The sequence below is a fragment of the Amblyomma maculatum genome, chromosome 7 (assembly GCF_055883805.1).
Source record: "Amblyomma maculatum isolate TAMU_Amacu chromosome 7, ASM5588380v1, whole genome shotgun sequence".
Taxonomy (NCBI): Eukaryota; Metazoa; Arthropoda; class Arachnida; order Ixodida; family Ixodidae; genus Amblyomma; species Amblyomma maculatum.
The window spans coordinates 91810014-91882102 of record NC_139350.1 but is presented as its reverse complement, the minus strand read 5'-3'; the positions used below and the strand labels follow the sequence as shown (position 1 = coordinate 91882102).

At 45.7% G+C, this 72089-nt stretch overlaps 1 protein-coding gene and 1 long non-coding RNA gene across 2 annotated transcripts; one reads left to right on the top strand and one right to left on the bottom strand.

Moving 5' to 3' along the window:
- The first annotated feature begins 44000 nt into the window (after positions 1 to 44000).
- On the top strand, positions 44001 to 46047 carry LOC146183951 (uncharacterized). Its single transcript, XM_084608776.1, has 2 exons — positions 44001 to 44357; positions 45130 to 46047. The coding sequence occupies exons 1-2, from the start codon at positions 44032 to 44034 to the stop codon at positions 45719 to 45721; spliced, it is 918 nt and encodes a 305-aa protein (XP_084464902.1). The 5' UTR covers positions 44001 to 44031; the 3' UTR covers positions 45722 to 46047.
- A 21772-nt stretch (positions 46048 to 67819) lies between these two features.
- LOC146183950 (uncharacterized) lies at positions 67820 to 69992 on the bottom strand. Its single transcript, XR_014708521.1, has 3 exons — positions 69741 to 69992; positions 69467 to 69520; positions 67820 to 67991 (listed from the first exon to the last, which is right to left on the bottom strand). It is a non-coding gene; the product is annotated as an uncharacterized LOC146183950 (long non-coding RNA).
- Between the last annotated feature and the right edge of the window lie 2097 nt (positions 69993 to 72089).

Below are 72089 nucleotides of genomic sequence, written 5' to 3'. Positions count from 1 at the left end.
ATTAGAAACAAATCAGAGATCCGTTGGACGATTAGCACTAGGTGCCCACGGCAAAACTACAAATGAGGCGGTACAGGGAGATATGGGCTGGGCATCTTTCGAAGTACGGGAAGCTCAGAGTAAAATATTATATGAGGAACGCCTGAGGAAATTGGACAGTAACAGATGGGCAGCTAAAGTATTTAAATACCTGTACCTAAAAAGCGTTGACTCACAATGGAGGAAAAGAACTAGGAAACTAACTAGTAAGTATGCTAGTAACAAGGATGGAGAAATAAACAGCATTAAGCAACAGGTGAAAAACACACAAGGTAAAAATTGGATAAATTCGATGGAAAAGAAACAGAGTGTGGAATTATACCGAAAGTGGAAAATGCAGATCAGGAAGGAAGATTTCTTTGATAACTCAAGAGGCAGTGCCCTACTTTTTGAAGCTAGATCAGGGTGCCTTAGAACACGCAGCTACAAAAAGAAATTTAACAATGGAGATGACGCATATGCTGTATGTGGAAACTCCAGTGAAACAATTGACCATATTATACTCGAATGTAATGGTATCTATCCGGAAGTTGGTGCAGGCGCAATCACTGTTCCTGAAGCTCTGGGCTTTAGAGATAACAGTGGCCGGGTGAATAAACCGGCGGTGGAAACTAGCAAAAAACGACTGGAAGATTGGTGGCTTAAAAGCAGAGAAGTGACATAATGTTAGTAATGTAGGAACAAAATTTAATAAATAGAATGGTGGTTTAATTAACCATTCTAAATCAATAATTAGGATATAGGGAGAAAAATGAGCATGATAGCTACTGCTACCACCCCGTTTCAAAGGGGACGCTCCTATATTCCATTCATCCATCCATCCATCCATCCTCGCTCAGAGTTCGACACGCAGGCTTCTATGGGAGTTACGCTACAATTTGTTCTTCTACCATGGCCACGCCGCGACCGGACGCTGAAACGTATCTCCTCCTCCTTTACCCTCCGCATTCTCTTTGGTTGGTTGGTTGTACAACTTTTAATTCCATCGGAAACGGGGAGTCGTGCGCCCGTGGATTAGAGGCTGACAGGTAGCCCTTGGCTTGTTGCTGCCACTTCCGCCAGATGGACGGTGCGGTGCTGGATCGCAGGGTCCGCGCTTCGCAGTAGGGTATCCCAGGCTTCTCTACTTGTAATATTTTGCCCTATCCCTGGAGATTGTGGGCACTCCCAAATTATGTGGTCGAGGGTCCCTCTCGCCCCACAGTGTTTGCACAGATCATTGTCCCTAAAGTCTGGTAGCGCGTGAAACGCCCAGACCGGGTTCATGAACGTATTAGTTTGTAGCCGCCTCCACGCGACAGCTTCTCTATTATTTAGTCTAACATCTGGGGGGGGGGGGGGGGGGGGTACCAGTCTACGTCCCAATTTATAATGGTCGATGATTTCCCCGTAATTTTGCAGACGCTCGTCGTATGCCCAGTGTTCGGGGGGCTCGACGGCTACCCGGAAGTAGAGAGCTCGGGCTAGCTCTTGAGCCGCCTCGTTACCAGGGACGGCAGCGTGAGCGGGCGTCCAAATTAACTGAATTTTCCTATTTATCGTTCTTTGGGTGAGGATTTTGGCCGCCTCCGGCGATATCCTCCCCTTCCCAAAATTTTGAATGGCAGTTTTGTTGTCGCTAATTATGAACTTGGCTTCTGTTCCTACGCAAGCTAGCGCTATCGCAACTTCCTCCGCAGTCTCTATGTTGCGGCCTCTGATGGCTGCCGCGGATACCGGTGCCCCTCGGCCATCGACTACTGAAGCTACCGCCGCACCTATTCTGCCACTTGCCGCATCAACATAGACTACTTCCTTTGCTCCCATGTTCTTGAACCGTCGCTCTAGAGCTTCGGCTCGTTTGGCCCTTCTTTCGACATTAAATTCTGGCTGGATGCATATTCCTAAGGAAGGGGGGGACTACCAATTCCTGATTTCACTATTAATTGTGACTTTTTTTTGAACTCCCCTGTCTGGGTTGAGGCCTACTTTTGCAAGGATTACCCTGCCCGTCTCGGTCGTGCTTAGTCTCTCTAATTGGGAGACTCGCACTGCCTCCGCCAATTCTGCCCACGTGTTATGCACCCCGAGTTCGAGCAGTCGTTCGCTCGAGGTACCCATGGGCAGTCCTAGCGCCTTCTTAACGCATCTTCGAATCAGGCAGTCTAACTTCTCTTTTTCGCCGGCCTTGATGTCCAGGTAGGGCGTGGCGTAACTGATTCTGCTTATTACGTATGCCTGGATTAGTTTTAGTAAATTTCTCTCCTTGAGGCCTCTTCCTTTAGTGGCGACCTTCCTCAAGAGCCCGAGGGTTTGCATCGCGTAACATTCTAATCTTTTCAGGACCTCTCCGTTATGGCCGTGGGATTGAATGACCATCCCCAAAATCCTGATCTGATCTACTTTTGGCACCGGTTTGCCCTCCACCTGAATATGAAACTCCCCGCTATTCTGGCAGCGGAGGTACTTTGGGTTATGAACGAACAACTCAGATTTATGCGGGGAGCACGAAAGTCCCCTTTTAGCCGCGTGATCGACAATGATGTCGGTCGCTGCTTGCAGGCGTTCCTCCGTACTCGCATCGCTCCCATGGTTAATCCAGAGGTTAATATCGTCCGTATACATGCTAAAATTTAGCCCCTTGATTTGGTTAAGTTTACCCGGGAGGCCTCTCATTGCCACGTTGAATAGAAAAGGCGATAGCACTGAGCCCTGCGGTGTGCCTTTGCTTCCTAACTCTATCGTAGGAGATTCTAAATTTTGAAATATCATGCAGGCTTTTCTGCCCGATAAGAAGTCTTTTATGTAGTTGTACGTTCTCTCCCGTACTCCGAGCACTCCGAGCCCTTCGAGAATAGCCTCGTGCCTGACATTGTCGAAGGCCTTGGTGAGGTCTAGGCCCAGGATCACTTTGGCGTCTCTCGATCGCGAGTCTATGATATCATGCTTTGGTCGGAGCATTACGTCCTGCGTGCACAAGTGTGGTCGGAAACCGACCATTTCGTGCTGCCACAGGTTGTTTTGCTCCATGAAGCACGTTAATCTCGTCTGTATTACGTGCTCCAGCAACTTCCCTACGCATGATGTTAGGGAAGTCGGTCTCAAATTTTCCAATTGCGGGGGTTTTCCCGGTTTGGGTATTAGTATTGTGTTTGCCGTTTTCCACTGATCTGGCAACTGGCTAGTTTCCCAAACTTTTCCAATGAATTCCGTTAGTAGACTAATAGAGTCATCGTCCAGATTCCTTAGCATTTTATTGGTGATCCTATCGCGGCCTGGGGCGCGACATTCCGTTTCCAGCCCAGATGAGAGCAGACACTATCATCATCGTCGCCATCTCCAAAACGTCACATTACGTCAGTTCCTTCGTTCTTGGTTGCCGCTAGTTGCCGTGGTAACAGATACGCTCCAAAATGCATATGGCGTCACACATGTTCGCCGTCGCTACAGTATACTACAGTGTTCTGCCCGTCGCGCTCAGGGCATTGCTCGCGGTCGTGTCAGTTGCCTCGGCTGGAGGATGGGGCCCATTTGGCGTCGGCGTGCCAGCAACGATGTGCGCATCACAAACAGCATGCTAGCAATCCTCAGGGAGCCTCGTAAGGTGAGAAGCAGTCACAAAAACGTTGCTAGAGATTTGAGAAGTGCAAGCTTTTACTTTGACAACATAAATTTTGTGCGGGAATTACCACTATAGCTATAGTGTACGTCAGAAGCTTCCGATAATTCCTGCAACAAACATTGCTTTCGATGCGCCTACAGCTCGTTATTCCGCTACGTACTTCGATTTTAATTAAGAGCTTCATAAGAAACAGTTTGCTTCCCTTATGCCGCCATCGAGAGGGCAGACTCCCGTGAGTTAGTCGGAATTGTGCATATTTAAATAAACTGTTTTGTGCGGCATCGTAAACAAACTTCCTGATGTCCTACTGAGGGCACTGAGGGCACTTTGGGGGCAGTACTTTACCATCCATTCCATTGCATTTGACTGCACCATGGGGGTGTGGAGCGAATTGTAGGAAAGAAAGGGTGCTGCATTTGTCTGATAGTGCAGTGCTATCTGAAGCTTATCATCTTGAGCATTCATATAAGCATGAACAGCCTTGCACTTCGACGGATCTGTGGAATGCACGGAAATACCTTTTGTGCTGGCATATAGCCTGCAGTGCAACTCTGCAGATACCACCAGAGTGCAGCTCTGCTGGTCAATCATACTGATGTAGGTGTATGGGTCGTTAGATAAAAAAGAAATGCTGTTCAGTTTACAGCAGAAGCACACCTGCAGGGCGCCGCACTGACTTGCGCATTACTCGAAAGCGCTCCTAGGTACCAACATAATGCAAACATAAATACTCAGGCTTCCAACATTTGGAGGCAACACAGTTGTGAAATGTACTCAGGAAAATAAGTAATGTAGTACAGTGAATGACATCACCACTCGTGCTCAGTTTCGCTCCATGTTGCACTGCAGAGTAGTAGTTATCACAAAAAACTAGCTACAAGAAATCTTACTAGAAAATGTTGGCATGAGGATTGTTCTGTGCCCTAATCCTTGCATATTGGAAACTTGGCATTACAAGTTTCTGTGATGTCATGTCCAAATGTTTCATTGACACTAGTATCTTCCTTGTTTCACTACTGTGCAAGTTGTACAAGATTTTGTCTTATTTTGACTTCTAAAACAATTTGCAGATGGTCCAAAATCCTTGTTGAAAATCTAAGGTTTGGTTTGGTTAGGTTTGTGGGGTGTAACGTCCCAAAGCAGCTCAGGCTATGAGAAACGCTGTAGTGGAGGACTTCGCAAATTGTGACCGCGTGGGGTTCTTCAAGGTTCACTGACATTGCACAGCACTTGGGCGCCTAGCTTTTCGCCTCGATTGAAAAGCGGTCGCCTAGGCCGGGATGTGATCCCGCATCCTTGGGCACAGTAGTCGAGTGCCCTAACCACTTCACCACCCCAACGGGGTAAAAATCTAAAGGTGTAGTCATTTCCTTCATACTGTTTCTATTGCAACATGTCACACAGCCTATTTTTTAAAGAGCACTCTTTCCCACATGGATGCCACTTCACAATGCCAAAGTAGGGCTAGGTTTCCGTGCTGAACTATTGACGATTTCAACTGTGGAGGTATGTTTTGAAGTGCCCTTGTAATAATGTAAGCTTCACAGATCAATTCTAGAGGCTGCCACTTTTCAGCCTCTACTGAGCCAGAGAAACACTGATGTTTGGCAACTCAAATTATACTGGTTGCATTGCTCTTGGAAGAAGGCAGCAGAGCAGGTAACAACACAAAACATAAGAACCACACACGAACACAAGGACAACACTGCACTGACAACTATATTGACCAGAACCCGCACATCTCCCTTCACTTCACGTCTGCAGCCAACTTCTTCCTTGTCTTTAACGTCCTGCCGATTTGCGCAGAAATTGTAATTCCTTCTTCAACAATACCACTGAAGGCATACTGACACATTGGTCTCCCGAGTCACTGATTGCATATGCTTCATAAATTTCTCTTGCTAACTTATCCTTCATCCTTTTCATAACCTTAACATTGTGAAGGTCAGTTTTTTGGTCTCTACAAACAACGCAGTCTTTGCAGTGCACCGCGAGATTAGTGCCAGACTTGTCTGATATTGCCATAGCGTGTTCTCTAACCCTGTCATTGATACATCTTCCTGTCTGTCCAATATATTTCTTTCCATATTGCAAGGGAATCTGATAAATAATCCCCTGAATACACTTGAAGTACCTAGTCCGGTGCGAAGTTTTGCATCCAGAGTTGAAGTCCTGGTTGTTAACCCGAACACACATCCCTTTAGCTCTGTTTGGTGCCGTTGAAGTGAAGGGAGAAGATATGCGGGTTCTAGTCAATGTAGTTGTCAGTGCAGCATTGTACTTGTGTTTGTTTGTGCTTCTTATGTTTTGTGTTGTTACCTGCTCTGCTGCCTTCTTCCAAGAGATGCGTGACCAACTAGCTCAACGTTCAACTCTATTATGGTTGCATTGGTTCTGTCCATATAAAAACTGTACTTACAGGATCGAAAAAGCACAGGTTCAGTATGCTTGATACAGCGTGCAAAGCCTGGTATGTAGCGTAGTAAACGGCTGCCATGTATTTAATATATAAGCACAAGTTTTGAAACAAAAGTCACTAACATGATAGGTATTGGCTGTGGCTTGTCATTATAATTAAACTCACTGTATCCATCCTTAATGTTGCCTACTAAAGATTGGTTTGGTTTGGTTAAACTTTATTTCCCACAGTAGGGGTCCTGGAGGACACTCGGCTAGGCGCCAGGTGTAGAGGGCAGCTCCCACGTCGGCACAGAGAGCCCGAAGCTCTCCGCCGCCGCGCGGGCCTCCTGGACAGCCCGAAGCTGATCATGTAGTGAAGCACTTTTTAACACTTTGTCCCAACGTTCCTTGTTCTTGGCATAGGCGTCGCTCGATGCACAACCACACTAAACCTACTACCTCCTACTAAAGATGGATTAGCTGTAGTTGCCCAACCCACATACCCAGCTAGGTGAAATGGGATACTTTAAGAAACTTGGAATATTTCATGGGATGCTGCACACCTAATAGCAGTCTGCATTTTTGTCTTTTCGACTGTGGCAGTTTCAAACTTAGGTACGACTTCAATAATGGAATTAGTATTGATGAGATCATCACTTACTTGCCAACAAAAATGGAAACTGTAACGAGAACGCCCGCTGTTCTGCAGAATACACAATTTGATGCATGGTGTGATCAAGGTCCTGAAGTAATGAGATCTCATTGTGGACTATACAACACAATGGTCTTTTTATGGACCATTCAGAATTCTGATCCTCAGCACTGTCAAGTAGTTTAATCAACAGCATAAATAAGCAGTTCTTTGTTTCAGAGCCCTACATTGATGGGTGCATATTCTCCTAGACAAGGGTTTTATAAGCTATAAAATATAAGCTATTTCATATGTCTACATATGAAATACAGTTGTCACCATTGCTGGCCATTCCTGTAAGCAAACTCAGGTGCACAGTGATGACCTAGTGGCTCAAGCATCTGCCTCACGTGCTGAGTTCCTCACGATAGTGGACAACTTTTTTTCTTTTTTTTTTTTTTGGGGGGGGGATGAAATGACTGTGGAAAGGGCCTCATACTATCCCACTTTCAAATTTAAATTTGTATCATGCTATAAAGCCCATTTGCGGCCCTTTATTAGCAAAGCAGTGGCCTAGGTGGGCCACAAGGAGAAAAAGTTATTTGCACGCCTTTGAGGCTAGGCTACATCACCTTTCACCTTCATATGGTGATTGTGGAGTCATCAGTTTGGTGGCATAATCTTGAATTGAGTGTCAAGGAAATTTTCAAATCCAATTTATGAGTTTTATTGCGAAAGCAACACTACTCTAGGTTTCGAGCCTTCAACGTAGTGCGGCCGGTAGCCACGTCTTACCCAAGTGACACTAGGGTGAGAGCTGGGCTACCAACTCAAGCGATCGGCAGGCGCTGCCAACTTGGGTCTCTCGTTTCACATGGGACGGTTATGTCAGAATCAGCCTGCTAGGACCCTGGCATTCACGTTACCCCTATAGGCCACTAAGGCACATTCATACGGCTTGGTTAAAGCGGGGCTTTATATGTGGGCTGAGGAAGAAGAAAAAGAGAAGAAGAAGAATGCTCAGTCACCCGCAGCTAATGCTTTCGCTGAATATTTGGTTCAGCAGCGTTGAACCCTTGTAATTTTTTTTGTTTTTTTTTTCTGCTGCTGGCGAAACATCATCATAGCCAGAAAGACCCACACATTCATTTCCAACTAAAAGCAAAATTTAGATGGAATTGTCTCATGGCGCATTTTTCTAGAACAAATGTATCTCTGATACTGTGTAGAAGAAGCAAATTCTGGGGACACTTAAGCTCTTTCGTTAAGCATATGACTATATAGCGTCTGCAACTCCCCTTACAGTTAATTTGCATACATGTAGTCCTCGCTTATTTACCAGTCTCTTGGTCTGTGCCTCTAATATATCACATTCTTATTAGCATACAGTACTAAACTATCACCTCATCCATCTACCGGATGTAAGCAACCATTCAACATGTAAACCCCCGCTTTAACCAAGCCGTATGAGCGTGCCTGACTTGGCATCCAACAATGGAAGGTTGATTCTTATTCCACCTTCCCACCCCAACTGAGCAACCAGAGTTGGCAGCTCCTCCCACCTCTCTGATAAGTGATCTTGTTAAGTTGAACTAACCATAGAAGTATCGGTGCTCGGCCATGTCAGCTGCCAGCTAGTACAACCTGCTAGCACCATGACCGACATTTTTTGTTCACAATGCTACCGCAGGATTTTCTGGGTAACGAGGCCTTGAAAGCTATCGCATAAAATGGTAAATGTTAGCATCTGCTGCATCACATGCACTATATGAAGGTAGCCTGTTGAACATCTGCATTTTTCATATTCCCATCTGCAAGCTAGCAAACTGCCACACCAAAAATTGGCATAGGTCAACTATTAGAACTTCTCAAAAAAGTCCTAGAGCCAGTTCCACAAATTTAGGCTTCTGAGCAAAAGAGAGCTACTGCTTTAAGCCTGAGGCCTTCACCTGTCACCAGCTGGACAAGAATGAAGCCAGGGAATGTGTGACGCCAGTTACCGGGAGCAGCTGATTTACATGTGGCCTGAAAGGGCGCAAGCTGTCAGCGTGTGAAGGGGCAAGGCTTCGTGCATATAATCTGAAATGTTCCCCACAAGGAATGGAGGACTTCCGTTGTCAACGCACAGCATACAAAGCATGTACTCTGTCCTACATAAAAGCTCTTCATTTTCTGCCATGACGAAAAATTATAGGGATTCTTAAGTCACCTTAAAAATAGAATGCGCCAGAATTCGAGCAACGTTGCTTGCTGTAGGTTTCTGTCATTTCAGCTTGACATGCTCATTGCTGTACTTTCAAAAATTTTTACCACTTATAGTAGGTTCTGGACAGGGACTTTGAGTTGTTTTTCTGCTACAGTAGACATGGACAGCATTGAAGGTAACTATGAACCAGCCACTGTTCTTGGCCATACGACTCGACCAGCACACCTGTAAATTTGGCCAGAGGGCTCCATTAGGTTGCGCTTTCTACACCAGTTGAGAGCATACTCAAGTACAACTTGTCAGTGCGGTTTTGTGCCATCTGCACCAGCCTCCCCGCAAGTCTCCTTCTCGTGTAAATATCTGCTCGACTTGTTCCATTGCAGTCATGCTTTTTTCAGTAAAAGTGTTTCCTGCCACACTTTCCATGTGCTAGATGACTATGGTGGTCATATGTAGTCAGTCAGTGTGGATGTGTAGCAGACGGGAGGGGCTTTATTATTATTTTTTGTGTGTGATACAACATGCGGAGACCCATTTCTTTTTGACAAGGTGTCCTCCGCATCAGCATCAGTGGTACCTCCACTTAGAGTAGCGATTGGTTTTAAGAATGCTAGTCAGCCTATACCTTCGCCCGTTAGTCTGCCCATGCCTGCCAGTAAATGTCTGACAATCACTCTTCCATCACTACCTGCCAACAGAAAGCCCAAGTTGTGGAGTTTAAAAGTTCACTCTTTTTAATTGACAGGCAACTGGTGACACATTTTGGATGGGAACAGCAACAGCCTTAATGCACACAAACTGCCTTGGATTCTGCTGTTATCTCTTCGAAGTACCCACTGACTCGGTGACAGTTTGCCTGCACTTAATGCAGATTGCACCCAATCTGGGGAGATCAAGACGCACAGTCTTGTGAAATCACACTCCTCGCCAACCAATCAGCGCTTGGTCATATACATGACCTGGCCTCTCCACCAAGCAAGAAATTTCCTGCCAACACCACGTTTTCCTGTTCATACGAACTGTAAGCTATTGCATTAATAAATGAGTTTTCTTATCTTCGGCCTGTCTCTGCATCGGCAACCAGTGGCCCACCCAGTCAGTGTTACTCCTTGTGTAGACTCCAGCAGTGGGCCTAGCGACACAATTACGATTAGGTGCCATCTGTAGGATCCCTAGAATATTGCTTAAAGCTAGTTGCTCTATGCTAATTAGTGTATTGTGAATGGAGGAATACACAGCACAAAGAAGACTTGCCTGTTCTAAATCTGTTTTTTTTTTTGCGTCTTGTAATTCTTCATTCACATATGATACGCTTTCAATGCATCCAACATAGCTGCCATGGTAAGAATATTGCATGCCATTCTATGTATTCATTCTTGCAGTAGAACTGTGGTAGGGTTATGCCAACTCACCTGCAGCATTGGCATTGGCTGTAATATATAGTGTACAAACCAATATGGCTGGCACGTAAACCTGAACTTTATAAAACCTCAATCACTCCTAGGAAATTTTATATACAGCATCTTTTTGTGTAAGGCAACAAAAGCAACACATTAACTGAAAGCTGATCTGGCAATGGAGGCACTATTCTGCTGTCACTCCCTTTCACTTCAAGAAAACACCGCAGTAAAAAACGGAGGACAAAGTAGGAGAATTTTGCTATGAATGCTAACTTTCAAATTAAATTTACTCAAGCTTTCATCAAGATAAAAAATGTGCATGCACTGCCCTCTCTATTTAGACCAAGCCAGTTACCCACGTAGCAACACAAGTTATGGCTTGTATCGAGGGAAAGCGCGCTTCTTACGGCCTCCCCAATGGGGTCTGCTTCCACATCTCGGTAGGGTCTCCACTACCTCACCGCTCCGCTTCAGCTAGCGCAGTTCATGAGCAAGGAAAGCACGCACCCCCACTCCATACCCCATCCGCATCACTTGCAACCTGCAAGTCCTTACATTTCAATCTTTATAGTTCATACAAACACTGTGCAGCCAGCGTTGTGAGATTTGTGATCTATGAGATATAAAATGCAGATAAATCCTGTGCACAGGCGCTCCTCTCAGTGCGACTGCATGGTCGCATGAACCTCCTGATCTACTGTCATCACAGCTTTCTGCCTCTAAATTTTGTGCAAACACAAAATTTATATGTCATGTGCAGTGTGTTAAATTACATCCTCAAAGTGTTTGCTTGGCTTCTGAAGTTCAAATAATATCATGGAATCTCAATTGATGCCGTTTTATTTAGCTAGCTAAAAAGCAGCATTAACAACCATTCCTGGCGCTTCACAGATTGAGGTTAAAGAGCAAAAAATTGTTCAGAGTTGAAATTGCGGCTGCGCAATGCAGTGAACTTTTCACTAAGTTCTGAATATGTTACATTCAGAACAATATCAATCGGCTGAAAGAGTATGTAGTCTCGCGACTGACACAACAACTTTTGATCGCGACATCGGGCATGAATATTTGTTCTGCAGAAGTAAGGAGAGCGGCGGTCAAGAGAAGATCATTCTCCTTTAAAGCTGACCCTTATTTAAGGAAGGAGAAAATTATATTCCCCTTCAAGAAACTGAACATTACTTTATAGCTCTGTCCATTACTTCACTTAAGTATGATCTGTGGCAGGACGGCATGTGTGCACGTGTGTGCGCGTTTTGGGGAGGGGATTGCTTCTAGCGTTGTTGCAATTATAATTAATTACACAGTGCTTCGAAAGCAGCTCGCCTGCGGGGCGAGTCTCCTCACTGAGCACCTCACCGCGCTGGAGAGCTTTTAATGCGCCAATAGCGTTTCCATATGGCATAAGTGATTTATTGAACATAAAATATCTAAATAAACACACCCGCCACGGGAGAAACCGCATTTCAAGTTCTAAACAGAAAACGCATCTCAGAGGCACTTTATTTTCTAAATTATTATTTGCTATTTCTACAGGTTATTCGAAAGAGCTATTTTTGAATGAGCTATGCGCAACTCGCAAAAAATGTGGTGTCCACGAAAATTAGGTCAATTTTGACAGCAATTGCCAGCATGCATATTAGAGAATATAAAGTTACGACTGTGTCAATAAAACTGAAATTTCGTGGCCGTAGTCGTCCTAGATGTTTTTACAGGGCGATATCTAGGAGTGCGAACTTGAAAAGCTTCGGTTTTCATTTCTCTCGGGTTCGATCCCAGCAGCGGCAGCCACATCTCAATGGAAGCAATATCGTCAAGGCATCCATCTTCTACACAACACAGTGCAAATTAAAGAACACCAAGTGATTGAAATTTCCAGGACCTCTACTGCGGCGCCTCTCATAGCCAGAGTTTCTTTGCAGCGTTAAACCACATAGACATGCCACCAAGCTAACCTTGCATTAACAAGCTTACTTATAGTACTTATCAGCCCAGAATGAATATTTGAAAAGAATGGATCAATACACCATCTTCAGCATTTAAGAGAGCAGTGTCCATCATATATGCACATCATATTTTTGAAAAAGAATGATTCGTCTTTTTGATGATGTTAACTGGCAGATTTTGTTATAAGGACTTCATTCACATGTGGAATACACTGGAGACGTGCAGCTAAAGCAACTACAGTGTTGCGCATTCTACGAAACCAGTGGATGACAGCGTGAAACCAGGGAAAAGCCACCCGCTGCTGCTGCAACAGGTGCAAAGCGAACGGTGAGCTGGTGGCACAACTTACAGCGGCGGAGAGTGTAATTAAAAGAGAACCGCTCCCATTGCTTTTGCGGCGATTGAGAAGACCACAGGAAAGAGCGTCCGCTCTCCCTCGAGACCAGCTGTGCACAAGTATAGTAATTACCAGCAATAGCAAATGTGCGGATTGGCATGAATTTATTCAAGGAAATGGCCCAAGTCATTAAGGAATGATATGCATCAAGTGCACAACATAACAAAAAGGGGTCTGCACTACAGTAAAAAAAGAAATGCAATTCATATTGTTCCAAGCCATTTGAAATAAGGCAGATGTACCAAGACCATAGTAATGCGTAAATCTGAATGCTCAACAAATGGTAGAAAGGTGCAGACTCTCGTACAGGCTCCCATAAATGGAGATGCCAGCTGGACTGAAGCCACTTTTTCTAAGAATCATGAATGCTCTGCACAACATGTTAGAAAGTCGACTGCAGTGATGCGAGTGCTATGCTAAACTGAGTCACAAAGCTTGCCTTGCCCCATGCTGCCACATTATAAAATTTGAGCAATTTGGGCCAAGCCGGCACCGAAATTTTCTTAAAAAGAAAAAAAACAAACACCTTGGGTGCCATGTGTTGTATGATATACGCTACTGTACAAAACACCATCATCATGGCTCAAACATGCGCCAGCAGTCGCAGCATAGTTAGCAACTGCTGCTAAGTTGCATCCTACTATGGTACGCTCTAATCTGCATACGCAGTTACAAAGTATACAGGCATGAGAGAATTCCAAGTTAAGGCTCACTACAATCACCCTTTCAAATAGCATGTCCCAGCTACGCAGATTGAAAGGGCAGTTTTAGATCGACAAACACTGCAAGGAGCTGCTCAAGTCTGGACTGAATGGTTCCACCGTTTTTAAAGATGCATAGCATTCATAGTAAGATTCACAAGCAGGATGAGTATCACTTTATTGGTTAGTCTCAATTATGGCGTTTAATGTCGACTCTGGCTGTGAGAGACGCCACAGTTGAGGGGTCGGGAAATTTCAGCCACCTAGGGTTCTTTTCCGTACACTGAAATCGCACAGCACACGGGTGCCTTGCTTATTGTCACCACCGAAAAGCGGCTTCAGCGGTCAGGATTCGATTTTGGGTCCTCTGATTCAGCAGTCAAGTGTTTTAACCACGGAGCAACCGCGCCAGGATGTCACTTTATTGACATCTTGCTGAAAACTTTATGAATAAAGTGCAGAGATAAACTTATTTATATGTGATGTTACTAAAAGCAGCGAGAACTGAAAATGTCTGTAGTCATGCATTCGGGTAAATGCAATGCTAATGCAATCAAGTGCCTTTGTAATGAAGTGGTTTCGACCTCGAAAATCATTCATAATACAGGTCACTTCATTGTAAAAGTCATGCACAGAACACTGTATCACATGAAATAGAGCACGGTAAACATGTCTTACAAAGGAAAACCTTTATTTACTATCAACTGAAGAACTATTTTATGAAACAATTTGTTAATTTTCTTCTAGCTGGGCACTTCTTCCAACAGAATGTACACCTGTAGGTGATCCTTATCATATCAAGGTTCATGGCATGCTCCATGATGAAATCCAAGAGCAACACAAAAGTAGAGCAAAAAAAAAGCAGGGGGAAGGGAAATGCCGGCAAGTGCTCATTAAAGTGTCGTTTTGTCACCTTGGGACTGGATCGATGCAAAATGGCCGGTTAAATCCACCGGCTCCATCGGCATGTTCGCACTTGCTGTTCACAGTGAGCATGAAGATTGCTTTGCCTAGTTTTACTTTTTCTGGCTTCAGGTAGCGCCAGTGTCATTCGTCAAGATTTTAGTTTTAAGGCAAAGGTCAGTGACTCCAACCAACCAACGAACCAAGAACTTGGTTGGAGCCATTGACCTTTACCTTAAATTTAAAATTGAATTCCCCAACCAAGCTCCTATATGCAGCACAGCTCAGTGGGCGGCAATCACAGCCACATTATGCGAGTTCATTGTAAAGCAGTAACAGCTGCCGACATTCCTTCATTTTGTAGCGCCATAGATATGAAAGAGGTTCAGCTGGGACATTAGAAAGCCTTAATTATACAGGTTATTTTATTGCATAGGCGTTCATGTTATTAATTTTAATTTAAGCAAGTGTTGACACCAAATTTCGAGCTATCATTCTTTCTTGTTTCAATGATTCATGACACTACAAAATAAGCATGGAATTGAGAACTTTCTGCCAAATAACACATAATTCAATTTTTACTAGCAAGCCACCAGTTTCAGCAGTCGATCGGTGGCTATCATGCAAATGAACACGCAGCTATTACATCACTGCTTATGTATACCTCATGTGACCCCAAATCTCAACTCTCGTCTGACAAAAAAAAAGGCGGGGGGGGGGGGGGGGTCCAGCTCGGCCTTTGAAGGTATGACGCGACAGCATTAATGATTAATGGCTCTCATTTGCCAGCTCCTCTTATTTGTTCGAGTCCATTCAATCTGCTAATTGCCTATTCAGTAGTCTTATTTGTGCACCTATTGTCCCATGCACACTCATTAGCACAGAGTCTCAAATATCCCATGCATATCTGCTAACTTGGCGAGATCAAAAATCGGAAGATTTTTTATTTGCGCTAAGACGGGGTGGGAGGCGACACGTTCAGGACGAAGTGTCCAATGAGTGCTAATCAAAACACAAGCAGCAACAGCATGCATGAAAGGTGAGTCCTAGACACCTCTGCACGCCATCACCGAGTGATCTCGCTACACCTCCGCAGCTGGTCGACGCAAACTGATCAGCGAGGCACCATTGCCGTTTTGTTTCGGTGTCATCGGCGCACCGTTTTAGTTTAATGTGAAACCATTATTAGCCCCTTCATACGCGATTCTGCCCGCAACTGTTGTTGGTCGTGATGGTTCCGAAAGAAGAGCTATCATGCCATCGACGGGCATAGCGCAGCTCAGTGACATGAGACACGCGGCCGAGCACAATATAGGAGAATCAGATGGCATCCTGTTTGGGCAAAGCTGCAGAAATAACCCTTCCCCGCCAAGTGCGCTAAGAGGCCGCCCTTTAGCTGCGCACCGCTGCTAGCTGCCGCCGAAACTGCTGCCTACAAGGACGTCGCCACGAGTCCAAACCGACACAGCCTTCTTAAGCAGGCAGAAACCACTTGTCGGAAGATTTAAAGCAATGATCGTGTCATCGAAAGTCTACTGTGCAAACCGGAAGGGTTGGAAGGTATGCCATCATTTGACAGATCACCCGAAGTAGACATAAGTCCCAATTTTAAATAAGTCATACGAGCATGCCGGTGTGGTCTAAGGGGTGTGCGTGCCTAACATGGGATCAAAGGAACTTGGAAAACTAGTTCCTCCGACCTCAAAGGCAAAAGCGAGAGTTGGCAGCACCTGCCAATTCAGCCGTGTCATGTCGCCTCATAACGTCACACAACCCAACAACCAATCAGTGCACGACCATGTCACCGGCCAACTACCACCAGCCAGAGCCATGTCCGTGATTTTTAACTAACAATGCCAATACCAGATTTTCTGTATAACAGGGCCTTTGATGCTACAGCATTAAGATATGTTATTTACTGCACTTGCGCTCGCTACAGTTACCCGTGGAAAGAGACTCCACAGTCACCGAACCCAACCGGTACTCTCAAACAGGCACGGCAAAACCAAGATGACCATCTGCTGACACATGTCTGAGGGAATGACCTGCAGGAAGATAAAAAAAAAGAAACCAGCATGAAGCCACACAATCAAAACATTAATACTGGAACAGTGAAAATGTTGAGTGCTTCATTAGGTCATTTCACATGACACTGAATTCAAAAGAAACAAAATACAGGATACAGCACATAACTTAAAGGAAAAATTACTTGTCATAACCTGCTGTGCGAAAGCTGAATGCAGCAAAGTAGAAGCCATTTCAAGTAATGGACTGGGCAACGAGCACAAAAAAGACAAAGCAGCTGCATTTTTATTCCAGTAATTATTTCTCACAAACTTCATTTTTATTTCCCTCGATAAATTAAATGACCACGGTAATGCACTCCCCTTTGAAGCATCGTCCTTCTAGGCATTTACAGTTTTCATAGTTTGCCATGGATAGTTCTTTTTGTGGCTAGGATATCTAGTTTCATGAAACAACCTGACCAATGAATAGTCTTTGCAATTAAGAAGCTTTTTCTTAAATGCAATTTCTGCACATTCAGCATTTGTCTGTACAGCAGATCCAGTAGAATGGTTATCTTCTAGTCAAGAATATGTTTCGGCAAAGTAATGCAGGAACCCTGTGAATGTGCATCAGAAAACGAGTATTCAGCCTGGTTTGCACATGAGGAAGCATGCAATTTATTCATTTAAGGCAGTTAGGCCTGTCATGAAAGCAGGGCAACACTGAGCATTAACTAGCACCGCACGTCTTAAAGAGGTCAAATACTGAACTTTAAGTGCCCAATTTTTTTAGCAATGAAAAGCTTGCTTTCTAAGGTGGTCGATTGATTCAGTAGTTTTATAAGGTGTTCTGCAATTTTTTTGCAGATTTGCGAGCAGTTGGCAGTTTAAGCAGCATTTACACTTCGCCTTCAGAGTCCGGCTGGAATAATTAAGATGAGAATCATCGTCTCTATTCACCCTGTTTACATTTCATAATCTTTAGGTACTGAACATATGTCCTGACCACATATGACCAGAGCAGCATCAGCATGGAGAAAGCAAATTCGGCCTGCCTGCTCGAAGAAGGGATTTTGGTTGGAAGCATCCCTGTACTAGTTCCCTTCATCTAAAAAAAATTGGCTGTGGTTTAGCTCTGTTTAAACAGGGTTGAATTGTGTTAGCAATACCTTCATGGCCGCGCTTATGGTTCAGCATGTAGTGTACCTCCTTCTCTAGTCTTTTTTTTTTTTAGTCCGTGTCCGTGGTCCTGGCAGGAGCGGCCAACTTGGGTGTCTCATTTCACATGGGACGGTTATGTCAGAATCAGCCTGCTAGGACCCTGGCATTCACATTACCCTTATAGGCCACTAAGGCACATTCATACGGCTTGGTTAAAGCGGGGCTTTATATGGGGGCTGGCAGGAGCTGCCAACTTGGGTCTCTCAAGGTCAAACGTGGCCCTTCCCGTGACGACGTGATGGGCTGAAACCTGGCACAGTATTGCTAAAGCAATAAAAAAGCTCAGCTTCCATGGCTGTTCCAACTGATGAAAGTATCTATTGCAGTTGGACTGGCAGCAATTTTTTCACATGTACCTATTTCCATTACGGGCACTGGCGACTCTGTAACTACACAAATTTGAATTTGAAACTTCCAGTACCTAGTCTTGATCGTCCTTCAGCCATTCTTTCCTAAACTTCTGCACAAACTTCACAGGTTCTAGTAATGCCAGACAAAAAGCTTGAAAGCAGATTAGACTATTGCATTAGAAATGCCGCAAAAACCAATTCAAGGCGTAATGGACAACTAATATTCGCCACCTTGACATCGCAGTGACCACGCTCTTGCAGCGAACTTTTCCTCCAGAAATGAATATCATTTTAAGAAACAGCGACTGTTCTAAACAAAAATTGTCGGACCACCAAACACCACCCATAACGAAGCCAACAGGACTTACAAATCACTAAAACCCCACCTCCTGCAATTGAACATTTTTGCCTGATAAACAGGATTGAAACAAATTAAAGTTAGTGGGAAAAGCACTAACTAGGTAACATTGGTCAATACTAACAGCCCTTTAAGTGGTATCCTTAGGATCACCTCCTAGGCAATGCATGCTTGTTCTCTAACTTGTCTTGGAAGGCGTTCAATTTTTATACCACATCTGTCCGAGGACAAGTGGGATCGTTATACGGCCATGGCTATGCTGTAACTAAACTGCCATTATAATAGCTGAACTGAACGATTTGCAGATTAAATAATTTCATGACTGCCCAGCCACAAATTTCAAAGATCGTGCCTATTGTACTCTCTAATGATGCCGGTGGCTGCGGCCAAATCAATTTCGTTGAGCGAACTATTGGCACTTCTACCTTGCATAGAAAAGACTACTCCTTCACATTTCACAGTTACATGAAAAGCTTGTTAGAGCTAGGACTAGCCGTTTTCTTTGGTAGATAATTTGATTATGCAAATTTAGAGCAAAGAATGTGAACATCTGGCAAGAAATGTAATGCTTATGAATTATATAAATTTAATTATCAAATCTCAAAATGCTGCAAATGCACTGGTATCATCATAAGGCACAAAAAAAAACACTCTGCTATTTCCGTAATAAGAGAGCATGATTACAAAGAACACACGAGAAAATGTGCTTGTTTTAATATGAGGCATTCGTTTGCTGAATGCTGATAATGTATTTCCTTTCATATTGGAAGTAACTGTACATGCATTAAGACTGCAGACGGCTGCTGAAATCAGGTGGTGCTTCTTCTCTTCACTTGAACAGTGATGCTTGTTTGACACAATGTCCCTACAGTGACTGAATGGCCTCTGATAGATGCAAAATCGCGCTCCTGCCGCTCACTCTCGCCCCTTGGTTGCCCCCACAGATGCTAGGCATTGCTTTCTAAGAGAATTTTCCGTTTCTACTACTAATACTGCTATTGAAAGGCACCAGTAATCGCGACCTTGTGCGTAGAAGGGTGGGAACAGCTGCCGCCAAAGTAGCCGCGTGAGCTTGCTTCAGTGTACTTGGGAACAGGCATTACAAAACATCACCAAAGTTCTATCCGGTACCGTATTTTATCATTTACAGTAGCTACAATATTCAAGTAAACTCTAGTCAAAGCTGAACCACAGCGATCTCTACGAGGCTGAACGCTTGGAACTCACTTGAGTGCTTCCTTGAAGGCGCAACATACCGTTACCACTTTACTTATGCCAATCCTTAGTTTTCAATTAATGATGCGTAAAACATTCCGAAGCAACTTTACCTTACATTAAACCTGTGGCGAAGATGTGTACGAGGTCGAACCACTTAAAGTGGGCACGAACTGACACACAAAGTGGAGCTGATGATGATAATCACTATGGACAAGACGTTTGCTTGTTTTGAATACAACCTTTTTGAAACTTTTCAAGCATAAAATGAGCACAAATAAGTTCAAATAATTATCTTTACAGTAAAAAGCAACTAAAAATATGAATACAGGCAGCGAAAACTGTGAAGGCATTGGCGCTCAAGCCCACCGCAGAAGGCGCGCCCTACAGTAGGTCGTCTGCTACTGTTGCCGAGCCTCCGCGTGCGCTCGTGACGAAAATTCTTGCCACGAGCTACGGGTTATCTTTTTGCCACTTCCAGCTATAATACACCACATGGAAGAGCCTTGCGTCCATGAAGCCCATAATACAGCCTAATCCAGATTCACCGCGTAGATTCACGGCCAGAAACTGCCACAGCGAACAGAGAAGTGAAATTTGCAGTTCACAAAATGTCAAAGAAAATGATATGCTCTCAAATTTACTAAAACAATATTCGGTATGTGTGCGCCGAAATCATAACTTATATGCAAGACTTATTCCACTCTTTCTGGTTGAATGATGAGCAAGCCGTGAAACTGCAATGTGTAAGATGTGTGACACCTGTGAAAGACGCTTAGCAAAAATAGTGTATTTTTAACCAGTGGTTTGTGATTCTAAGGATTTAAATTCGTTGCAAAAAAAAAAGTCCATTATCAGGTGTGGATAGTCAGACAAGTTGTCTAATTATACATGATTATCCTAACGCCCTCACAAATATGCCATTCATGTTATATGCATATACTGTATGCAAAGGAAACAGCAATTAGAACAAGCAAAGGAGGTACTGTGCTCTAGCTCTTCCTAGAGCTAGAAATACAACAAGAGATTCCTAGAGATACACCAATTCAGGCTATGTTCGCAAGGTTGAGGTGCAGTCATTCAAAACATTATTAGTACAGATACGCACTAATAATGTAATAATTGATGATGACTCCATGGTACGTACCATACAGGATTCATCATCAATTAATTATTCTGAGGCAACATTCAGAACATTGAAAGATATAAGCCTAATGTTTCACAAGCGTACAACTGGTCGAATTTGTGACACATAACTGGTAGCAGTATTTTCAAAATCAACTGCTGATCGAGACATTTGTACATCATAGAGAATTATCCCATAAAGTAAGGTCTCGAGCACCTGCTTCTTTGCGTGCCTGAAATCTCTAAATAAAGCATGCCTCAGAATGAAGTTACAGCATACCATATGCCCAAATCCACCAGTACTGTAAGCTACCTGGTACCAGCTGACCTCTAAGCATGCAGCTACTGGGCAGGCTACCGAGGCCTGTTCTGCAAGTATCAAGAGCCTTTGGCAGCTCCTTAACAGCTCAGTGTTAGCACCTGCCATGAGCTGGCACTGGAGAACAAGTGCCCTATGACTAGATTTCTTCAGCCGACAGGAACAAGTCAGGACTAAGCCCCTTAATGTTCCATCTTCTTCTTCACCGCTATCTCAGCACAAGGGTTGGCCATGTAGGCGTCAGCTGCAGTGACCCAGACAAAGTTCCAGTGCCAGTCCTTGAACCAAGTCTGGAATCGTGGTAGAGGTAGTGCAAAAGGCTAGGATGAAAGAGAGAAGAATGGCAACACACAGAGATTTCCACCTTATAACAAATCTGGAAGTCTAGATATATTTGAGTGCTATCTCCATCTAGTTTATATTATAAGCAAATAGCAAAAGCCAAGCAAACTAAGGAAAGTAAGGTTCCAGACATGCTCCTCACCAACATTGTGCAATATCTGTATGCAGACTGGAACGGCATTCCAGACAATGCTGCTATAATCACTTGCTCACATCACTTCGTTGCAGACGTAAAAGCTTTCCTGTAACTGTGGATATGTATTTGTTAATGTTACTATCTCTTTTAGGGCCTTTAATGAAATGAAATCTAGTACTGCACACCAACGAAAGATGGGCAAAACTGGATATGCCAGGGTATCCCATCATACGGGCCAGTGAGCCTTTTTTTACATTTAAGCCTTTAATAATTTCACACCACTTTACAATAATATTGCAGCTCTCAAGACTTCGATGAAACTTTTTTGCAAGCCCTTGATGAAGAGTATCAGATTGTCGATAAGGACATGAGATGCATCCACTCAACTGCCGATGGACAGCTTTCTTCCTTCACTTTCCTGTGTGCTTTAAATTCTGGCTAAGCACTGTGAACATCAGCAATGTTGCATCGCAAGTCCTGCTCATGCTAAAGGCTACCATTGCAATGGGCACACAACACAGAAGGAAATAAAACAAGTCGAGAAAATAACACGCAGCCAATCCTGACATGTAAACGGTTCTGCACACATTCCTGCTTGTCAGCCGGTCAACGTTAGGCAAAGGTTAAACGAAGTCACTCGCTTAGCCATATCATCTGAGGCAATGCACCTGGTGCCAAATGATACTAACCAAAGCCATTTACCGTGTGAGCACTTTAAATGCATATCAAAGAGGAAATTCAGAAAAAAAACTGATGACTACCGTGAGTAAGACACCAGACACTTGCCAATCATGAATAAAGATAATCAATCTCATGGCACGACAAAGAAGCCAAAGATTTGTTAATGCATGATACCACCTCAGCCTTCATATGTAATAATGCATACCTAGGAAATTTTCTATGTCCATGGATTGAAGTAGTACCTCAGCGTACATCACACTGTTCAAACAGGTCACCGTTGAGGACAATGCAAAGGGCATCTTGCATTACCAAACCTTCAATTCCTTTCTTTCACCAGAACATTGCCCAGCTTGATACATAAAAGACAGGTTTCTGTTTTGCTCTTGGTCTTGATTTTGTTTTATTTGTGTTTTTGCTCGTTTCACAGGCATTTAATCATGCTCAAGAAACATATGCACTTGGTTGATAGCAGTCTTTCTACCTTTGTGATTTGTCCTGCACTCTTGGTTCAGTATGCTTCATCACTAACTTGAGCAGCCACACACATTGATAGTGTGGCAGAGCAGGGCCCACAAATTCTCTAACTTGCACCCTTTTCGAAAATGCCCCCTTCGGTGAAACCAGACTGAATAAAACACTCGATCAGTGTGCTTCCACTTGCTGTGGCCTGCACTGCTGGAGCTGTACACCATATAACAAAAAGGCACCTGGTATACAAATATGATGAGGTACAATGTATAGCTGCACTTGCCTTCCTGCCTGATCAAATTTTACGGCAACGATACCAACGTTATATAATATTTGACAACTTGTAACTACAGCTGCGCATTCTTGTCCCATCAGTGCCAACATGCTAGCAAAATGACGATGTATAGTAGGATTTCCACAGTACATAAGCTTTACTGACTTGTTTTCTGATAGGGGCCTCTCAAGAGTATTTTCTTGAAAAGGTTTTAAGTTAGGCTCTGCTATTTGGGTGTAGTACTCTGGATGCAGAATGTCCCTACTGAAGGTGTCCACAGTAGACCTTCCGGTGAGATACCCATAAAGCTGGCAACGAGTTGGCCTTGTTATGGGGTTTAATTATTGCCCTATAGCGACTCAAGCTATGAGGGACACGCCGCAGTGAAGGGCCTCGAATAATTTCAACCAACTGAGGTTCTTTCATGTGCACTGATATCATACATACAGGTTCGCACTGCATTCGGCCAAGATCAAACCCAGATCCCCTGCCCTATAGTAGCTGAGCGCCCTATGCAACAGGCTTACCAGCACGCCTTGGGGTTCGAACAATGGGGGATGTACAATGCCTGAAAGCACTAAAATAGAATGAGTCACTGTTGTCATTGGTGTCACACCATTTTCTTGAGCAGGCTGATCAAATTGTCACCGACACCATTACCATCCCATGGACTGTAACAGCTGTTCTGAGCAAGGCACACTGTAATTTAGGATGAATTAATGCATTCATTGCAGGGCTTCCGTACAAGAAACCGTTTCGGAAACTTCTAACCAGCATGAGTCCCCCAGTGAACAGCGATCATTTAGCCCAATTAACATGCACACAACACATGCAGTCATTATCTAAACGCACCATTTTGATTTCTATACAATATTTTTACTCAGGAGTTCCTATCATATATATGGTGAAATAAATTAATTGCTATAGTAGTAATGTTTTTGCGTTATACATAGTTACTTCAGTGCTACCAAGCAGCGGTACAATTATACAGGGCACAGTGTCATTTCCAGTCGCTGTCTTTAAATGACATTACTTGCAGTAAACGGCTCCGCATTCTCCATAGAACACTCCGCAACAATGCACTGCAGCTGATCCACAATTTGGATCGCACATATGAATTAAATGAGGCTCCAGTGTCGCAGCAGTATTCCGTTGCACACATAGTCGCATCACGAAAGGCTGAAACAACTGCGCCTCAAAGTTTCGTGCATTTCTCGAAATTGTATGTTCATCCCGCATTATATACCAGCAGCCTTGATTACAACGCCGCGAAAAACGGTTCAACTATAATACAACACTTTAAAGGCCCACTGTCCACCCTCCGGTCGAAAATATTTTCTTCCCCGGTGACTGTGAGACTTCGCCCCTAGAACGCAAGGCCGCAAAATGTTTTTGAAAAGAGTAACTAATAACGCAGTTACAGCCACCGCAATCACCCGATTCTGTCATGCCTCTCTCCTTCCGTTCCCTCGCAATGGTTTTTCACTCTCCTGCCCGAGGTCGTCTAGCATCCGCAATACAAATTCCCCTTCCTCCTCCGCGTTTGGCGGGAGGTGTGGCGTGGCTCTGCGCGAGCGCGAAAAAAAAAAACGGTCGAGGGAGCGCGCGCCGCTGGATTCAGTCTGGCCGTGGCGAGGGAAAAGCGCGCTGCGAGCGGTAGACACCCATCCTTCTCCCGTCAGTCAGCGAGACGGACCAATGGACATCGTTCGCGGTACGTACGTCATTGCTGTGGCCCGTCGGGCCAGCGCAGGAAACGGGGAAGCTGGCTTCCCAAAGAAGAGCATGAGAGAGCTTTGAATTGTATTTTCGATGCTTTGCGGCGCGCGTGTCACGTAGCATTTTGCACAGACTATCTCCGGTACCTGATCGAAACACTGGGCTCCTTTCCTTAAAAGGGTCTTCCCTGGACAGTTGCCCCTATAAGACTGTCTAGTGAATCGCTCGATCGAGCGATGACCCCTTGACGGCGGCTTGCCCAGAAACGGGACAATGTTTGCCACCAGAGTTATTGATTTAGAAAGATCCTAACGCACACTAGTTGGTTATTCCCGCATGTATTTATGTTGTCAGCGTAAGAGACTGGCATTTCTCAAATCTCGCTTACACAAAAACTCGGTTCGAGCCGAAAAGCACACGCTTTAATAACATACTCACTTTGTGAGACCCATCAACAGCTGCATGCACGCTGTTTGCGTCGTGTGCGTGTCGTTAATCGTTGCTAGCAGGCCGACGCCAAATGAACCCCATTCCTCCAGTCCGAGGCAGACGACGAACATGCGTGACGCCATATGCATTTTGGAACGCGTAGCTGTTGCCACGGCAACCGAAAACGATGGAACTGACGTCGCGTGACGGCGACGATGACGTCAGCGTCTGCTCTCATCTGGGCTGGAAACGGAATGTCGCGCCTGGGGCTGATTTAGTTCTTAGTCTTACAATTTCCGCCCTTACCTCTGCCTCCGTGATGGGGGCGTCAAGCGCCTCATTGGGCGTGCCACCGTAGCTCGGGAGTGGGGAACGCTGGTTGCCTGCAACATACGTTTTTACTAACTTATTCATAAACGCCGCATCGTCTCCTTCAAAGGCGTGCCTGACTTTTGCCAATCTTATTCCCGATTGAGTTTTTGAATTTGTTGGGTCCGGCAGATGCCGGAGCATGCCCCACGTTTTGGAGAGATTCATGCCTTCCTCCATTTCGTCGCATCTGCTGAGCCAGTTTTGTTCGCACAATTTAATCGCGTAGCTTTCAATTTCCTTGTTATGCCTCGCGATTCGTCTTCTAAGATTCTTGTTCCACTTTTGTTTCTTCAGCCTGCGTTCCATGCTTTCTTTAGCGTCCCACATGTGGAGCAGTCGGCTATCTGCTATACCAGGAGCGTCGTCACCTACCAGCGTCTTTGTCGCCTCACCAACGTGGCGTTTAAGTGCCTCCGTCCATTCCTCATTGTTCTCAATCCGTTTTAATTGCGCGGTTGCCGCATTCTCTTTCTCCGCGACGCTCACGTACCTAGGGCTCTTAGCAACGCTGTTGCTAGTGGCCCGAGTTTTCATAGCAACAGCGTCGCCGTTGCCAATGGCCCGACTTGGCTAACCCTAAATTTTGACGTCATTTCCGCCACACCTTCTCCAATGCATCGGGAATGGCAAGGGCCTCTCCTAAGTTGTTCCTTCCTCCATGGTTTCACTGGAGTTACCACATACAGCACATGCGTCATCTTCATTGTTAAATTTCTTTTTGTAGCTGCGTGTTCTAAGGCAAGGGACATAATCTGCCGGTGGGTATTGTGCACCTTTTCTTGGATAGCAGCCGCACGACATTCCAACGTAACTCGCGATGCGACGCGCACGTCGCTCGCGGCGGGAGGAACAGTTTGGTAGGGAGACTAGAGAGACGTGCGTACGGCCGTGCAGCGGAGACGCGGCAGATCTGCTGTGCGTGGGGCGCATTTGCCGTTCGTTCTTTCAATTCGCGGCATTCTATGGTTACAAATGAGTTGCTAGGTTGCAGTCCTTGGATTGCTGCGTTTGCGCACATTTTCACTGGCCTGATAAAATATTTTTCGCGTCACCGAATAAGCCTTACGAAGCGAAGCGACGCTTAGTGCGAATCACTGCCTTCCAACGAGCAGTGAGCTGGCAATCATGCCCAGGTATTAATTTGCCGCGTCCAGATTTACCGCGAAGCATTTTTCCCGAAAGAGGACACGCTATACCTTCACTTGCATGCATTAGCATCCTTTCTCAACCTGCAAAAAAAAATAATATTTAAAGAAATTGGGCAACTCATAGGCATCGGTGCTACTGGGACCGCCGAGCGCGCCCAGCGGGCCGCGTCCGTGGATGCAGTTGTTGATTGCATAATTTTTATTTATGCTGTCCTGTGGTCTATATTTCCCTGTCTGCGATAGCTTGTATAAGCACTAGTACAATGCAGAGAGTAATCAAAAGGAATGGAGCGTTTTAATGGCGCATTTACTATGTCTTGCGCATGTTTCGCGAATTTACCTTGGCAACTTTTTTTTTTTTTTTGCTTGCTTGCTTGCTTTCATTATATTTTTTTCTCCCTCTCAGCTCCTTCCTTTTTTTCTTTTCCTTCGCTGTCCGCTTCGCCCTCCTCGGTAGATGTGATTCAGGAGATGCCATTCCATATGCTTTATTCATTTAGTTGTGTTAATGACATTTCGATGTCTACTGAGCTGTTGAACCTCGAATGATAAGCTGTTGCTCATGCGATACTGCTCAATCGAGACTGTAGTAAAAATTGAAGAAAAAAAAAATAAATGTTATTGTTTGTTTTTTACTTATTCGTGGATGCTCTGAACAGATCTTGCATTCATTACATGCTATCTCTCTCCAAACAAGTTGTCGAGCGGCTGGCTGCCACCTGTTACCTTCCCCTGTCAAAACTTAATTTTATGATAGAGGACTTGAATGGTACCATTAAAGAGGCATTAAGAATCATTAAAAAAAACGAAAGAAAACTAGCATTCAAGCCGGGATGAGGCAGAACGTTCTTTGGACGAAAAAAAAAAATTAAGCATGCTATAATTCTGACATGTGACAGAGAGGAAGACATGCATGTGTATTAGAAACTGTAGATCGTTTGTGCAGTGCTGTAAGGGAGTTTCCATTCTCATAGCTGTGTCGCTGTATCAGCGACCGCGTGTCATCTGCCATCTTTTCCTTTATCGTCGAGAAAAGTGGCAACCGCCTCACCAGAGAACAGCTAAAGCTCTTCAAAATCCGTCTGCATAATATAAGTGCCTGCGGCATTTTCAGGCCCGGGTAATCGCATTCTCAAGTTTTCAGGCTTGTCGCTTTTTTTTCTTCTTCGACTACAGCTTCATTCATTCCTATTCTTCTCCCATACTCGTTCCGTCCTTTTCGGCTGCTCGATTCCCCGCAGCTTTCTTTTTTTTTTTTTTTTGTCTCTCTCTCACCGGTTCGAGCTGGCCTTTGTGAAGCTGTACCACACTTGGGAGGAGGGGCATTCACCACAAATGTTTTTTTTTTGTATTTTTCTACATTTTTACCGTGTTTTTTACGCCACCCACCCTCCCACCCTCCACCCCCTTTGTTTTGTTCGGCCTTTTCCAACTGCGCGAGCTTCTCCTGTCTTCCGTTTCGCGTGTTTCCAGCCTAGAAATAAACACCCAGCAGGCGGCCAGGGCTCGTCCTTGTCTCTGCGTCTTGTGTCGTGTGGCTCTCGCATTGTTTGTGCTTCGCTACGTCGCTCAAGCTGGCTGAAACTGCTACCATTTCGCTGCGCAGGCCGCCTTTTTCAAGCGCGCGCCCTGCCCAGGCGGCCGTGCGTCTCCCTATCCACGGCCGGTCTCGAGCATAAAGTTTCTTACTCTTACCGAGAGTAGAGCAAGTAGAGTCCCTAGAAGTATTTGCTAGTCTGCCGTCCGAGCGGGGTTCCCTATGGAACCGGTTGGCCGCTTCCCGGATGAAAGCGCAGGGGGCGCTGTACGCATTCGGAGCGTGGTCGCGTTGTGTCACGGCCGGTCTCGAGCTTTGCGCTTACTTGGCTTCCGAACAGGAACAGATGTCCTGGTTGCAGGATCCTTGCGAGGTTTTTTCGCACTCGGCGCCAGGTAGCACGGGTAGTCATCAAACACAGTTGGTACAACACCGGGTAAAAGTTTTCTGACGCGGCACCCTGAAACATAGTCACCAGCGAGGAAATGCCGACTGCAAACAACACTCGATGCCGACTTGTCATTCACGACGAAATTTGCCCTGGAGATGTTTTTGAGCCATTTTGCACACAGTTCTGAATCACTCGGGAATTGATGGAAAGAAATACCCTGGGTCTTACCCAACTGCGACCTGCACAGTGGTACGCAACAGTACACCATCGGCGCGTCGAAGAGTCGGCGGTGAGCAGTCCACACCGCCACACACCACGTAATCAGAGCAAGCTTGGAACGGGTCGAAATCCACACCAAAATTCACGGCACAAAGCACAACGCTGGCTGCAGCGGCATAGTGCGATGAGAGCACGCGGCGTGTGCACCAAGTCCAAGGGAACAAAACGCGAGTCTCCAGAAAAAGCCGGCAAAGCACGGGCTGCCGATCGCTCAGGCGAATAGAAGGAAATGGAAGTTAGGTTGGCGCGCTTTAGCGCACGCGTTCATGACTTTAAAGCAGCGTCCCAGATGGTTCCTGTAAGTGCTTTCTTGATGGAACCCGAGTCCATCTGTGTGCACGGGCAAGAAGCGGGGGAAAAAAGGAAAAAAAAAAAAAGAAAAGACCCAATCTGTCTACCACGTGTGCGGTACGCTTTCTGGGCGCCGCTGCCCGTGCCCTCCTCAGGTGCCCCAGGGCACGGGTGGCCGCCACAACCCTGTAACAATCGTGTAGCGGCCTACCCGGCGCCACTCAAGTGGGTCTGTTAAAAAAAAAAAAAAGGCAGACATCAATATTCCGCAAGACCGTGTACATATAGGTCAGACCAGAAATTTATCTACACCAGCTAAAGTTCCTCAATCGTTAACATAAGACGCGTTGATATGGACAACTCGAATTCTGGGCAGTTTTTCTGGGGACCAAGCTATTCAATCGCATGAACAGCCGCGGTAAGAGTACGTCATCTAGACATAAGATATGCCATCAAGCGTATAAATATCCAGGCGAGTGAAGCGGAACTATGTTATTTCAGGCATAATTACAACGAGGATAATGAGATTGGAGCTGCAAAAATATTGTTTAATTCCAACTTCAATGAGCCCCACTATGCGCAGAAGCAGATCCTATCATGGCATAATATTTGAAAAAAATTTATTCGCGATTCGTTATAACGGACAACTCGTTTTAAGGACAAATTTGCTCGAGAACAAAACTGTCCATATTAATGAGGCACTACTGTAATTAATTTCTTTGTTCTCCTCCATTTCGGCCCAGCTATCGCTCAAAATATTACAGTAGTGTTCAATTTCAGTTTTGGTCAAATGTTATTTCGGTGTTCCTAACGTTCTTTTTTTTTTAACGCCTAATAGAGCTATAAATAAACGTTAGCATAACCTTTCTATAAATATTTTAACAACACATATCTAATATATGTGCAGCATTATACTAGCGTTCTTGAAAATGATAAAACAACCCTGCACGAGCATGTAGCCTACGTACCATTGGTGACGGTACACAGCTACGCAATACAGCGCGGCATACAACTCCTATAGTCACCTCTGAATAAATAGCACAGAGAAAAGTTTTTATATCCATTATTGAGGAGTGTCCCTTGAGTAACAGTGGCGAATGTGTAATAAGCAAAGCATTCTACCAAAATAATGGGGCAGCGATTGCTCTCTAAGGCAGGCATTACTGCACAGATAGTTATAAGGAATTATTAGTTCAAAAACATACTAGAAAAAGAAAGAAAATATTGCTAGGAATTAGTGCTTGAAATAGATTTCCTGTTCTTTTTTTCATGAAATAGTTATGATATCATGCAAACATTTCATTAAACCAACGTTTATTTGCAAAATTAAAATAATGTTTATAATACAACATAAAACATTTGCTGGTCTATAAATTATAGCAAAATTGATAACAAAACTTAAAAGCGTTTTTATGTCATGTAAGCATTGTGCAACTTACATTACATTTTTATATAATTATTTTCATCTTCGGTGCTACATCAATGGTTTCTCATCTAGCGCTGAAAGACGGTTTTGCTATTGTCGCTGTTATGTTTGCCTTGAAGAAGCTTCGATGTGATCACTGCTCATTCATTTTTTTTTAATTCATCTTCTTGTACAGGCTTGGGAAAAAATTGAGATTAAAATGAACAAAAGTAGATACCATGCCGCAATACATGTCATATGCTTGTCGAACGCTTGCTGAGCGACAGTGTTTTTTTAATATAAAGACTCCATTCACGTGTGTAGCACGTTGACAGAATGCCGCTGCAGCATCTACCTTCTTTAACCTTTCATTTAGGGCTGCACTCACCACGAAACCCGCGGGCGACAGCGCGAAATCAGGCAAAAGCTACCCGCCGCCACTGAAGCAGATGCGGAGCGAACGGTGAGCAGGTCGCGCCCCTTGCGGCGGCGGAGAGCGTGACTCAAGGAGAAAAATTCCCATTGTTCACGCGGCGATTGAGAAGGCCGTAAGAAAGAGCGCGCGCCCTCTCCCTCGAGACCGGCCATGGTTGTGTACGTGGTGCTGTGGCGGTTGTGCCGTACTGCGAATCTGCGCCGCGCTGATCCGTTTGTGCCGTGACAAGGCTCGTGCACCACGTGCACTTTTTTTTTTCGCTCGCCGGCCGGAATGCGCGCAAATTAGCTAGCATGTGTGCAAGTGTGCCTTTTTTATAGATATGTGATCGCGTCATGTCCAGAAAACGGGGTAAGCGTGACAGCACATGTTTCTTGCCCGGGTGCAAGACCGGGTAGCGCTCGTGCAAGGTGAAATGTTCTCTCTTCAGGACACCGAAAGACGCAGGAAAGAGGCAAGAGTGGGAGCGCAACATCAAGCGCGGCTGCAAAGGCAATAACATTGTTTATTGTCTCAGCTAGGGCATAAAAGAATATGCAAAACGAAAATTAAAAGGCGTAATAAATGAAAGAAAATAGACTGGCTGTGTTCTAATAAAATTCAAGAGAGAACGATGATAAGGCGCTTGCGTGCAAGCAATGTACGAAGATGGGTTGCTCGGTGAAAGGCCCACTGCCGTCAGGTGCCGATATTGTCGGCTTCAGTGGCGGGCAAACCCACAAGTGGTGAATATCTTCCTCATTATTTTGTGAGTTGCAGACAGGAAATCCTGGACGTTGATATAAATATCGGTATATATAAATATCGGATGATCCGGATCGGGGTTGCCCTCACATTACTGTAACACGAATAAGCTACTGTCGACGTTTGTGAGCGACACTTCAAACCCTGCTTTATTGAGCGAAGTTTTAAGACAGGTAAAGGTTGTGGGATTCGGGCTTGCTGCCGCTGCCCTTTAAGCGGCCGCCGCCCGCTTCCCAGTTGTTCTCCCAGTTCCTTTTCTCCCGCCTGAGGCGGCGGAGAGGGGCTCGAACGATTTGTCACTGTCGTTCGGGCCACAGCTCCGCCCTGGCGTCCCAGTGGCTGTTCTCATTGGCGCCTTTTGGCGGGAACACGGCACCGCTTCGACAGCCGCGCTCGCGCGACTGTCCGAGCGGAGCCCAGAGGGAGACCCCTCCGAGACATCGCAAGGTGCGTACGCAACTGTTCTTGTCTGCCGGCCTTTGTCTGGCAGACCAGTGTGTACTCGAGTTCGTCTGCTCCGGGTCGTACCTGAGAGCGAAGCTCGAGCCTGTCGATCGTGATCCAACGATCCGCGACAGGCGTACCTTGCGGTGGTTGCCCACCCTCTCTCAAAGGAACCCTCTGGTCACTGCGAGAGAGAGATCACAGCACGCCCTTGCGTGCTTGCGGCGCGCACTCCGTGTCACTTCGTGCGCGCAGGGGAGCCTAGCTCATCGCGCGCTCCCTTGACACGGTGACTGCTTATGTGTGTGTATGTGCGTTTGTAAATATGTGTATGTGTGTGCGTGTGTGTGTGTGTGTGTGTGTGTGCCGCTGGAGGATGGCGTTTCAATAAACGTCTCCTTCGTGAACTTGGAGGTTTGTGTCCTTGCAGCGAAGTGCTCTTCTCCCGGTGGAGAATGAGTGCGCGCTGCAGTGTTTCAGTGCGCGCGCGGTGACGGCTGATCGGGGCTTCGGCTCGCGCGACGCTCGAACCCGCGGTGGTTGGTGGCCTATGTCCAAGTAGAAACAACAACTGGCGCCCAACGTGAATTGTCCCTGGCTCCATGAGTCGTTGGACAGCACATCGGCCGAGCCGGTCGCCTTGACGATCAAGCTCATGCGCCATGCCTGCCGCCCCCTGCGCGGCACTCGGCAAAGGCACTGAAACACGCTACATGGTTCTTCGGACCACCCTGCGGTGCGACCGTTGACCATATGCCTCCGCTGTTTCAGCTTTACGCCGTTGCGGAAGCAATGTGCGCGACGCCGCCGCTGCCGGCATCTCCGCACAACAGCACCCGTACCCCGCTTGCAGTCATTTCTGTTCGGGGAACGGCGAGGCGTCGGCCGGGCTCCCTCTGGAAACCGCACCGACAGCGCGCTCAGTTGGCTGATGCGGCTCCGTGAACTTGCGAGCCGGCTGGCGCGCCATTCTCTCCTGGTACAGCATTTCGACTTTTCGGTGCAGTATCTACAGGGGAGAACGAACGTGGTAGCTGACGCGCTATCCCGTGCCCCACTCGCCCGCGACAGCGTCTTTACGCCGGCGGGCAAAGGGGCGAAACAGCGGACGAGCCGCAGACGGGTTCCCCATTCCGCTATCCAGGCAAGCAGCGCTTCGCAAAGCAGGCGAGGGTGAAAGCTTTGTGAGCACATCTGAGACGCCGATGCCAGCGGAAGTTTTGCTGCGAACCTGCGGGGGGACGAAACCAGGCTCTCCCTTGGGATGACTGGGATCGTTTTCAGCCACGAAGAGCTACGACGGTCTAGCAAAATGACCCGTTTTGTCGCGATGTCAGCGACGGTCTCTGGGAGACGAAGCGCCGTTACGCTGCTTGTATTGCAGCGGGCGCAGCGCCGGTACGCTACTTGTATTGAGCGGGCGCAGGGGGGCACGAGCCAGCGTGTGTCGCGGCGTGCCCCGGGGATTCATATTTGCTGGGCCATGACGGGCTCGCGCTGAAATACATAGCCACGGATGATGAGTCTATGAACCATTTGAAGTGGCTATTCCCCAATGTCTGAGCGGCGCTCTGTTGCGTTTCTCTCACGACAAACCATTGGCTGGTCATCTGAGTGGCTCCAAGGTTTCAAGAAACTGAGTCAATCGGTGACTGCAGCCCGGCATGAAGCGCGACATTTTCCGCTGTTGCCGTTCCTGCCATGTCTGTCAAATGGAGAAGTCGAGGGGTGGCAAGCCACCGGGCATGACGAAACCAACTGACAGTGTGCGTCCGTGGCAGATGGCCACCTGCGATTTCATGGGGCATTTCCTCAGTAACAAGCAGGGGCTCATTGCTGGAGAATCCCCCTATGGGGAACGCCAGCCGTGCCTACATCGCAGACCTGAAGGCCCATGCGTAACGGTCTGACGAGCTTGCGCTGGTGCCCATTGTCACCACAGGCAAGTGCCAAGGCACACCCGATGCGGTGGAACGCAGCCGTGCCCCGCACCGGTACAAGGTGAGGCGACGTTCACCTGTGTGATTGATGCCGGACGGCGGGCCTTATCCGCAACCGAAGGCATACCGCTTCACCGAGCGAGCTTGCTCGTTCAACCCTACCCGGAAGCAAGGTTGGTCTCCCCCTGTTCTGGCTCGCTCAGTTCCAGCCTGTGTGCTTTATTATTTTTTTTTGTTTTGTGTGCCTCTGTTCCCATTTTTCGCTTTCTTCTGTTTCCATTCTTGCTTCTTAACTTGTAAATATTGTACAGTGAGCGCCTTCTTTTGTACAGCGCGTCTTCTCTCCTCTTCTTGAAATTGCGAGGGTTGCTCATTAGGCAGCCCCGACGCGCGGCTTTTCTGGTGCGTGCGGAAAGGAAGTTGGGGCCGTTTGGGGACGGGGAGCATGGACGATGCCCCTTTCACCCAAGGCCGCCGCGGTTGCGAAGGTGCTCGGGGCAGGTTCGTCGCTGAAGGTCGGCATCACCCTTTGTTTGGTGTGTGAGTGGCTGTGCGTGTGCGTGCCTAGGCCTGGAGGCGACGACGTCGCGCCTTGTGTGGTTGCCGGCGTGTGCGGAGCGCGGTGGAAAGGAAGCCCCGCGCGGTCTTCCCATGTGCGCCTTGGATTGCCACGGAGTCACGGACTTTCCACACCCGGGGCCCCTTCCGCGTGTTCGCTGTCCCTGCACCTAACCTGTACCACCACCGACCGAGATCGTTTGCAGCCAAGGATGAACGTTGGCCACCCAGAAGTCAACGAGCGGTGAGTCACCGCAGGCTCCCTGAGCTGCACCGACGAACTTTGGAACTTCTGTACAAAGTTGTGTTTGTACATAGTTATTCTGTACATAGTGGTGTTCTGTACATGAATGTGTTCTGTACATAGCCGTTGTTACTTAGCCTACGGAACTTTGTACCTTATTCTTCATGTCATCTTGTTCATTTTTTTTTGTGCGCCTTGCTAATGTTTGTCTTTCTTGAGTGTCTGTCTTTTCGAGATCTTTCTTGCTGGAACTGAAGTGTAGTTGACTTGTTGCGTGAGGATAGCATTCTTTTCCTCATGCTGGGGACCTGCCGTGTGCTTTCACTGATGGGTAGGAGGGCAATTAAGGAGAGGAGGATGTGGGATTCGGGCTTGCTGCCGCTGCCCTTTGCGCGGCCGCCGCCCGCTTCCCAGTTGTTCTCCCCGTTCCTTTTCTCCCGCCTGAGGCGGCGGAGAGGGGCTCGAACGATTTGTCACTGTCGTTCGGGCCACAGCTCCGCCCTGGCGTCCCAGTGGCTGTTCTCATTGGCGCCTTTTGGCGGGAACACGGCACCGCTTCGACAGCCGCGCTCGCGCGACTGTCCGAGCGGAGCCCAGAGGGAGACCCCTCCGAGACATCGCAAGGTGCGTACGCATTTGTTCTTGTCTGCCGGCCTTTGTCCGCGCAGACCAGTGTGTACTCGAGTTCGTCTGCTCCGGGTCCTACCTGAGAGCGAAGCTCGAGCCTGTCGATCGTGATCCAACGATCCGCGACAGGCGTACCTTGCGGTGGTTGCCCACCCTCTCTCAAAGGAACCCTCTGGTCACTGCGAGAGAGAGATCACAGCACGCCCTTGCGTGCTTGCGGCGCGCACTCCGTGTCACTTCGTGCGCGCAGGGGAGCCTAGCTCCTCGCGCGCTCCCTTGACACGGTGACTGCGTATGTGTGTGTATGTGCGTTTGTAAATATGTGTATGTGTGTGCGTATGTGCGTTTGTAAATATGTGTATGTGTGTGTGTGTGTGCCGCTGGAGGATGGCGTTTCAATAAACGTCTCCTTCGTGAACTTGGAGGTTTGTGTCCTTGCAGCGAAGTGCTCTTCTCCCGGTGGAGAATGAGTGCGCGCTGCAGTGTTTCAGTGCGCGCGCGGTGACGGCTGATCGGGGCTTCGGCTCGCGCGACGCTCGAACCCGCGGTGGTTGGTGGCCTCTGTCCACGTAGAAACCACAAGGTAATTGAGATTCCACGGGATGTTACGCAACTCACGAAGGATGCCATCTCAACGCTGTTTCCTGACACTCCAAAATACTTGTTGAAACCCTTGCCTCTCAAGAGAAAGGAGCGCAACTTGTACGAGCAAAAACAGTCAGCAGGGAGACCTGCAGAGAAAGAAAAAAAGTGCACTGATCCTGAAGCATCAGTGGAGCCAGTTGAAGAATACAGCGGTGGTGGATCGACGTGAGCCTGCTCCAGGAATGCAGAAAGCTGCATGCCACCGCCACTGGGGACAAATGTCGATCTTTCTGATGTTGAACAATGACCATTCGCATAGTGCCACTCAAGCGAGGACGAATCTCCGGAGGCAATTGCCATCGGCGAGTTCTGTTCCATCGCAGTGGTGAAGCTGCTATGAATGCTGCTGTGTGCATTCGAGGAAACAAAGTCAAGGAGATAGCTGTAAAGTCGAGAGAAGAGGTAATTAATCTTATTCAGGACATTGCGAAACTCAGCTTGTGTCCTGGCAGCGGATTGAAGCCTATTACCAAGACCTTTCCCACCTACAATGGGCGTTGCTTAATTTGCGACGAACTGTACCATTATTTCTGATGCAACATGCATATAGCCTGCAAATACTTGCGAAAGTTAACTCAGAACACCCTGTCAAGAAGAAGAAAAAATTAAGAAACAGACTTCTATGTCTCAAGCAGTTTGTCGTACGAAGGACAAGGTGGCAAAGCTGGTAAAAGCTCTCGGTGAAATGAAAAATGAATGAACACCTTCATGGGCCCCGCCGGGGTGGTGCAGTGGTAAGACGCCCGACTACTGTGCCGGAGTTCCCGGGTTCGAACCCGACCGCGGCGGCTGCGTTTCGATGGAGGCGAAACGAAGTGGCGTCGTGTGCTGTGCGATGTCAGCGCACGTTAAAGATCCCCAGGTGGTCGAAATTACTCCGTAGCCCTCCACTACGGCTCCTCTTTCTCTCTTTCCACTTTCATTCCCACCTTCCTCCCTTCCCTTACGGCGCGGTTCGGGTGTCCACAGAGCAAGTGTGACAGTTACTGCGCCTTTCCCTTCCTGTGAACCAATTTAACTTATTTAACTTAACACCTTCATGGACAGAGTTTGAAAGAAGTGTTAGTGCCCTTCCTCTCAACTAACAGCTGGCTGTTAAAATATGCTTTAGAGGTTGCGAAACGGAAGTCAACAAAAGTGATGGCATATTCTGATGAGTGGCTACTAGGCTTCCTAAGTACCAAAGAATGCCTATCAGCAGTTTGCCTGAAGCGCGGTGCGATTTGAAGGGCTCGGGTTCCCATCTTGCGTGCTTTAATTGTGCATGCATCCGAAAGTTTCTAGTTCTACATGTTATAACTTAGCTAAACGTCCGAAGAAGTTAAGATGAAACTATAGCGTGAATGAAAACGCCGGTGACAGCGCTCTGTTGCTCGCACACATGGTCCTTGGAGCCTAGAATGTGCGTCTAGTATAGTTCTCCATGCAAGCGCAATTGTTTGCACAAAATCCTCAGAAGTCTTCATTACAATACGGCACGGCGGTAGCTTCAGCAGGATAATAGGGTATAAAAAGCAGCTTCGTTTCTACATCGGCTCAGGGGCATGCGCGCAAAACTTCGCTCACGAAAAAAAAAAAAGTCGCATCCGTGGTTATGCCAACAACTCGGCTGCGAATTCAATATTACGACTAAACTGAAATCAAAGACTAAAGAGCGGCATCGCATGTACAAGGCACCTGACAATGAGCATGCAGCGAATGTATTTCGAAGCGCACGGGCGCGCGCGTCGTCTGCTCCGTCAGCAGTGGCGCACTCCGGGTCACCGCAGCGCCACCGCGGCGATCATTCAGCGGCAGCCCCCGCCGCGGCCGGCGGACGACAGACTAGCAATATTTCTAGGGACCCTACCGAGAGGGAAAGCTGTGCTGCCGTCTATGGGAATTTACATGGAGTTTTCAGATGGCCAGTTCAGCCACCATGGTGTGTCGACCACGCCGCGAAATGCATGGGAGCGGGGGGCCGCTTTTGCGATGACGGAGGCGCCGCAGCGCAGAGGGCGCCACCAGCAACTGGTGTGTCAGCCGTCCGGGCGCCCGCGTATGCGCGCTGTGCGGCGGGGCGGATACCGCGCGGACTGTACGTTCTTGTTTGCTTGTGCGTCGTCTCGAGGTGTTCGCGACAAGATTTTACAAATGTGCCGGTTAACGGTGCTCAGTGCTGTTAGCAATCACCTAATTTATTTTCCATTTTGGCCGTCGGCAACACCTCGGGGAAGTAACATGACAGGAGTTGGCTCCCAAGAAAACAGCTTGGAGAGGACCGGCGTACGACTCGCACAGCACGCTTCACTCGCCGTACAGCTTGCTTTAGCCTTCATAAAGCACCTAATTCATGTCCAGAAATGTAGTAGCTTTGAAACGAGGGCGGTGTGGAGGCAGCATGTATGAAGAAGTGAAACATACAACACGTGCGTTCGAGCGCTGACTAAAACTGGTCACAGTAACCCCATTATCAAAACAGTCCAAAATGGTACATTCCGTTGTTTCCCACGCCAACTATGCCGACTACAGTACGTCACTGAAGCCACAAGAGAAGTCGGCATTCAGTTGGAATGAATTAAATGTGGACTACCCCGCATGGAGGTAGAGATATAGTAAAGTAAGGACATGAAAAACGAACGACACCACGCCAACTGGGTACTGAATAACGGAACACAGTGGGTCAGGAAAGGTGGAAGAAGTGGGAAGTAAAGGTTGCACAGGAAAATAAAAAGAAACGTGTCGGATACCAGGGAGGGAGAAAGGGGTTGGTGGAAGGCACGCAGCGCCGTGAAAAGAGCGACCGCGAAAGATTCAGAATTTTCGTGCGGCACGGCAAACGCACGACAAAGAAAGCAGGCAGCTAAAGACGAAGAAAAATGGAGATATATTAAAACAATAAAAAAAGAGGAAACAACCGAGCATAAGAACCAAATGAAGGCCCTGGAAGAGGAAAGCAGCGCACAAACAGGCTGCAATCGAACGCGTATAAAGATAGAGCGTTGAAATTTAGGAGACAATTTGTGAACTAGAAGCAACCAGAAGCAACCCACAGCAGCATCCGTGCTTTCGTATTACTCCAATGTAGATTCTGCAGTGCTGTAATATCTTTTTATAACTTAACTGTACACTAATCTAAGAACACACTATTTTCTTTTCTTTCCATAAGCTGAAACATTGTTGTAACGGGTAGCTTTATAAATACCCAGAGATGTGCGCTATACTTAAGACATTTAATCTCAATGCGTTATAGTTTAACAATGACCTAATTGTTCCAGAAAATGTTTCCATTCTAGGGAGCGCAAGCCACCGGTAATATGCAAGTCATTTCCTCCATAAGATCGCTCTAGTCCTATTTTATGTACATAAAAAAAAATGAATAGCTTTGAAAAAGAAATAACGATGGAAAATAGAGGACGCAGAGGCTATGGTACGCTTAATTTGCTTCCGCTAGATCATCCTTCTGCGAAAGAGAGGTTGTGAGGCCGGCATGGTTTCTCACCACGAACAAAAATAGCGCCATAGGTTCGAAGCTAGGTCGCAATTTACTCAAAAATTTGGCTCGGATGCACGGTCCTTTTCGACTGCTTTGCACTTCAGATTTTGCAAACTTCCTGTAAAATGTGAAGGTTCAAAAATTTTACCTACTTGGAGCCCCAGAAAAGCTCCCACTTGAAGCAATGAAATTTAATGTGTTTTTGCGGCTTCGCTCTTTGCGAAGTAAGCGAATCACGACAAGAGTTCCCAAAAGGAAAATAATTAAATTCCCTTGGAAGTATTTCACGTGTAATATCAACCTTGTTAACAATTATAGTCTGGTTAGTACTGCAAAGAGCACCCGCGTCAAGTAGCCCGATTATATATAGCCCGGTAAGCAGTAGTTGCAAGTATATCCAGTCGATTAGTCATATTCCCCCCCCCCCCCCCCCCCCATACCACACTCTCAAAGAATAAAAACGCATTATGTCCGCATTTGATTTTGGCATTATATTAATTGCTTGCGTATTAGGTGCTCGTCATCTTTTTAGCATTTTTCCGCTTTCTCTCGGTGCGCGCCAAGAACTGCATTATACCTGCCAATTCGACGCGCAATTATCAGTGCTTTTATTTTTGTTTGTTTGCTCTGTACCATTTGATGCCAGTAAAGCGTCCGCACTCAAGTGCCTACTATGAACGTATTACGTATGTGACAGGTTTAATTTGTCACATTTTATTTGAAGTAATGCCCTAGCTTTACTTGACTTTTTGTTTTGTTTTTCTTTTCATCTAAATAGCTGGTTCACCCTTTGGTTAGTAGTAGTACAAGGCTTTATTGAGTACAAGACTTTATTGCTTTGGTTAGTGGCACGCAAACAAATGTCCGCGATATACGCATATGTTAATCACGAACAAAGAATAAATGCTTGAGTCGCGTATACCTTGTTTATTTTTTTTTTGCCGGTAAATACCACAGTGCTTTAAATTAGTACGGTAGTGAATAAATGTGTTTTGCTCGCACTCTGTATTTGTAATTTCTATAAGCGGGGATTACGGCACATAAAGAACACCGATTTAAGAGATATATCACAGATTACTGACGATTTAAGATAAACGTTTTTATGTATTAATAAGCACAAGCTGCAAAATGTAAGCAGGTGTTCGTAAATAAGGTTTGTAAAAAATAATTGTTCCTAAAAAGGCCTTACGAAGCACAAGCTTTGATTCGCATGTACACTGTTTTTTTCACCGCGTGTTAATAGCGCTCCTGGGCAGTAGCCTTTATTCCCTTACGGGAAGAAAGAATGCAAAACACCACGCTTCGTTGCAAACATTAATTACAAACTGCTCATCTGGACGATTTGTAACTGTCCGCAGGAAGAAATGTTGAGAGTTTCAGATAGCGATTGAAACATCGCGCGCTGCTCCGAAGGACTACCCAAGCATGCACGATGTCTCCAGATAGACGTAAAAGAAGGGCAGGGATCAGTTTAAGCACCTGGAATAAGTAGCCTCTTTATTATATCACACTAATTGCGTAGCGTCTGAAAATCGCTCCAAAGAGAACCGCACCCCTCCTATGTACCCCCGCTATCCCACGGCCGCTACGCGCCGAGCGGCGAACGTGGCACCCCTGTCATCGCAAAAGCGGCCCGCTCTCCGGCGCCGGTCGTCACACTGCCCAATATTCTAGAGCACTATATCATGGGCCGGAGAGCTACCGAATGCAGAACTACAACTTTTGACCAAAACTAATGCAAAGATAAACGTTGTTCTATACCGTAAATAATGTCCTAAGATTGAATATTGTGACTATAAATTACAAAAAGAGAGAGAGAAACAGAATGCCAGTGTGAGATTTATCCATATAATCGATGGCCCTTTCTCCTATTGACTTAGTTTTGAGCAGCACAAATACCAATATTTCGCACTTAATAGGCAAACCATGAAATAAAAAAAAAATGTTATGAAAATATTTATCGTTGTGCAATCACTTAAGGAAGTTTTTAGTGGCATTTCGGGAAACAGAAACCATTTATTGGCGACGTCTGCTTTTGCGCCTTCGCTACTATGGCTTTCGCGGTCTATGTACCCACCTTCAGATGATGATGATGACGAAAAAGAAACATCGCAGTAACGCCACTCCACGTACCCGAGAAAAACCGACTGTCCCGGAACAAGTAGCACACCGGCCCATGATTCTTAGCGCGCCCATGGGAAGTGCAGCGCCCTCAGCTTTCCCTCTAGGTAGTGTAAGGAACTCTATGGTCTCGAGGGAGGGCGCGCGCTCTTTCTTACGGCGTTCTCAACCACCGCGTGACCAATGGGAACTTTTGTCCTTGAGTTACGCTCTCCGCCGCCGCAAGGGGTGACACCTGCTCACTGTTCGCTCCGCGTCTGCTTCAGCGGCGGCGGGTGGCTTTTGCATGGTTTCGCGCTGTCGCTAGCTTGTTTCGTGGTAAGTGCATCCCCGAAATGAAAGGGCACAGCTGGTAGATGCTGCAGCGGCATGTCGTCAGCGTACTACACACGTGAACCGAGTCTTTATATAAAAAACACTGTCGCTCAGCAAACGTTCGACAAGCATATGACATTCATTGCGGCATGGTAGCTACTTTTGCCCATTTTAATCCGAATTTTCCCCAAGCATGCACAAGAATAGCAAAAACTAAAAAAAGAATCTGAACGAGCACTGATCAGATCGAAGCTTCTTCGAGGCTAACATTACAGCAACTCGACTGTAACAGCAAAACCGTCTTTCAGCGTTAGATTCGAAACCATCCATATATAGCACCGAAGATTAAACTAACTTCATAAAAATGTATTGTAAGTTGCATAATGCTTGCATGATATAAAGTATTAGTATAACAGTCAAAGTAAAGACTGGAAGGTTGAGTTTTCAATGTTATTATAATTTATATATTAGCAAATGTGCTGTATTTAAACATTATTTTATTTTGCAAATAAATGCTGTTTTAATGAAATTCACGGTGGCGGATCGCGGATCATGCTAAGCTAAATCTCTCTAATGACGCAGCTGGTGATACTCGATTGCAGTTGCTGACAAACGAGTTAACTTGCTATATCGAAAGCATCCAAGAAACTTCTAAAGCGTTAAAGAAGGAAACTTTCACTGAAGAAACATTTCAAGAAATGCTGTTCATCACGAGTTTACTGTACAAGTGGTAGAATCCCTCCTGGGGAAAGGTGTCGGCTCCGTCCTCACCAGGAAACTCAATATGGCCTCATTGAGTCTCTCTTGAGGAAAGTAAGGCTAATGTGCGGAGAGAACGACATGCTAAATGAGAGGGCCGTAACAGCGGCACTTGACCACATTGTCAAGACGGACGTTTCATCTTGGAGCAAAATCAAGGCAGTTTTCTTCGATGCCAAAGAATCATTTCTACTCGGCTACAATCGGTAACCGAGGAAATGACGGAGTTGTGGTGGCATCTCCTGTCATCCCATTACTGTCACATATTCCGGTTTAGCTTACGTCGATGGATACATTGATAAGTTAATCAGTGACCTCGGGTGTGACGCTGTGCTATCTTTTTTGAAACTAGCGAAAGAAGCAGCCCCATGTGCACTCTTCTACGAGGACAAGAATTCTAGTGGACTGCATTATCAAAAACCAGAATTTATTGCCTTATTGGACATCATCATCATCGTAATCATCATCAGCCTGACTATACCCACTGCAGGGCGAAGGCCTCTCCCATATTTCTCCACTTAACCAGGTTCTGTGCTAGCTGCATCCACTTGACCCCTGCGAACTTCTTAATCTCATCCGCCCACCTAACTTTCTGCCGCCCCCTGCTACGCTTTCCTTCCCTTGGAATCCAGTTTGTTACCCAAAGCGACCATCGGCTAACCTCTCTTCGCACTACATGTCCTGCCCATGTCCATTTCTTCTTATACCTCTGTCACACGAGCAAATTTAATCTCATTCGAATCGAATGACATTCGATGCATCGAATGTCATTCGTTTTCATTTGGTGCTACACGGTGAAAAATAATGTCATTCGCAAATGATGGCAATGACGATCAAGAACTCTAAAACTGTACAGTTTAAAAATTTAGGTGCGCTATAAAATCGTTTAAAAACTTTCTTAGTATTTTTTAAAGGAAGGAAAAAATATTTATTGAAGTTAACCGTCAAAAACCCACATCAGTTCGATGATTAAGCCAAGCTTTGACCAAAGGCAACCAGGAGCCAACTACAGATCCTACAGATCCGATAAATGTCAACAACCAACATGGCTGACATGGCGCTGTGCGGAGGAAGTGCGGTCGACGCGGTTGATATGCAGAAAGTGAAAACTCTAGTCGCCTCTTACTTGTATTTCCGAGTTAAACGGAAACACGAAGAGGAGGTGCTACAATTAGCAATAGAAGCCCAGTCTAAAATCAACGAAAGCGTGGCAATGAGGCTGGTTAATAATTCTTGTGCCATTGCTGGAATAGTAGCTGCCGACCGTGTAGTTCACCGTGAACGGTGGGCATTTCAACGGAATGAACGCTGGTTCGAAGACTCTTTGCCGCACCTTGCAGAAAACCACTTTAAGCAAGCGTTTCGTGTGTCGCCAACGACATTCCGATATATTGCGGAGTCTTGCAAGCTCGACTTAGAGCGCGAAACCACAAATATGAGGCAGCCCTTGTCTGTCGAGAAAAGGGTGGCCGTTGGGCTATATCGGCTTTGTTCAAGCTCCGAAGACCGTACGATTGCCCATCTCTTCGGAATTGGCCGCTCAACTGAGAACTTCGTGTTCCGAGAGGTGTGCAGCGCCATCATTAATCTACTTGAGGCAAAGTGGCTCCATATGGTCCGGCACCACAAATTGAAGGAACATGTCAAGGAATTCTTCTCCTTCACTGGCTTTCCACAGGGAATCGGCGCTCTCGACGGTTGCCATTTCCCGATATCCCCGCCCAAAGACAACGCCATTGATTACCATAACTACAAAGGGTGGTAGGTACCTTGCAGACTTCTTATGTGGCCGCGAAATTTTAGTGAATTGACATTTTATTCTCGTTGTATCGTGATATATAATTCATAGCTAATCGTTACTAAACAAGCTTTACAAATAGTAGCTGTCAAATGCAGACGTTTCTGCAGAAAATGAGTCTTTTTTTTGTTCCTGCGGGAAGTGTAATATGGTGTATTTTCTGCGATTTCCTATGCTAGAATTTCATAATTACTGTTGTCCACTGTCTGTGTACCGTCACTGTATAAGTACGCATCGGCCTCAAAAAGTTGAGATATTTTGCCGAATTAGCAGTTGCTTCCAAGCAACGTCCTGCTGTACAGTGGTAGTAGGAAGAGACTATTGCCAACACCAGCATGTGCTACTTTTGCCCCCACGTTGCCTAATTCCCCCCCCCCCCCCCCGCCCCTTTGTTTATTTTTTTCCCCAGCAACATAGAAATATTGTGATTCGCGATGGAGAGGTCAAGGCTAAAGATGTTGCAGCAGCGTGCCAGTCTGTGCACATAGCCTACATGCAGTGGAGTGCAGGATCCTGTGCCCATAGCATTCCTTTAAAGAAGAAACATAAGCATGCATGCATAAGACCACAGCTTACATGCTGTGTGGCCTGCACCTGTTGCTGAACTAAACAGCTCTTTGAGAAGGACGTTTTTTCAGCATGGCTGTTTTTGGCAGTTGGGCACATCACAAATAGGACTATCCGCTGTTGCATATGAGCGAAAAATCAATTGTTTTTATCGTTTCTTCTGTGCAGGTACAGTATAATACTGCTGGCCTTGGTAGACCATCACTACCGTTTCCGGTACATCAATATTGGAGCCCCCGGCCGATGCCATGATGCCAACGTGTATGGACGCTCCAAGCTGTGTACACTTATCGATGATGGACACTTTGAATCGCCTGTGGCCACAATCGAAGGTGTTGCTGTGACACCGGTTATACTCTGCGATCAGGCTTTCCCCTTGACTTCAACATTGCTGAAACCATTTCCGAGTACATCATCACCTGGAACCTGCGAAGCCGCCTACAACTACAACCTCTCTAGAACAAGACGCATAGTGGAGAATGCGTTTGGAAGACTTAAAGCTCGCTTTCGCTTTGTGATGAAGCGGATGGAATGCAAGGTGTCCAATGCGAAGCAAGCCATCAGGGCCGCATGTGTTCTTCACAACATATGTGAAGCATTCAGAGACACTGTGGATTCGCAGTGGGAGCGAGACGTGCCTGCCTTTGATGCACTCTTCCAGCAGCCATCGCACACTACTACTCTGTCACGTGGGAATGGACATGATGTCCGAGCTGCTCTTGCTCAGTACTTCTGGAGGCGTGCTCAGCAGGCTACATGACCAGCAGCTTTGCACAACAGAACCAGAAGTGTTGTAGCCGTCACAATTATTTCCCCTCGTTTTATTGCTGCATTTTGTGTAAAAGTGTTTGCCTTTTAATGTAAACTGCTTTGATATTTTAACTACTCCAGAATGATATATTTGCATCCAATTTTTATTCTAGTAACCACTTCGAAATGAAGTATTTGATATTTGCTCACACTTATAATTTTCAGCTCTTTGAATAAATTAGGAAAACGGTAGGCTTTCATATTGCGCAGCTGGTAGAGGAGAGCCAGTGATTCCTTCACGAGTCGGTTCGAAGCTACACTGCCTTCTGTATAGCTTTATCAGAAACGGCAATATGTTTGTATTCTGATGTTTTCAGTTTAACTGAATAATCATTTCGCATTGAATAATCTTTTATGCTGTCCATTATTATTGGCCACTGCTTTCCTGTCACTTCAGTGGTCAAGGAATACAATGAGAAGTCTGCAAACTTGAAAAGTAGCTTGAAAGGCACTCCGGAGGTGAATTCAAGAGTAATCATGCTACTTGACAGACAAGGCAGAAGTGGTTCTGTATGCAAGGAATATTTATTTTTTTAATATTTCCTTCAAGCATGAAAGAAATTGTTCTTCACGCTGCGCACCTTGCTCTTGCAGGTGAATTTGTTTTTCTTGAAATTCCTGTGTCTTCTTCATTCCTGTCTCTAGTAGTAGGTGCAGCTGCCGCTGCTCCTGAATAAGTTGTCCTAGCGCGTTTGCTTGCGACGGTCGTTTTGCCCTCTTTTCTTGCGGCTCCGTTGAGGTCAGGTGGCAGATGTTTGATTCCGCTGGCTCAACTGCTGTAGCAGACTGTTCAAATGCTTCACACGCATCATTCTCTACAGAGCAGGGTGCGTCCTCATACTGGCTGGCGGGTGCGGCATCATATTCTTGGGTGCTGTACCCAGTCTCCATTTGGTGGATGAGCTAGAAAGCAATGGCAATGAGATAATAATAATAATATCCGAAGCATTTTGAAGCATTCTTCAGTGCAAGCAAATAATATGAATCTACAGCCTATTGAAAATGGCAAGATGTAGTATTACATAGCACTAGGAAATTGTGCTGACATGTACCTGCAGCATATTAAGCACTGCTCAGTGCTGCAAATAGGACGAAAGGTTTTCTTATAAGTGGCATTTTATAATGCCACTGTTAACAAATATAACTATACACAACAGGCAGATATGTGAACAAGGGAACTGTAACATTCCCAAAATGTCATTTATTTTTTATTACCAGTGAACATCTGCAGCAAAATGCTTTCAAGATGTGCACGTCTTACCTCTTCCACAGTGTAGCACTGGCTTTCTTCCATCTCTCTCTGGTTGTTCATCGGCAACGTATTGAGAAATTTATGTATATCCCAGTAATAGGACCAAGTTATCCGTCCTTGCCCTGTCCCTTTTTTTTTTGTTGATGTCTCTGCAACAATAAAAAAAAAAATTAGCGCTTTGCTAATACATTTTCAGCACGTATACAACTCTCTGCAATGTCCTTTGGCCCCGAAACAATAAATAATGTATCTCAAGTATGCATTGTGTTGGCTGCATGATATAGTGCACGACACGCAGCTGATAAAGACGACTAAAGGTGAAAAACTGATTAAAATTTAGTGCAGTGCTTCTCAATCGGCCTGCACCGCTGAATGCATCGTACAATATACGACAAGCTATATCTCGTAGTGGAGCGGAAGCTTCGACCGCATGATGACTGCTTTCCGACATCGGCAGCTGGCTGTGCAGCTACGTGAAAACTTGTCAGCTGCCCCATTGATCCAGGATCGCACAAGGAATTTCATAATCCTCTAGTGAAAATTACTAAATTACCGTACTTTATACCGTGGCGGCTGCGTTTTCAAGCGAATTGTGCTGCGCGACGTCGGGGCACATTAAAGCGCAAGTGATATAATAATCATCCAAGGCTTTCCACAACGGCGTCCCTCGGAGCCTGCGTGTAGCGTCTCGACGTTAAACCGCACGTACTATATCATTAGACGCAAGCCATATCTGATAAGCTACCCGCGGCAATGTTTACAAAACAATGACACGTGCACGCGATACAGCTGTTTTCTCTTTGCACGAAGTCATGCTTCAATATTTAACAAAATACGCTTACCTGTACTTGTTTGCCAGGTTCTCAATTTTTGTCTTTGTTTCTCGCAAAGACTTGTTGATGCCAGCCTCGCGCAGCTTTTCAACTATCAACTTGTATACCTTGGAGTTGCGCTTCGCTCTCCTCAAGTCATGAAGATGATCTTCCCATAATTTGATGAGAGCAAATGTTTCCTCCGTGCTCCAATGTGCTCTTTCTCTTGATTCTGCAGCCGCTGTAGCCGTAGCCATCGCACCACACAGTTGACACGGGTACACCGTAAACCACAAACCACACACCCCACCACCACTACCTCTGCCGCTTGAATTTATGGCTGCGGCCATGCCACGGCAGGCTAGTAGGGGCTTTAGTCCGGGCACTACTGATATCGAGAGTAATAGCGCATGAGACAAGGCAGCGGCGCAGATTTCTCTGCACAAATAACTATTCTTTTTATGGCGCTTAAAAAACAAAAAAGTCTTAGCTTCGCTAGTACGCATATTATTTTTTCACTTTGCTTGCTCTCGTCACTCACCTGGGGTGAAGAGCATACATTCGGTTCGAGATCGAATGCGAATGAGTTCCTCGAACTCATTCGATGAAAAATGTCATTCGAACCTAATGCCATTAAATTTTCTCGCGTAGCAGGTGAACAATGACATTAGATGCTAATGTCATTCGATTCGAATGACATTAAATTTGCTCGTGTGACAGGGGTATTAATTTCTGCTAGAATGTCGGTAACTTCAGTTATTTCTCTGACCCACTCTGCACGCTTCCCATCTCTTGATGTTACCCCTACCATTTTTCGTTCCATAGCCCTCTGGGTTGTCCTCAACTTATGTAGAACTCTCTTGGTTAGCCTCCACGTTTCAGCGCCATAGGTGAGTACAGGTAAGATGCAACTGTTATATACTTTCCTCTTTAACGATACCGGTAAGCTGCTAGACATAATCTGCGAGTGCTTGTCAAATGCGCTCCATCCCAATCTTATTCTTGTTATTTCCTTTTCATGGTCCGGATCTGCGGTTACTACCTGTCCTAAGTAGACATATTCGCCTATTAATTCCAGTACTTCGCTACCTAATGTAAACTGCTGTTCCTTCCTGAGGCTGTTGAACATTACCTTAGACTTCTGCATATTGATTTTCAAGCCTACCTGTCTACTTTTCCTGTCTAGGTCATCAATCATTATTTGTACTTCATCTCCCGAGTTGCTCAGCAAGGCAATGTCATCAGCAAATCGCAGATTACTGAGGTATTCTCCATCTACCCTTATCCCTAACTGCTCCCATTCCAAGTCTCTGAATACTTCCTCTAAGCAAGCTGTGAATAGTAGTGGGGAGATTGTGTCTCCTTGCCTAACACCTTTCTTTATGGGAATTTTGTTACTTTCTTTATGCAGAACTATGGTTGCTGTGCAGCTACTGTATATATCTTCCAGCACTTTCACGTACGGCTCGTCTACCCCCTGATTTCACAATGCCTGCATCACCGCCGAGGTTCCAACTGAGTCAAATGCTTTTTCGTAATCAATGAATGCTATGTATAAGGGCTGTTTATATTCCGAGCATTTTTCTATCACCTGATTGATGGTATGGATATGATCGATAGTAGAGTACCGTTTCCAAAACCCTGCTTGATCCTTTGCTAGATTAAAGTCTAACGTTGTCCTGATTCTATTAGCGATTACCTTAGTAAATACCTTATACGTAACAGACAGTAAGCTGATTGGTCTGTAATGTTTAAGGTCCTTAGAGTCCCCTTTCTTATGAATGAGGATAATGTTTGCATTATTCCATTGTTCCGGTACCATCGATGACACCAGGCACTGCGTATACAAGGTGGCCAGTTTTTCTAACACGATATCCCCCCCGTCCTTCAGCAAATCCGTAGTTATCTGATCCTCTCCAGCTGATTTCCCCCTTTTCATAGTTTCTAATGCTTTCTTGACCTCGTCGTTCGTCACTGGTGGAGCGTCTGAATGTTTTTCCCTACCGCCAATCTCATTACGGTCCTGACTACTTTGGCTACTGTAGAGATTTGTATAGAACTCCTCGGCTACTTTGACTATCTTATCCATATTCGTGATGACGTTGTCCGCCTTGTCCCTTATCGCATACATCTGGTTTTTGCCTATGCCCAATTTCTTCTTTACCGCTTTAAGGCTTCCCCCGTTCTTTACAGCATGCTCAATTTTCTCCATGTTATACTTCCTTATATCGGCCACCTTGCGCTTATTGATTAGCTTTGATATCTCGGCCAATTCGATCCGGTCTGTTGGATTGGAAGCTTTCATTCTCTGGCGTTTCTTAATCAAATCTTTCGTCTCCTTAGACAGCTTACCGGTATCCTCTCTAACTGTCCTACCGCCTACTTCTACCGCGCACTCAGTAATGATATCTCTGAAATTAAAGATCCCCAGGTGGCCGAAATTACTCCGTAGCCCTCCACTGCGGCTCCTCTTTCTCTCTATCCACTTTCACTCCCACCTTCCTCCCTTCCCTTACGGCGCGGTTCAGGTGTCCACAGCTGCAAGTGTGACAGATACTGCGCCTTTCCCTTCCTATGAACCCCTTATTATTATTGCTTCTAGGGTAATGTCGCCATCTTCGGTTAGAGCTGAATACCTATTCTGTAGCGAGATCCTGAACTCTTCTGCCCTCCCCCTCACCGCTAATTCGTTGATGGGCCTCTTTCTTACTAATCTGTTGCGTTCCTTTTCAGATTTAGGCTAATTCGGGACCTCACCATCCTGTGGTCACTGCATCGCCCTTTTCCGATTACATCTACATCGTGCATAATGGCGGGGGTTGAACACATTATGAAGTCGATTTCATTTTTAGTCTCCCCGTTCGGACTTTTCCATGTCCATTTTCGGTTCTTCCGTTTGCTGAAGAAGGTATTCATGATTCGTAAGTTATTGCGCTCTGCAAACTCAACTAGTAACTCCCCCCTGCTATTCCTAGAACCAATGTCATAGTCACCTACTGCCTTGTCTCCTGCTTGCTTTTTCCCTACCTTAGCATTGAAGTCGCCCATTAGTACAGTATACTGCGTCTTTACTTTTCGCATTGCCGATTCTACATCTTCGTAGAAGCTTTCAACTGCCTGGTCGTCATAACTACATGTAGGTGCATAGGCCTGTACAACCTTCAGTTTATACCGCTTATTAAGCCTAATTACGATGCCTGCCACCCTCTCATTAATACTATAGAATTCATCGATATTACCCGCTATATACTTATTGACAAGGAAACCTACTCCTAGTTCTCGCCTCTCCGGTAAACCTTGATAACACAGTACATGCCCATCCTTCAGTACAGTATATGCCTCATTCGGCCTCCTAACCTCACTAAGCCCTATGACATCCCTATGATATCACTAAGCCCTATGACATCCCTAACCTCACTAAGCCCATTGGACAAGGTTTCCTCAAAAAAAAAAAAAACAACTCGTGCCTCTACCACACACAAATGCTCTCGAAGTACTTCAAATCCTGATTCAAGCAGCGCAATTGAGAATTCGCCATTGCTGTGTTGCCCTGAAGGAATTAACAACAGCCTATAAGGTCCGCTCCTTTGATATCTGAAAAATCATTCTTGTCAATTATGCCAAGAAAGTGACAGACAGGAATTGCAGGCGAGCTCCCTATATGACCCAACCGGCCAGGAAGATTGAGACTGAATTTTTTAGCCGCAGGTCACGTTTTGATGAATTGATGAATATGTAGTACAATGCATAACTTTGAAGGACAATTTTTTTATTGTTTGCCGATCTTTTCAATTAGGCATAACTTTTCATGCCCATTTCCTTGATTAAAAGTTGTTGTTTATCTATGTATTAAACGGACTCCGTCTGTTATACACGTACGTGCGTCAGTCGCGAGACTATACATATACATATTCTGTCTTTCAACCGACTGATTTGTTTTGAACGCAGCTAGAACAGCTCACTCCACTACACAACGGCAATTTTAACTATATGCGTAAATTTTGTACCTTACTCTGAATCTGAGACGCACAATTTTCGCCGGTGCCTCTTTTCCTCTAAACGAAAACAGAAGTGATTGACAGAATCTCCAGCCAACAGTTTACTATGCACTCACATCACGTCACGCTACACCTACTTACAGCTTTCGAAAGAACACTGCACAGCCTGATCCTTTATTTCTGTACAAAAGTTAGGGGCAAAAAATCTTAGAGTAAGTGTACCAGCTTCATTTGACCGCGCTCGGCCGCACTGACGAAGCCGCGTGCGCGTGTGAGCGGTGTTGACTATATTTTATTCCACGTACACGATAAATCTTAGACGCTGATTACGGCGTCTTTGTATAAACCATAACGGGTGAAATGTCAGGACCTGCTGGTTACAACTGAGGCGGGCGGAACGAAGAGCGAGCGCGCGTTTCCCTTGCGCGTGAACGGCGGTAGCAGAGGCGCAGCAGTGGGGCGGTGGCGACCCAACCGAGGCGCGGCGGGCGGTGGAAACAGACTCCATTGGTGAGAGTATAGTGAACTAGTTCACTATAGTGAGAAGAGAAGAGCGCTCTCCCTCTAGATCGGCCGTGCCCTATCAAACTGTTCCGGTGCTCACTTGTGGCGCTGCCTGTTCACCGCAAGTGCTGCCCCCTGGGTTTCTGCACGGTGTCTATAGTGAACTAGAATACATTCTAGTGGCGCGAACAACAACGCTCGGGCACGCCGATTTTCATTGACGCCGCCAGATGGCGCCACTGCAACATTTACTAGTCGACTTATCAATGCTTGCTTGCAATAGTGCGACATAGTACCGATGCTTTTGTGTGCCAATTCAGTAAAAGTGGTGATTTTTTCCCTACGCCGACGTATGTGGACCTCCATCCATGATAGAAGGCGTTTCATTCGACATTATTCGGGTTTTTGCCGTTGCACTAGGGTGAAAGCGCTCTTATTTCGCTGGCGTCTGCTACAGCTCATGCGGGACGAGTTATCGCGCACTGTAAATCGTTACGGCACATTCATTTGTACGGGACGGGTATTTTTCTGAGCCCTGCAGAGCCCGCTTTATTACAGAGCCAACTCAACTGTCAGCAGCAGACTGGTAGCAGAGTGGCCAGGCATCGTGCCCACGCACGGATTCTCGCATCTCTCCAACCACGCCGCAGTAACTTTCCTTTAGCCAATAATGATGATTATATTACACTGCGCTCTTCGGTATCCACTGGTAACCAGGAATGCTAATATTAACATGATATCTGCTTAGCGTTAGGAAATTTGCCAACTGGTAAAGTGAGGAGCAGCTTCAGGCTGTTACATTTTTTTTTTTGACAAAGTGGTCATGAAAAAAAAAATCCTACGCTTTGAAACGAATCATGCGGCGATATTCTGTGGCGTCATCATTATTCTCTGTTCACAGCAACAATATCTGTTGTAAATCATAGCTGTAAGCCAGGTGCTAATTAAAATCCTTTCATCATCTCATATGCATAACATATATGCCAAAAATACATACTACGTGAGGAGGGCAAAGGAGTTTTGTTTAGGTACTTCACAAGGCTTCTCCACTGCTGTTTTATTTTATTTTAGTGCATGGGACAAAAGCCATCAACAATGAGTTGCTTTGTGAAATTATTGACTACACAAACAGTCCTAAGAGCATCCATCTGCTCATCTTCAGGTGCTTTGAAGCTTGACATTGCGCTAGTTAATGCATTTTGTGAAAAAGTGCATGCGGGTAGTTAAGCAGTGATTTCAGCTGCACCAATTTGACAGTGCTCAGAGCACCCAAGTTAGCAGATTTGCTTGGCCAGTAGCATATACTGAGTACAAGCTGTCTGCTTGAATTTAGCTGAAGCAGGTTGTAAACACATTCTCAAGGTCAGCCGCAAACTGGTGTCACTTGAAGGGTACAAAAGGCCCCTGTTGTCCTTAAAATTAGTAAAATTAGCCAAGTTTAATACATGTGACATCTTTTTCTTTTTAGAAAAAGATTAAAGCCTTTCTCACAGTTAGTTTGAGGTAGGATAGAGAGACCACAATTGTATACAGCTGCCAGCCAAGTGGCTCACCCCAGGCAATTTTTTATTTTGAAGTTAAGTAATTAGTAATTATTTTTTCTAATTGACTAACTATTGCCTTTAGACAATAACTGGGTTTGCAGAATTTGAGAGCGCCTTCTAGAAGCCCGCGAAATACAGAAATTATCAGCCTGCATAGCGCTGAGACTGGGCTGTTGAGTCACGGTCGCAGCTAATTTCTGTCACTCAAACCATGCACTGTTGGGAGCACAACAATATCGTAGCGCATGAATGCGTCAGTCACGTGATTTTTTTTTTATTTCGCGGGCTTTCTATAGAGGTGAGAAAAACTATGCACGTGAGGTTTTCTTTATCGGGAATAAATGAAATGGGGGTTTCAGAAGGTCCTCCCCAACTTTGCAAATCGCATTTATTTGTATGCAATACTTAGTAAATTAGAATTGCAAAATGAAAAATTGCCTGCACAGTTTTTTTATCGATATTTATTGTCTTAGGGCATCAGTAGGGTATGATATGAAGGATGAATAAATGATTAAATAAATGTGCCAGCTAGAGATCCAACGATATACCATGACTACGCGGAATTGGATTTAATTTAATCTAAGCTGTCTGCTATATTGAGCCAGTGGTAGTATTCGAGATCACGCAAACAGTCGAAGCTTTCTTCCCCGAAGTCTTCCTTTTGTTCAGACCTGGTGCGCCAGGTGGCTGTCAGCAAGGGGTTTCTCTGGCCTATCTCAAATAGTTTATTTTTAACCCTTGGCTGAAATTAGCTTGGACACGCGGTATAAAATATGTCGGCTATCGTTTGGTGCCACAGGCCTAATAGCAAGAATCTGCACTGAACACAACTCTCTGCAACATCAATATTGCCCACATCCAGCCTTGGCTTCACGGGTTTGACGGTAATATCGGCAATATGTGCCGGACAACCCGGCAAGAGTGTATAGGCACTGCATCATGTGCCAGTGATGGCTTTTCACGCGGTATACCCTCACTTCTGCCGCTGATCATATATATGCGTAGTCACGCAGCAGGATGAGATGCGGCTCGAAATGATGCTCACACACTGTCAATGTTTCTGTAAGAGGCTTTTCCTGCCTTTACAAGCTTCGTTTCCACTTTGTGCGATGTTTGTTGTCCCTCGGAGCAGCAAACAAAGGTGACTGGAGCATCCGGATAGCCGCGCTTCGGCATCTCGGAGCAAAACAGTGCGAGTTGGTCTTTTTCCTGGCCATTTCGAACATCGCATGGTGCTTTTGAAAAGCTGAGATGTCTTAGTTGCTGTGATGCAAGGCAGAACTGAAAGTTCGAGGGCAAAATCGCAAGAATGTACAGACTGCACGGCACGCCAAGCCCTTCCCGTTGCGGACGCGCACGCGGTCCTAGTAAACTAGTGTTCCTCCCTGCGGGAGCATATACATGAACACTATAGTAAACGTAACTGCAGCGCCACCAGCGGCGGTGAGTGGCGTCCGGCGTGCAAGAGCATAGCCTCCTTTATACATGGCAAGAGCCACGGCCGGTCTCGAGGGAGAGCGCGCGCTCTTTCTTACGACCTTCTCAATCGCCGCGGTAACAATGGGAACTTTTCTCCTTGAGTTACGCTCTCCGCCGCCGCAAGGGGCGCGACCGGCTGACTGTTCACTCCGCGTCTGCTTCAGCGGCGGCGGGTGGCTTTTGCATGGCTTCAGGCTGTCGCTCGCTTGTTTCGTGGTGAGTGCAGCCCCGAAATCAAAGAACACGGAAGGTAGATACTGCAGTGGCATGTCGTCAGCGTACTACACACGTGAACCGAGTCTTTATATAAAAGCACTGTCGCTCAGCAAACGTTCGACAAGCATATGACATACATTGCGGAATGGTAGCTACTTTTCTCCATTTTAATCCGAATTTTTCTCAAGCCTGCACAAGAATAGCAAAAAAAAAAAACACTGAATGAGCAGTGATCACATCGAAGCTTCTTCAAGGCTAACATTACAGCAACTCGTCTGCAACAGCAAAAGCGTCTTGCAGCGCTAGATGCGAAACCATCAATATATAGCACCGAAGATGAAAATAATTTCATAAATATGTCATGTAAGTTACATAATGCTTGCATGATATAAAGTATTAGTATAACAGTCAAAGTAAAGACTGTAAGGTTGAGTTTTAAATGTTACTATAATTCATATATTAGCAAATGTGTTGTATTATAAACATCACTTTAATTTTGCAAATAAATATTGTTGTAATGAAATTTTTACATGATATTAAACTTATGAAAACAATCAAAAATGGTTTGATATTCATGATACCACTTGTGCTGGAAGTGGTAAAAAGAGGCCAATAAATGACGCAGGTTATACTCTATGCAGTGGCTTTCAAATGAATTCACCTGTTATATCGAAAGTATGCAAGAAACTTCTAAAGCGTTAAAGAAGGACACTCTCACTGAAGACACATTTCAAGCCATATAGCGACCTCATTGGAGCTCTCTTCGGGAAAGTGAGGCTAATGTGTGGAAGGGAACGACATGCTAGATGCGAGGGCCGTAACAGCTAGCGGCACTTGACTACATTGTCAAGACGGACGTTTCATCTGAGAGAAATATCAAGGCACCTTGCGTCGATGCCAAAAAAAAAAATAAAATCATTTCTGCTGTGCCGCAATCAGTAACCGAGGAACTGAAGAAAGTTATGGCACCTCCTGCCATCCCATAGTCACATATTACGGTTTAGCTTACGTCGATGGATATATTGTTAAGTTAATCAACTTCGGGTGTTACGCTTACGCTATTCTTCTTGAACCTAGCGAAAGAAGCAGAACCATGTACTAGTGGCCACAAAATAAAGCAAAGCGGCAGTTTGGGGAAAAAGCAGTCTCTTTCGTCCGGGCTGCTGATAAGGCGAACACCAAATGCGCTAAGCTGAACATCTTGGTGACCCACACGCATCCAAGCTATACACATGCGCATCCGCTTGCAGGGCGCGCCACGATATGAAATTTTGGACGTATATCTGCGCTGTTTTATTTTGGGGGCACTAGCACACTCTTCTACGAGGACAATATTCTAGTGGACTGCATTATCCGAAACCAGAGCTTGTTGCCCTATTGGACAAGCTTTTATTTTTTTTTTTGAAAAAGCGGCCGTGCACCTACTACACACAAATGTTCTCGAAGTACTTAAGATCCCGATTCAATCAGCACTTGAGAATTCAACACTGAGTTGCCCGAAAGGAATTGACAACAGCCATGTTATTAGGTCCGCTTCTTTGATATTTTAAAATTTTCTCAGAATCCTTCTTAACAATTAATTATACCAGGAAAGCGACAGAGAAGAACAAGAGGCCAACTCCTTATGTGCACAAGTAGTGCAGGAAGATTTTGAGACTGAATTTTCTAGACGCAGGTCGCATTTTGATGAATTGATGAATATGCAGTGCAATTTGTAACTTCGAAGGATAATTTTTTTATTGTTTGGCGCTCTTTTCCTTAATTATGCCCATTTCATTGATTTAAAGCAGTCGCGAGACTACATATACATCTTTTGTCTTTCAACATTTGTTTTGAACGAAGCTAGAACAGCTCACTCCACTAGACAAATGAAATTTTAACTATAGGAATAAATTTTTGTTTTTTACTCTGAATCTGAGACGCGCCATGAATTTTCGCCGGTGCCTCTTTTGATCTAAACGGAAACGGCAGCGGTTGACAGAATCTCCACCCAGCAGTTCACCATGCACTCATGTCAGGTCGCTCTACACCTGCTTACAACATTCAAAGGCACATTGCATAGCCTGGTAAATTTATTTTTGTACAAAACTTAGGGGTAAAAAATGTTGAAGTGTACCCGAAGCTTCATTCGACCGTGCACGGCCGCACTGACGAAGGAGCGCGCGCGTGAGCGGATTATTGACTGTATTTTATTCCTCGCACACGATAAATGTTCCATGTTGATTACGGCCTTTGTATAAACCATAAGGGGTGAAATGTCAGGACCTGCCGGTTGCAACTGACGCGGGCGAAGCTAAAAGCGAGCGCGCGTTTCCCTTGCGCGTTAACGGCTGTAGCGGAGGAGCAGCAGTGGGGCGGTGGCGACCCGACCGAGGCGCGGCGGGCGGTGGAAACAGACCCCATTGGAGAGGCCGTAAGAGAAAAGAAACGCTCTCTCCCTCGAGACCGGCCGTGGCAAGAGCATGGCCGGTCTCGAGGGAGAGTGCGCTTCTCTTCTCTTACGGCCTCTCCAATGGGGTCTGTTTCCACCGCCCGCCGCGCCTCGGTGGGGTCGCCACCGCCCCACTGCTGCTCCTCCGCTACAGCCATTCACACGCAAGGGAAACACGTGCTCGCTTTTAGCTTCGTCCGCGTCAGTTGCAACCGGCAGGTCCTGACATTTCGCCCCTTATGGTTTATACAAAGGCCGTAATCAGCATCGAACATTTATCGAGTACGAGGAATAATATACAGTCAACAATCCGCTCACGCGCGCGCGCGTCTTCGTCAGTGCGGCCGTGCACGGTCGAATGAAGCTTCGGGTACACTTCAACATTTTTTACCCCTAAGTTTTGTACAAAAATAAATTTACCAGGCTATGCAATGTGCCTTTGAATGTTGTAAGCAGGTGTAGAGCGACCTGACATGAGTGCATGGTGAACTGCTGGGTGGAGATTCTGTCAACCGCTGCCGTTTCCGTTTAGATCAAAAGAGGCACCGGCGAAAATTCATGGCGCGTCTCAGATTCAGAGTAAAAAACAAAAATTTATTCCTATAGTTAAAATTTCATTTGTCTAGTGGAGTGAGCTGTTCTAGCTTCGTTCAAAACAAATGTTGAAAGACAAAAGATGTATATGTAGTCTCGCGACTACTTTTAATCAAAGAAATGGGCATAAACAGTTTAGCAGAATTGAAAAGAGCGGCAAACAATAAAAAAAATGTCCTTCAAAGTTACAAATGGCACTGCATATTCATCAATTCATCAAAACGGTACCTGCGTCTAGAAAATTCCGTCTCAAAATCTTCCTGCGCGGCTTGTGCACACAAGGAGTTAATTGGCCTCTCGTTCTTCTCCGTCACTTTCTTGGTATAATTAATTGAGAAGAATTCTGAGAACATTTTCGGATATCAAAGAAGCGGACCTAATAACATGGCTGTTGTCAATTTCTTTCGGGCAACTCAGTGTTGAATTCTCAAGTGCTGATTGAATCAGGATCTTAAGTACTTCGAGAACCTTTGTGTGTAGTAGGTGTACGGCAGATTTTTCGAAAAAAAAAAAGAAAACTTGTCCAACAGGGCAACAAGCTCTGGTTTCGGATAATGCAGTCCACTAGAATATTGTTCTCGTCGAAGAGTGTACTAGTGCCCCCAAAATAAAACGGAGCAGACATACGACCAAAATTTCATTTCGTGGCGCACCCTGCAAGCGGATGCGCATGTGTATAGCTTAGACACGTGTGAGTCACCCAGATGTTCAGCTTAACACATTTGGTGTTCGCCTTATCAGCAGCCCGGACGAAGGAGACCGCTTTTTTCCCAATCTCGCGCTCCGCTTTATTTTGTGGGCACTAGTACATGGGGCGGCTTCTTTCGCTAATTGCAAGAAGAATAGCGCTAGCGTCACACCCAAAGTGCATTAACTTCACAGTATATTAACCGATGTAAGCTAAACCAGAATAGGTAACAGTGGAAATGGGATGGCAGGAGGTGCCATAACTTTCTTCAGTTCCTCGGTTACTGATTGCGGCACAGCAGAAAATGACATTTTTTTTTGGAATCGACGCAAGGTGCCTTGATTTTGCTCTCAGATGAAACGTCCGTCTTGACAACGTAGTCAAGCGCCGCTAGCTGTTACGGCCCTCGCATCTAGAATGTCGTTCCCTTCCACACATTAGCCTTACTGTCCCGAAGAGAGCTTCAATGGGTCGCTATATAGGGCTTGAAATGTGTCGTCAATGAGAATGTCCTTCTTTAAGGCTTTAGAAGTTTCTTGCATACTTTCGATATAGCAGATGAACTCATTAGGAAGTCACTGCAATCACCTTCATCATTTATTGGCCTCTTTTTACCACCTCCAGCACAAGTGGTGTCATGAATATCAAGCCATTTTTGATTATTTTCATAATAAGCTTAATATCATGTAAAAATTTCAGTAAAACAAGGTTTATTTGCAGAATTAAAGTAATGCTTATACATAATACAACACATTGGCTAATATATTAATTGTAATAACATTTAACACTCAACCCTACGTTTACTTTCACTTTTATACTAGTACTTTATATCATGCAAGTATTTTGCAATTTACATTACATTTTTATGAAATTATTTTCATCTTCGGTGTTACACGAATGGTTTCGCATCTAGCGCTGAAAGACGCTTTTGCTGTTGCAGAAGAGTTGCTGACATGTTAGCCTTCAAGAAGCTTCACTGCTCATAGAGATTTTTTTTATTCCGATTCTTGTAGAGGCTTGGGGAAAATTCGGACTAAAATGGACAAAAGTAGCTGCCATATGTCGCAATGTATGTCATATGCTTGTAGAACATTTGCTGAGCGACAGTGTAAATATAATAAAGACTCCGTTCACATGTGTGGTAAATGACGACATGCCGCTGCAGCATCTACCTTCTGTGTCCTTTAATTTCAGGGCTGTACACACCACGATACCCGCGAGCGACAACGCGAAACCAGGCAAAAGCCCCACGCCGCCGCTGAAACTACAGTGGCTATTCTAACCACTGTACTGAAGCAGACGCGGAGTGAACAGTGAGCAGGTCGCGCCCCTTGCGGCGGCGGAGAGCGTAACTCAAGGAGAAAAGTTACCATTGTTCCCGCGGCGATTGAGAAGGCCGTAAGAAAGAGCGCGCGCTCTCCCTCGAGACCGGCCGTGGCAAGAGGCGCCATTTTCCTTCCGTTCGCGCCACTAGAAAGTATTCTATAGCTCCGAGAGCGAACACTGGCGCCGCTGCGATCGCCGCAGCCTGACGTCACGGCAAGGACTCTGCCAGCCGGGCTGCTGCTCCTCCCGGCCGATGCCGGCTCCTTTCGTTCGTTTTCGCTGGCGAATAATCTGGTGACTTATTGCTCAGTGCGCAGTGAAAATCACGGAAGAAAGCCGGTGTAAGCTTCCACTTTACCCAAAATTGTTCAAAATGAAGGAGGTTAGATTGATAAAGTTAAGAATGGGGAAGCAACCGTCGGCATTGCCACTTAGTGTGCAGTAAGCACTTCAAAAAGGAAGACTGTGTAGCCGGTGTACAAGATACTAGGTGAGCCGTACGTGTAGCGACGCTTTTACGGGCTGTTTGTCAACTAGTCTTTTTTTTTAATTATCAGTGTACAAGAACAAAGCTATTGCCAGACGCTGTTCCATCCGTCAACCTTCCCGTGCGTTCTAGCGATGCAAGGCGATCGCTCCCGAGATCGACGAAGCGGCGTCGTAAGTAAATTAGCCATTGCTCAAACTTTCGTTTCCTCGATCTTTGTGTCAGTGAGTGCTCAGACATTTTGCTCAGTAGCGGAATGTCCAAGCTGAATCAACTGGGACCCTGCTTAAGTTTTTGTTTAAAATGTGTCTCACGGCAGTGATGTTCTCGTGTTCATTCATGCCGCGAAATTTGACACAGTCCGCACAGCTGTGCTGGTCTTTTTGTTTGAATGCTGATATTTTCCAAATTTTCCGAGACATGGGGCGCAGATTAAATGCAACGCGACCCTAAAAACCGCACTTCAGTAAGGGTTGTGATAGAGAATGGTTTTTTTTTTTTTTTTTGCTCCGGGCTCCGTGAAGCCCTGCCTTAGCTACGTCTCATACTTGTGTGCTATGCAACAAGCATGGCTTTAAAGTGCACGTGATGTGCAGCTGCTCTGCGCTTTTCTGAGGTAATGCCCAAACTTCGTTAAGGCCTTGTTTCAGTGTTTTTTGAGGTTGTAGCCTGACTCACTCTATCTGATTCCTGGTGAAAGAGGCGTTCCCGCAAAGTCGTGCCAGTTCTGCGCACACGCAGAGGCTTTGACAACACACAAGAATGAGGACAGTAGTGAAAATTCGAGCGCCGTTCCCATGGACGATGCTGCACAATAGGTGGAAGTTATAGATTCAGACGGTATGTTTACCTATGGATACGCTATGCGGCCACTATTCCTTTGTGATGATTCACATTGACGTGAATGATTTTTATCAAGCATTCAGGAAAAAGAAAAACATTTATATATCCCGCATTGTCTTTAGTTCTGACCATAAAACTGAAATACATGAGTAAGCTAGAATCGTGATAAATTATCGGCTTTTGCTTCCTCACCACTACTGTTGATCAAAACAAACAATTAGTACCTTAAACAATCTCTATATTACTGCAGTAAATTCGAGTGGAGAGCTTGTTCAGTTCAGTCGTTCAGTCGTGTCCGACTCTTCGTGACCCTATGGACCATGTCACGCCACGCTTTCCGGTCTCTCACTATCTTCCTAGCATCACATAACGTCATCTGCAGTGCCTCGAGGATGCCATCTAACCATCGCGTTCGCTGCCTACCCCTTCTCCGGCGACCCTCAACCTTTCCCAACATCAAATCTTTCTCCAGCGACTCCTCTCTTCTCCTCAGATGACCAAAGTAGCTGAGCTTTAACTTTAGAATTTGACCCTCCAATGAGCAGTCAGGGTTTATGGTCGACAATGTCGACTGATTTGATCTTCTGGCAGTCCAAGGAACTCTCAAGAGTCTTCGCCAGCACCACAATTCAAACGCGTCAATTCTTCGGCGGTCAGCCTTTTTCACAGTCCAACTCTCGCATCCATACATCACAACTGGAAAGACCATAGCACGAGTTATATGGATCTTGGTTGGCAGACTAATGTCTCTGCTCTTTACTAGGCGGTCAAGGCTAACCATTGCTCTCTTTCCCAGAAGCAGGCGTCTCCTAATTTCATGGCTGCAGTCTCCTTCCGAGGTAATCTTGGAGCCCAAGAAGAGAAAATCTGTCACAGCTTCCACTTCTTGTCCATTGATGCTCCAGGACATGATAGGGCAAGACGCCATGATCTTTGTCTTTTTAATGTTCAGTTTAAGCCCAAACTTCTCACTCTCCTCTTGTACGCGCATCAGAAGTCTATTGAGTTCCACTTCACTTTCTGCCATTAAAGTGGTATCATCCGCATATCTAAGGTTGTTGATACGTTTTCCAGCAATCTTCACTCCAGCTGAAGACTCGTCCAGACCGGCCTTCCTCATGATGCACTCTGCATATAGGTTAAATAGGCAGGGCGACAGTATGCAACCTTGCCTCAATCCTTTCTCAATTGGAAACCAATCAGTAAGACCATGCCCAGTTCTGACTGTGGCCTCTTGCTCTTCATACAGGTTCCTGAGTAGACAGATGAGGTGAATTGGCACTCCCATCTCTTGGAGAGCTTGCCACAATCTGCTGTGATCTACGCAGTCAAACGCTTTCGCATAATCAATAAAGCAGAAGTAGATGGGTTTCTGGAACTCTCTTGATTTTTCCATGATCCAGCGAAGGTTGGCAATTTGGTCTCTAGTTCCTCTGCCCTTGCGAAACCCAGCTTGCACGTCCGGAAGCTCCCGATCCACATACTGCTGCAGCCTACCTTGGAGGATTTTCAACATCACCTTGGCTAGCATGCGAAATAAGCGCGATTGCTAGCATGCGTACAAGCGTCCCCCGGCCTGGCGCCCGGCTCTCACAGGGATGTGCGCTTGGAAGAGGCTCCGCAAACCCCGCTGCGCTCCTTCTGGGGCAAAATAATTTCGAACACTTCAGCCTGCAAAGGTGGTTCGAGTTACCGTGTTTCACGGGGTTCAAAACTGAAAACGAGTCGTGTCCCTGCACACGCGAAAACTCAGATAAGCCTTGTTTCAAGTGCGAAACGCCTTAAAGGGACACTAAAGACAGCCAAAGATGGTATGAAAATCTAATAAACTACATTTGGTGACACTGTCACCGCATATCCGGCAGCAAAAAATCGAATAATTGCTGAGATATTGCGATAAGAAGTTGAGGTTTTTTTCTTGTTCCCGCCGGTCGAATTCAAATTGTGGCCTCCAACTACGTAGTTGGAGTTGAGTGACGCACACTATGACGTAAGCGGAGACTCCGTGATAGCTAGCGAGCCGGCGCGGCCCGCGGCGTCGCATCCCTCAAGGGCCAACTTGGCAACAGCGTACTCGCAATGACGGCCTCAGCCGAAATAAATAAAACGATGAAGAGAGTAATTTACTTAGCGATGGGCCCATAAAGGAAGAAAAAAAAAACATAGAGGGCTTGTAATGCCCAATACTTTACATGTTTCTCAAGCTTTTGCGCTCCTTGCACTGTGTATAAACAAACCGAGCCCTCGGTCATCGCAACGCTTCCTGACATGTTTACATACAAATAAGATTTAGTTACCAGCAAAATAGTGTCCTCGCTTCTGCGCTTGTCAGTTTTAAAGCTTCGTCGCACTTTTTTCCTTCAAGGTTTGTGCTACAGCTCCGTGTTCAGCGAAAATTACGTCCACGGTAGCAGAACATGACCGAAGTGCCGGCGCCACTACATTTGCCAGCGCTGTGAAATTCCACATGTTAAAATGGATCGAGTGCACAATATAGTGCGCATAGGCATCCAGAACATTAGTTGCAAGACGTGAGAGCAGGCAGCATGCGCCGATGATCAAGAAATTGTAATTTTTAGGCCGGCAGCAGAAACACTTTATTGTAAATGGGGCCATGACATAAAAACCAGAAATATTTCCAAGGTTCTTGTGGCGCGGCGTAGCCGAGCGGTTAGCGCCGAACATTACGGAGCGAGCAGCAGCGCGCTTGAGTCTCACCGCTTCAGGCGGGTTTTTTCTTTTTTTTTTTTTGGAATCGATTTTTTTTAACCATTTGTAATGTATTTCTGGTGCTTCGTTATTTTTAGTTTTTAATTTTTACCCGAGGCCCTTTTTTTCGCCGGGCGACGAGCGCAATATATCGACGCTCTCCTTGGTACGAGCGGCAAGTATGCCCCTTTTGTTTACGACGCCTGCAAATAGCACGTTGAAGGTCTTGTTGACGCAGTATATGTTGGTCAGATGTGCCATGATTTAGTGAACAATTGAATGATAATGCGTTTTTCCTTCGGTACTTAGCATATGTATGCTTTTCGTGGCGTACGTAGCTGCAGTCAAGCGGTCAGGTCGCAGTCGAAGCGGCAACGGCGGCGATATGTTGGCGCAGAAGTGTGAACGAAGGAGTGTGTCGGCGGTAGCGGATTTCGCTCGCTCGTGCCTCCGAATGCTCAAATGGGAACCATCAAGGCTCATCTGCTGCTCCAAGCTCGTAATTCAGGCACTGCAGGTTCAAACAAACTATCCGAGTGCGCACGAAATGCCTTAGCCGAAACATAACCAAAACTGAAGTGGGCGCCTGTGGCGCCTCCAAGTATATTTTTGTATTTGCCTTGCAACGTTTACGTTGTCTTTTCGCCGTCGTTTACGTATGATAAAAGCGCGTTATCATGTTTGAGAAAAAACGTACTACCGCATTCAAACATTCAACGTAATTCGCATTTGTCAGCCTCCGGGATCCCTAGCGCGTCACGTGATTTGTAGTTGCGAGCCTCGGCCGTTTGGCTGTGGTGGCGATACCTGTATTTCTGTTATTCTTCTTTACTACCTTATAACAGCTCTGTTTTCAGTAAGAGTGGTCTTTTTGTAATCAGGAACTGACATTCTATCGATGCAAACCCACTTCATTTCTCTCTTTAGTGTCCCTTTAAGCCAGCGTGTCGAAAGACGTAAAAGTTCACTGTCACTGATGCAGTTCACCTCTCAGAGATCACTGCAGTCCCACGGCAAGTCCGGATTTCCGGCCTGTCTGACTTTGCGATTTTTTTTACAACATAAAAATGAAGTAATGAAACCACAAGTCATCCGTAGATACACGAGGAATATTCTTTTATCTAGCCACGTCACCAAATGTACATGAAAATATTGCGTTTCAACCTTATCACTCTAAGCATAATGTTACCCTAAGAACAGAGAAGGACTGGCCTGTTTAAACAAGTCCCATTTTTCATCCTCTTCACATACGGATTCAATGAGCTGTTTGTAGTATTTAACAAAACGAAAAAGTTTTCAACGCGGGACGGAAATTTAGTGATATCTCTGTATCTGTAAAGAGTGGTTTAGATGGCATAATAATTATGTCGTTTTTCTTTTTTTTTTTCAAGGACCAATACACAGCGCTAACCAGCGCACAGGAAGTTCTGAAGGTATGGAATACAGTTTTATACACTGTTTGCCTGTTTCACCTGCAGCCGTTTTTTTTCGACAGAGCTAACGCTTTTTTCTTTTCAGGAGTTACCGTGAAGGTTCAGAAGCTTTTCAAGGACGCTGGGATTCAGCTCAGCGCGAATGACATCTTCAAGCAAAAACAGCTAATAACGTTTCCAAAAATCATTGATGAAAGTGGTTTCTCTGCTTCACTAAGGCAGCAACTTGTTTCGCACGCTTTGTCCACATAGGAATTTATGCTCCTCAGTGAAAGAAAGACTGTAAAGAAATTTGCAAATTAGCAGTGCCCCCAAGATATCCCATGCGCGCACGGCTGCGGCGCAATAGGCAAAGGCGAACGGAATGACGGAAATGTTTACGCCACGGTTAATAATTCATATTTCTGGCCATCAAAATGCACGTTGCTCTTGGCAAATCATGCGTAATTGCTTCTCAAAAATGCTCGACAAGTGAGACGATTCTAATAAAGTTTTAATCAGTAGCCTCTTTTAAATAAAAATCCGTGCACAAATTTCACAGCGCGCAGTCCATAATGCGCGCTCTAAGCAACGTCCACAGCAAAACGGTACAAATTTATCGTGTCGCAGTCATATAGACCTATCTTCATGGTATATTCGTAATACAAGCATGAAGATAGTGACTCCACGCACATCATCAGTTTCAAGGGACGACGCACGAAAGGCTCCTGCCGCGGCGACGGCACCAGCTGCGCCCGTCGCGGCGAGCGCTCGGGCACGCGCGAGACTTGCGCTCACCGCGACGAGCCCATGGTTCGTGTTTTGAAAGCAAGAGGAATCATGATTAAATACTTTTTTTTTCCTGACACTCGATCGGTGCTGTCTGCGTTGTTCATAACGCTGTTGTTATGAGAACCACCGAGGCCGCAGACTCGAAGCCACGCGGCAACCCGGAGAAGCCAGAGCGATCGGCGCAGGCAGTCCTTGCCGTGACGTCACGTCGGGCTGACCGCCAGAGGGCGCCACTCAAACTTCTCGGGTAAAGCCCCTCATTCTCGGGTAGGGTGCTTCGATGTAGCGCGCCGCGTACAGGATGGAGCGTTGGTACAGGTAGTACAGGGTGGAGACACCGCCGTCGACGGCGCCATGTTGGGGAAAGCGTAGACACGGCGGGCTATGGAGCGTCGGCCCGATTTCTTGTTCAGCACGCTCTTGCGCTAGCAGGTCCAGCTGATTAACTTTTTGACACACATACTTGCAATCCTGAGTGCTTTCTTGCTCGAAAAAAAGAATGTGAAAGCAACTACTGCTTGCTAGCATGCGTAGTTCTGAGAGGAAATGATCAAATTGCAGATGGTAAGCATTTACTCGTTCGCCGTCTCGGATGCTCAAATGCGGTTATTTTGAAGACTGGCTGTTTTATAAAGCAATGCACTTTGCTCTGCCGGACAAGAATGAGTTTATGAGGTGCATAACATTCAGTTGCGTCTATTGCTATAGATCAACAACGATGTCTACGTTTCAGTCAGCCGTATCCCGAAAATTATTTGCATTGCAGTGGCCCATCGTAAACCGTAGAAAGACAGCAAATTTTGGATGCACGCCTAGGAGACATCTTTTAATAAAAGTTGGCGTCAGCTACAGTTTTGCTGCCGTACCCATCATTCGATTTTTCTGGCTGACTTAGCCAATTCAAGTAAATGTGCAAGCGCATCGTCCCAAACCGCTCTAACAGTCTGTTTATCAGCTTTGGGTGTTCCGCGCAATCAACCACTGTTCGATAAGGCATTAAACGGAGTTTACTAGACTCTTGAAATGGCAGATATTTTATACTGATAAATTTTTACACGCAATCAAACGATGTCGGGACAACCGCTGACTTGAGGAGCCGCCGTCCATACACTGTGTTTGCCCTCGAACTGGCGCTGAAATGAGATAGGCGACGAAACAGTCATTTTGAGTCTTTTGTAGTGTGCACGCAAATAAATGAAATAATAAAAACGTTATGAAAGCAATGCGATATTTACATGTGCGATCGCACAATTTTTTTATGGATGCCAAGCAAGCGACAGCACCAATTCGGGTGACAGACGGTCAAATTTAGCTTCACCTAAATTTGGCTTAACCTCAGACGAGTGCGGGGACAACAGGGTGTGCACATCGCCTCGCGATGCGTAATTAATAACACAGGGAAGGAAAAGCTGCATTCGGGATGAACTTTTGTACTGCGCAAGCACCTTGCTCTCTCACGACCGCTTTCACAAGATGATGCCGCTACACCTTCCAGCTCACGGGATCAGTTTCTTTGTGACTTGTCGAGCTACCAATCATATACTTGACCTAATTTTCGTGAGAACCCGATTTTTTATATTATTGCGAATCTCAGAAACCTCGCGAAAAACTGCTCCTGTGTATAATTAAAAAAAAAACAGCTTCAGAGAACCTGTTATCTCTGTTTCGCGAAATGTTGTACTAGCGACTGTAATTTGTGCATTTTTTGTTTGAAGTTCCTGTTTATTTAGAATTTATTTTCCCTGTTTTTTCGTTAGTATTCTATTATAGTTTTTCTCTGCACGCCTGTATATTCTTTTTTTCACTGCCTAGTATGTTACCTGCTAATCTTATTCCATTCTGTCATAGGAGGTCCCCCGGACAGTTTATACTTCGGGACCTCCTTCTGTAATGCTAATAATCCATGTACATGTACCTCACAGTGAAAAATAAAGATGATGATGATGATGATGATGATGATGAAGCGATATGCCGGGCACACTTGCCAAATTCCAGCGGGCCCACTCACGGGAAGTTTTTTTTTTTTTTGCGACCAAAATAATTGTTACAAACTGCGTTTCACTTCCTACTCTGTCGCGAGGTGACACACCATTCGTCGCTCTCCCTTGTATTATTTCCCGAGAAGGAGAGAGAGAATGTAATCCGTGTGAATCTGAAGCCTCGGCGGTTGACACTAGCTTTCAAGATCGAGTGTAAAGGGGAAAGTTAGAAAGGGCACAATGGTGCATTCCTTTGCCAAATACCAGGCTCGGCCTTCTCCGCATGTTCTTGGTGCGGCTATGAACACAGAAAGGGAGGAGATCCTCATCAACAGATATTATTGTGTGACACTACGAGAATGATACTAAAGTCGAGTGTCACTCACTGAAAGTTACACTAAATTTTTCCGAGTGCCTACAACATAGCAGACGCAGTTGTCCATATATTTAGCGTATAAGCCCTCACGTACGCTGAAAATTCAAAATTTAGACTTAAAAACACACCGCGCTAATATCGATGCCAGGCAATGCGATGCTTGAACCTGCTTCAACGTTGAAGAAGGCAGACCAAAATCGGTTGCGCAAAACGCTAGATTGGGAAGCCAAACCAGCACAAAGCTCGTGCTTACAAGCAGATGGGTGAAGCGGCGTGAGGTAATGTCATTCCAAACAGAAGTGGGTAACTGCATTAGAAAAGTACAAAAATATATTGTAAAACGCTTTCGTATAAACAGATACAGACCGCAAGAAAGACGACACGTGCACATACGCAGGCGCTTGTGTGTGTCATCTTTCTTGTGGTCTGTGTCTGCGCTAGACCTTTTTTTACACAATCGAAATGCACCTATTCGCTCAAAAGAAATTTTATGGATGCATAAAAGTAGCACAGGTATTGTGGCTTACCTCGCAGATCTTCGCGTTGCCATTCGCCGTCCAGTCTTCACGCTTCACTTTCGCCTCCCATACGTTTCTCCGTCTCTTATCCCGTGGAAAACAAAATCATCTGGCTCCTTTTTTGTTTTTGCTGAGCTAGCACAGAATGAAACCCAAGAGCCTGGCATGCTAGTTTTCGTGACTGAACACAGTACAATCGCCCAGCGCACAGCACAACCGCTTCGGACACTCCGCAGCAACTGCACGAAGTGACTTGCCCCAAGATGGCGAGCGCGGAGAATGCGGCGGCGCGGGGTGTCACCACCCAAAGGGTGTCACCACCCTGTACGGCGGCGCTGGTATCGAGGCACCTTATCGGATGGATGGAATATAGGAGCGTCCCCTTTGAAACGGGGTGGTAGCAGTAGCTATCATGCTCATTTTTCTCCATATATCTTAATTATTGATTTAGAATGGTTAACTAAACCATCATTCTATTTATTAAATTTTGCCCCTACATTACTAACATTATGTCACTTCTCTGCTTTTAAGCCACCAATCTTCCAGCCGTTTTTTGCTAGTTTCCACCGCCGGTTTAATCACCCGGCCACTGTTATCTCTAAACCCCAGAGCTTCAGGAACAGTGATTGCGCCTGCATCAACTTCCGGATGGATACCATTGCATTCGAGTATAATATGGTCAATTGTTTCACTGGAGTTTCCACATACAGCACATGCGTCATCTCCATTGTTAAATTACTTTTTGTAGCTGCGTGTTCTAAGGCACCCTGATCTAGCTTCAAAAAGTAGGGCACTGCCTCTTGAGTTATCAAAGAAATCTTCCTTCCTGATCTGCATTTTCCACTTTCGGTATAATTCCACACTCTGTCTTTTTTTCATCGAATTTATCCAATTTTTACCCTCTGTGTTTTTCACCTGTTGCTTAATGCTCTTTAATTCTCCGTCCTTGTTACTAGCATACTTACTAGTTAGTTTCCTAGTTCTTTTCCTCCATTGTGAGTCAACGCTTTTTAGGTACAGGTATTTAAATACCTTAGCTGCCCATCTGTTACTGTCCAATTTCCTCAGGCGTTCCTCATATAATATTTTACTCTGAGCTTCCCGTACTTCGAAAGATGCCCAGCCCATATCTCCCTGTACCGTCTCATTTGTAGTTTTGCCGTGGGCACCTAGTGCTAATCGTCGAACGGATCTCTGATTTGTTTCTAATGTCGACTGTACCTCTGATTTTAGGCACAAAACCGCATTTCCGAAAGTAAGTCCAGGCACCATAATTCCTTTCCAAATACCCCTCAATACCTCATACCTATTGTATCCCCACAATGCCTTATGCTTCATTATCCCGGCATTCCTTCGCCCTTTGGCCTTAAGTGATTGCTCATGCTTTCCAATGCATGCCAATCCTTCGTTTACCCATACCCCCAAATATTTATATTCTGCTACTCTAGGTATTTCAAGGCCTTGAATTTTAAGACCCTGATCAGTTGAGCCGTTGAAAATCATTAGACCCGACTTAACTGCGCTGAAACTGAAGCCTAGAGCGTCCCCTTCGTCTCCGCAATACTTAACTAGAGTTTGCAATTCTTCCAGACTCTCAGCTAGCCGCACAATATCGTCTGCATACATCAAACCGGGGAGGCGCTGCTCTACCGCCTTTCCACCTAATCTGTATGACAGGTTAAAACCTAGGTTGCGGTCTTGTATCCTCCGTTCCAGGTTTATCATATAAAGCATGAACAGCACCGGTGATAGAGGACAGCCTTGCCTTAATCCTTTGCATACTTTGACATCCTCCGTACTTCTTATCCCTTCCCACGTAATTTCTACTTTGTTATCCCGGTATATTTCCTGTAGGAACTCTATTATCTCATAACCGCTACCTTCTTCTTTTAATATGTTCCACAGGAGTTCCCTGCTTACGTTGTCGTACGCCCCGTTTATGTCCAGGAAGGCCAAATACAAAGGTCTATTTTCCACTCTAGATATTTCGATGCATTGGGTAAGCACGAACAGGCAATCATCTAAGCGCCTACCATTTCTAAAGCCGTTCTGAAGTTCTCCGAGTATCTTGTTACTTTCAACCCATGCTTGCACCTTTAATTTCACCGCCTGCATGGCTAACCTGTACATTACAGATGTTATGGTAATCGGTCTCTAGGATTTTATGAGCATCCTTTCTCCTTTCCCTTTATAAATCAAAGTCATTTTACTCTGCCGCCAGCTGTCCGGAATTTGCTTATTCGCTATGACTGTTTCCAAAGCTTTTAACAACGTTTCCTTACTTTTTGGACCGAGTTCATTAATCAGCTTGATCGGAATTCCATCTATTCCTGTAGATGTGTTTTTAGGAATATTTTT

Excerpts from the sequence above, each read along its gene's own strand:
- LOC146183951 (XM_084608776.1), top strand. The coding sequence starts at position 44,032 with ATGAGGCAGCCCTTGTCTGTCGAGAAAAGGGTGGCCGTTGGGCTATAT. Across the intron at positions 44,358-45,129 it reads TACCATAACTACAAAGGGTG|GTACAGTATAATACTGCTGG; the intron begins GTAGGTACCTTG and ends TCTTCTGTGCAG.